Source organism: Pan paniscus, chromosome 10, assembly GCF_029289425.2.
Source record: "Pan paniscus chromosome 10, NHGRI_mPanPan1-v2.0_pri, whole genome shotgun sequence".
In the NCBI taxonomy this organism is placed as follows: Eukaryota; Metazoa; Chordata; class Mammalia; order Primates; family Hominidae; genus Pan; species Pan paniscus.
This window is the reverse complement of record NC_073259.2, coordinates 18,410,701-18,462,576: the sequence shown is the minus strand read 5'-3', so window position 1 is coordinate 18,462,576 and position 51,876 is coordinate 18,410,701. Positions and strand designations below refer to the sequence as shown.

General features: G+C 44.3%; 1 protein-coding gene, 1 long non-coding RNA gene, 1 other non-coding gene and 1 pseudogene across 3 annotated transcripts; 1 reads left to right on the top strand and 3 right to left on the bottom strand.

The window, feature by feature from the left end:
- Window positions 1–203: 203 nt before the first annotated feature.
- LOC103785722 (5-hydroxytryptamine receptor 7-like) lies at window positions 204–4,807 on the bottom strand (annotated as a pseudogene).
- A 1,233-nt stretch (window positions 4,808–6,040) lies between these two features.
- Window positions 6,041–32,821, top strand: HEBP1 (heme binding protein 1). Its single transcript, XM_003816494.5, has 4 exons — window positions 6,041–6,236; window positions 18,318–18,456; window positions 20,376–20,556; window positions 32,219–32,821. Exons 1-4 carry the CDS (start codon window positions 6,159–6,161, stop codon window positions 32,388–32,390), a joined length of 570 nt encoding a protein of 189 aa, XP_003816542.1. The 5' UTR covers window positions 6,041–6,158; the 3' UTR covers window positions 32,391–32,821.
- Window positions 22,973–30,771, bottom strand: LOC130540648 (uncharacterized). Its single transcript, XR_008954640.2, has 3 exons — window positions 27,809–30,771; window positions 27,306–27,697; window positions 22,973–24,353 (listed from the first exon to the last, which is right to left on the bottom strand). It is a non-coding gene; the product is annotated as an uncharacterized LOC130540648 (long non-coding RNA).
- Window positions 32,822–35,543: 2,722 nt separating the features above from the next.
- Window positions 35,544–35,634, bottom strand: LOC112436816 (small nucleolar RNA SNORD88). Its single transcript, XR_003025505.1, has one exon. It is a non-coding gene; the product is annotated as a small nucleolar RNA SNORD88 (small nucleolar RNA).
- Window positions 35,635–51,876: the final 16,242 nt, after the last annotated feature.

Genomic DNA, 51,876 nt, shown 5'->3' with positions numbered 1-51,876 from the left:
AGAAGTGCTAAAGAAAAATAGATCTTGCCTTTTAAAAGATTAGTTTGTTATAAAGGAGGTATGGTTGTGAGCAAAAATACTCAAGAGACCCTTACAAAGCAACCTAAGAGTCTCTTATGAACTCCAAGCTGCATGCTATTTCACATTTTAATGTCTCTGGATGCATTTAAAATCAATTGAATGTCATAGTTTACTTAGCAGCATTTGTTTTTTTTCTTGGTGGCACATAAAATAACAGGGCCTGTCTTATAGTCAATAGCATCTTAGAGTCAAGGAACTATGAAATAATTAAATGGCAATTTACTTTATAGCAATGAACAAATATTTGTCAAAGGGCAAATATTTTTTGTCTGGAGTTAATAAAGTTAATATCTTTTACCACAAAGCTAGAGGTCAACAGTACCACTATTATTGATTGCCACTACCTGGCTCCGGCTCAACTTCCCCTTGCTCAGGATGAAAGCACAGCAGGCAATCCCTCAGCTCTGGTTTAGGGCAGCTGCCACAAATTAGTCTGACAATTAGGTTAACAATTTCAAATGACAATGCAACCAATGGGTAAAACATGCATAAAGAATCCTCATAAAGGCCAGGCAGGTTGGCTTAATTTAACCACTTTGGGAGGCGGATGGAGGAGGATCAATTGAGGCAGGAGTTTGAGACCAGCATGGGTAACATAGTGAGATTCCCTTCTCTGCAAAAATGTATTAAAAATTCACTGGCAGTAGTGGTGCACACCTGTAGTCCCGGGTAGTCAGGAGGCTGAGGTGGCAGGATCACTTGAGCCCAGGAGTTCTAGGCTGCAGTGAGCCATGATCGCACCACTGCTCCCCAGCCTGGGTGACAGAGCAAGATCCTCTCTCAAAAAAAGAAAAATAGGCTGGGCAAAGTGGCTCACACCTGTAATCCCAGCACTTCGACAGGCCAAGTTGGACGAATTGCTTGAGCCCAGGAGTTTGAGACCAGCCTGGGCAACATGGAGAAACCTTGTCTCTACAAAAAATAGAAAAATTAGGTGTGCACCTGCAGTCCCAGCTACTTGGGAGGCTAAGGTGGGATGAGCACTTGAGCCAGGGAGTTCGAAGCTGCAGTGAGCCAAGATCATGCCACTGCACTCCAGCCTGGGCAACAGAGTGAGATCCTGTATCAAAAAAAAGAAAAGAGAAAGAATCCTCAAGTAGGCAGAATATTAGAACAAATGAGATGACAAGAGAGTTCAGACAGGACCACACAGTGTTCATGGACACAGTGTTTGAGGGACACTTTCAGAGAAGTCAGTTTCAAGGAGTGAGTCCAAGGGGGAAGCTGGACATTCAGAAAGTATTTGGAAAGCAGTGCCATATGTAGATGTAGATACAGGTCGGAAAAGCCAGGGTGACAGAGTACAAAGCATTATGGACGCTGACAACCCAGACATGAGTTCAAATCCTCACCAAGCCGCACATTAGTTGTTGCCTGGGAAAGTTACTTAATTGTTTTAAGCCTCAGTTTCCTCCTTTTTATTATTTTTAATTTTTTCAGATACAAATAGACTTTATTTGATGTAATGTAATAAAACATTTTCAAGTTTAACAATATGTATCTGACCATAAATAATCACTTAAATTATGAATACAAGTATACGCGGTCACATTAGCAAATCTGCAGCTCAGGAATTTGTACAAACTTTGTCTGAAAGGACAGTGCCTTCTTCCCCTTTCAGGAAAGGCAGCCCTTCCCCATGTGTGGTAAGAAGCAATGTCAATGGGAGTTGGAAGAAGTCCATAATCCATGTCGAAATTCCACTTTATCCTGAGAGGACAGCTTGCTTTATTGTAGAAAAATAATATTCTCTTTCAGTTCTCTCTTATCAAATGAAGGATTGCATTCATTTTGCCCCTTGTAGGTATAGGTACTCTTCTTTTCTCATCTACTGTCTTTCTGTCTCCTTAGCTCATACTTATTACACAGCTCGTTTAAAATATATATATCTGCAAGGAGACCTTTTCTGTTCCCTTACCTGCCCTTCATGTCTACCATTTTTTGGTGGGTAGGGGTGGAAGTCAGGGGACAGAACTGCTTTGGCACACAGTTGATTTAAGATACAGAGAACAGGCTGGGCACAGTGGCTCACACCTGTAATCTCAGCACTTTGGGAGTCCAAGGCAGGTGGATCAACTGAGATCAGGAGTTTGAGACCAGCCTGGCCAACATGGTGAAACTCCTTCTCTACTAAAAATACGAAAATTAGCCAGGTGTGGTGGCAGGTGCCTGTAATCTCAGCTACTTGGGAGGCAGAGGCAGGAGAATTGCTTAAACCCAGGAGGCGGAGGTTGCAGTGAGCCGAGATCGCACCACTGCACTCCAGCCTGGGAGACAGGATAGGTGAGACACTGCCTCAAAATAAAAAATAAAAATAAATACAGAGAACAAATTTCTAGAAGGAACAGACTGGTGTTCTGGAGCATTTCCCAGGAGTGGTCCAGGTGACCTCCACTTCACACAATTTGGTTTAACACAATGCTGCTCAACAAGAATGAACACGTTTATGCCCCCATCTCCAGAAGCATCACAACCTTTCATGGAAAACCCATTATTCCCACACTATTTCCATATAACATACAGTTATGGACCATCCCATGGGATGGTCCATGGCCCTACTGCACCCTTGTGAAAAATGAGAGTCAAAAACATGCCAATAATCATGTTAATGACAATACAGTTGGGTACCACTCACACTTCACTGAGATAAAAATCCTCATGGAAGGCATCCCCCTCACGTCTCAGGACCCTTCAGAGCACAAGAAAAAGCTTTGTTCAGGTTGTATGCTGCTCTCCATCCTGAGACCTGTTCCCGAGCTACACCATAACAATAAGTGAATTAACAAAGAAGTACATTTGTGGGGAAGTTACAGGGACCCTGCAGAAAAGCCAAACTATTTGACAGAATCTTGAAACAAACACTGCTCTGGGAAATCATTTGTATTAGCTGATGACTGGGCTCTGTTTTCTAACATGGACATGCAACATATTCAATACTATGCTTACCACAGTTTGCCTGGTAAACCCTTCTGTCATACAACAAAATACATTCTGTCTCATGAATGATTGCTGAATATTCACCATGAGACCTAGACTCGGAAGCATGGAAAGTGTGCATTGGAACTTTCTCCCACTTGCATGGATTTGGACATGTGCTAAGAACCTGAAACTGCTTCCTTTCTGGAACTCAATTCTGTCAGTGTGCTTACTGCTGAGATGATCTGCTATCTTAAACTGAGAACACACAATAACACTGATCCACAGAAAAAAGGAGAGGTCACCATCTCCCTCATAAGATATGTTGTACATCAGGTCATGCTGTTTGTCACGTTTTAGCCATCCTAAGAAAGGACAGAAGCTGCATTTCATTCTGCAGTCTTGGCAAATGACTTTCTTCTGTTTCCACCTCTATTTTGCCTTGTTTATTTCATCTCCATTATCCCTCTTTCAGTCATGAATCATGACTTTTTTTTCTACAGTAGTCAGAGTTTTGTAGGACAAACTCAGGTCTCTCTGGCCTCTCAGCAAGCTTCAGGGCTTCATGCATGCCTGCAGCTGAGAGTGTCTGGTTGATATTCTGGTACTGGCACTGGAGCCGGCTGCAATAGGTGGTCCTCAGGTCCCAGTTGAAGAAGGCATATATAAAAGGGTTAATGAGAGAGTTTGCATAGCCCAGCCATGGAAATATCCTCTCCACCCACAGTGGGATGCAGCTGCAGGCAGTGCCATAGACAGAAGGGTCTGGCTGTCAGGAGGAAAAAGGGCGGCCAGCACATGGTGGAGGCCCAGACGATGATCCCCAGGGTAGTCGCTGCTTTCTGTTTCCGCTTAAAGATGGAGATATTTTTTCCTTTCATGCTTGAGGAGTCTCGAAAGGTTTGCACACTCTTCCACCTCCTGGAACTTCACTGTGCCATTCAGGGTGACTACTGCTGTCTGGTTCCACTCGAGGGAAGCCGGGTAACCTGTGTTAGGCCGCGCTTTTCCTGGCGGCCTTGTAAATCTGTTAGTACATGAAAAGCATGACGCACATGGGGATTAGGATGCCACTGCGGTGGAGTAAGTCGTGTAGCCAAAGTCTTGACTGACCAAGCACACCTTATCATCGTTTACATTCTGAGACCGACCAAAAATGGTAGGTAAAGTGACAAAGGTGGAAAGAAGGCAGACAGAAAGAATCATCTTCGTCATGCATTTCCCCTTCTGCCTCATAGGGTACGTGAGAGGCCTCCTGATCCCGAGGTACCTGTCAATGCTGATCACGTACAAGGTCAAGATCCAGGCCGTGCAGCACATGACATTCATGGAGAAGAAGACGTTGCAGAAAAAGTGTCCAAAGATCCACTTGCCCCCGATGAGGTCGGTGACACTGATGAAGGGCATGACCACCATGGCCACCGAGAGGTTGGCCAGCGCCATGGACACGATCAGGTAGTTGGAGGGCTGGCGGAGCTTCTTGACGAAGCACACGGAGATACCACCAGGCAGTTGCCCGCGATCGTCAGCAGAGAGATGAGCGTCAGGACAGAGCCGATCACAACTTTCTCGGCCCTTTCTTGATTTGCTCCCCGCGGCCGGAGGCATTGCCCGGGGTTGCGTCCCAGGTGGGCGCCGGGCTGGCCGTCACCTCGGGGGCCCCGCTCAGCAGATGCGGCGTCCCGGAGACCGCGACCGGTTCGGCGCCACCGTCGGGGCTCAGGTCGGGCAGCCTGCCCCCCACCTCTGGCAGGAGGAAAGAGCAGAGGCGCCCGTAGAGGTCCGGGTGGCCGCTGCTGTTAACATCCATCACCGCGCCGCCGTGTGGCGCTGCCCAAGAAGCCGCCCCACCCCCGCGGCCGCCACAGGCTCCGGCTTTCGGCCCCGGGGCTTCAACTCGCCGGTTCCCCTCCGCCCGGCCCAGCTTGAGGCCTGCACCGGCCGCTGGGCAGCGCCAGGCTCGGCCTCGGGGCCCCGCCTGTCCCAGATCCCCGGCCGCTGCGTGAAACGCGAGAGCGCTGCCGAGCGGGGACTCCCTGAGGGAGGGACCTCGGACCCCGACGGACGCCCGGGACGCGCGGGCTCTCGGGCGCTCCGGCGGGGCTCGGCCGGCGGCTCCACAGCCCGCAGCACCCGCGCGGCTCGGAGCAATGGAGGATCAGGCAGCGGCAGAAGCTTCCGTTTCCTCCTTTTTAAATGGCTCCAAAATATTTCTTGTCGGTGGTGTGTGGAGTAGAGATTTATTGGTAAAATACTTGACAGAAAGCAGGCACTCAGCTGAGTAAATGGTGACAAAATTGGTGAGAAGATTTTTGAATAGGAGTGAACGAGAAAAGCCATGCTTAGAAAAGTCACCTGGAAACTGATTTAGAGGGATGGTAGGAAAGAGTGGCAGCAGGAAAGTGGTTTGGATGCTCTTTCAATGGTCTAGAAGAGGTCATGGGGCGGGGGTAGACGGACGGCTACCAAGACAGGGAGCCTGGCCGCCGCTGTACCAGCGGGATCGAGCCTTCGGGTAGAGGACCGGAGAAGCGTGAGCAACCCGGGGCTCGGAGGTTGGAGCCCAGGCACCTGAGAGAGGACGTTCCCCACCACCGCTGCCTAAAGCCACTCCAGGCGAGAATCGCTTTCCGGGGCCCCAGCGGATAGGTTAGACTCAGAATAAGAGAAGGGGTCTGCGGAGGGGGACGGCCTGAGGCCCGCTGCCGGGTTCCCTCCCCAGACACCCGCGGAAAGCCCGAAAGGAGGCGGAACACGGCCCTGCAGCTCGCCACGGCGGGCCCACCCCTTGCTTAGCCGCCTCGCACCCTCGCCTCACCGCACTGCTGCACTGCTGCCCTGCTGCCCGCCCTTCGCATCACTGACCCGCCCTCTCTCCGCCCCCTCGCCTCGCCGCCCCGCCCTCTCTCTCCGCCCCTTCACCTCGCCGTCCCGCCCCCTCGCCTCACCGCCGGGCTGAATTGCCGCCCCGCCCTCTAGCCACGCCCTCTGGCCCCTGCCTCTAGCCCCGCCTCTCGCCTCGCCGCCTCGCCGTCCCGCCGCCTTGCCACCCTGCCGCCCTGCCGCCCTGCCGCCCTGCCGCCGGTGGTCGCTGCCCGTGGTGCTCCGTCGCCCCCGCCACCTCACGTCCTCCCGTGCGTCGGGAGCGTCTCGGCTACAACATGTTGGGCATGATCAAGAACTCGCTGTTCGGAAGCGTAGAGACGTGGCCTTGGCAGGTCCTAAGCAAAGGGGACAAGGTAGGCCCGCAGGGCTGCCGAGGACCTGAAGGATTGCTGCCTCCCACCCCCACCCTCGTCGGGGCTGCAGCGGGTGCTGAGGGGCAGGTGGGGCAGGAATGTGCTATCGAAGGTGCGTTCTGGTGTCTGTCGCGAGTGCGGCTCTCCACCGCCCAGCATTTGGACTGGGAAGGAAAGGAGTGAGAGGTCCCCCTGCAGCCGGTGGTGAGAGGAGGGGGGTAAACAGGAGAGACTGATCCAAGGAGAGAATCCCAACTTGGGGAGTTGGGCACTGCCTGTTGAATGCATTATTTCGTTTAAAATATTCCAAACATTCCGAACAGTTTGATTTGTTGAGAGACACTCGGTTGCAGAAATGAGTGTCGCAAGAAACTCCCAAGTACTAGAGAACTGCGGATAGCAGCCCCCTTTATCCGCGATTTCAGTTACCTGTGGTCAGCTGCTGTCCATAACTATTAAATGGAAAATTCCAGAAATACAGAAGTCCTAAGTTTTAAGTTTCCGGCCATTCTGCGTAGCAGGATGAAATCTTGATTCCTGGGACCGGAATGCCCCTTTGTCCAAGGTCAGCCTCCTATCTCTAGTACCCGCCCTTAGTCACTTAGTAGCTAGCTTGGTGATCGGATCGACCGTGGCGGTATTCAAGTAACCCTTATTTTACTTAGTAATGGCCCCAAAGTGCAAGCTTAGCAATGCTGGCATATTGTTATAATTGCTGTTATTTTATTATTGTTGTTCATCTCTTACTGTGCCTAATTGATAAAGTTAAACTATATCATAGGTATGTATGTATAGGAAAAAACGTAGTAGATACAGGGTTCAGTTTTGTCCACCGTTTCAGGTATCCACTGGGGGGCTTGGAAGGTATCTACTATAGATAAGGGGGACTACTGTGTAAAAGAACAAGATCTGTGCAGAATAGATATAAATGCGCTACGCAGGGAGCACAGGGGCAGTCAATTCTGCCAGGGGGCTATGATGGGGCCTTCAGTGGAGTGTCCTGAGCTGGGCCTCAGGGATGTGTAGGAGTGCACACAACAGAGAAGAGCATGCACAAAGGCCCAGAGCTGTACCATTGCTTTTGGCCAGTTAGATCCGCTGGAGTTGGGTACCTAGAATACAGAATGAGTGAGAAGAGCATAATTGCTGTCTTCCCCCAAATTTATATCAGTGCTAACATGGGCTAACTGGACTGCACCCCTGAAAACAAGGAGAGTGCTGCTACATTATAATCTCCTGGTGGACAGGTAGTTTAAACAGTGCAGCTGTATACAGAGCTCCCAATACGATGCCTCATTTGTGAAAGGACTGTATTGCCTGGGGACCATGTTCTGATACCTAGTACAATGATCTTCATATCACGAAAGCCCTCAATTAGACTCTTATCTGAACTCTTTGACAACCAAAGACCTTTCTCCTGTTCTTATCTCCGTTTCCCCAGCTCTATGTAGAATGAACAGTTTAGCCCTGATCAGAGGTCCCACATTTGAATACCTGCAGCAGCCAGGCAGGTAATGGAAATGGATGAAGCTGGCTGTTTTAGACTATAAGGCATAGTGGGGACTGAGGCAAATCAGAGAGTGAACTCAGGTCCCCATCTCTAAACGGCAGTTCCAGCCACTTGTTGCTATGCAGTGATATATGAAACAGTCTTGCCAAATTCTTAAGGAAAACCATATATCCAGATTCTTAGCGAAATCACCCAATTTAAAATTAATTCGACAAAAACTGTTTTTTGAGTGCTATGTGCCAGGCACTCTTCTAGGCAATGGGATAAAAGATTAAAACAAGCAAAATTCTCTGCCCTCATGGAACTTATGTTTTATTGGCTAATGAACAAATAAAATGTATCATGGATCAGATAGTGATCAGTGCTATGAAGAAAAGCAAGCAGGGAAGGGGAGTGAGGAATAGGGAGTATTAGGAGTGAGGCTGTGATTTTGAGTAGGGAAACTGACATAGTTGTGCATAGGCTGGACACAAATGCAATAAGGATGCCAGTTATTAATATCAGTCCTGCTGTGAGCATCCAAAGGACCCACCCAAGCCAACACAGAGAGCTGTCTATCCGCCTCCCTGGGCAATGAAAAAGGCACCTGATAAGGTCTGCAGCATCACTGGCCTCCCCATCAAGTAGTTGCCCTACTCAGAACCACAGCCTTTCTCCTAACAGCCCTGATGAAGGTTCCTGTGATTCTAACACTTTAAGAATCCATGTGTTCTTGCTTTTGTCATGGAATGGGGCTCACTTTGTCTTTTTGGGTTGATGATGAGGGCCCACACAGGCGGAGAGGGGTCTGGGCTGGTTCGTGGCCTGTGCCCTCAGATTCCTTCCTCACCCATTCCCTGCTCTGCTGTCTTCCTGTGGAGTGGAAGCTGACCCATTCGGCCTGTTTCCCAGGCCAGATGTCAGCCGGCGCCCAGCTACGTTTGCTCAGTGGGAGTCTCTACTGGGAGATAAAAAGGGAGAAACCAGAGTATTTCTCCTCCTTCTCCACCCCATCAGATCCATACTACTAGGAGCTTCTCTGTGGCTTTGGCTTCCGCTACACAGGCCACCATGATTCTAGCTTCTACCCAGTAACCTAGGTATCTGAACTTAGGTAACAGGTAATTCTCCCTCTGTGTCTCCTAGGGTGCTTACTAACCTCTAGGTTGCCTCTCTGTCCCCTGCTGGCATCTCAGCCCCTCTGTTATCTGTGCAGCCAATCCCTTGCATCGAAGTGCTTCTGCTCTAAATACTCTAGTAGTTTCTGTTTCCTGTTTGACTCTTATTGATACAGTGTCACTTGCCGTTAATTTGGGGCCTCTGGGATAAGGAGAACTCCCTAATAAGCATCTTCTCTCAGTGTCTGATGGGAATATGGGGCCATATGGGATATTGGTACCAGGCTAAAGCAAATCATTTAACCCAAATGAACCTCAGTTTCTACAGCTATAAAATGAGTATAAAAATATCTTTTCCATCTATTTCCAGAGTTACTATAAGTATTAAATTCTTTAAAACCATGAAAACATTTTGTAAAGTAGTATACATACCCTACAAATACAGTAATAGCATTATATCAGTGCTCATCTCAGCTTCATTCTTTCTAGCTGTGTGGTCACAGGCCAACTTAGCCCCTCTGAAGCTAATTGTGGAAGAAAATAATAGTTCATATATTAATAGATTGTTTTGAAATTCAAATGAGATAACCAATTATAAAACGGTTCAATGTTAGTACTTGGTTGGAGATGGTAATGGTTAGCTTCCCCCTAGTTTTACAGTAAAGTTTGTGTAAATTACTTAACATCCCGTGAGCCCTTGAATTCCTCAACTCTAAGATGAGAATAACAATGCCAATGTGAAATTAATTAATTATGCATAGATACTTGTAAACCTTTTTTTTTAAATATACAAACATAAGGGTATTATTTTTGAAGAGAACCTCTCCCTGAAATTATATTTTATCCTGGAAACAGCCTGGGTCAGAAACTATTGTCCACTCTCCTGGGCAAATGATGGCATACCATATTCCCCACATAGCATGGGCTTCAGGCTCACCAGATGTTGGGGACTGATTCCAAGTACTTGGCGGGGAGGCCAGTGCTGCCGCAGACCTTATCAGGTGCCTTCTTAATTGCTCAGGGAGGGAGGAGGGTAGACAGCTCTCTGTGTTGGATTGGGTGGGCCTTTGGATGCTCACAGCAGAACTGATATTAGTAACTGACATCCTTAATCGGATTTGTGTCCGGCCTGTGCACACAGGTTAGGACCTGATAGCCTGGCTTTGAGTCCTGGCTCCACTATTCACCCGCTGCAGTTTGGGCATGTTACTTAACCTCTTGTTCCCCAGTTTCATCTGAAAATGAAGATTAAAGCCCTAACTTCTTCACAGGGTTATTGGAGAAATTGAATGAATGAATCCACGTAAAGCATTTAAAATAACACCAGACAAATAGAAAGTACTCTGTTAGGTTAATTGTTATGATCAGTATTTTCTTGTAATGAGAAAGCAGGCTTCCAACATTAGCACGTATACCCACTACGTAAAGTGGCAAGAAAAAAACTGACCTTTCAAAGGACTTGCAAATCCCATAGCCAGAGGCATTCTTGTTAAACCTTTGTCTGGGACTTGAACTTGACCAAGGTTCCCACTGAATGTTGAAAATTGGTTTTTGTAGCCACAGGCCAAAATCTCCGTCTAGGAACTGATTGGGAGCATAGACTAACGGAGATGGGGTGAAGGAGGGCTACTATTGTGTTCCATGTCACAAGCAAATGCACTAAAGATGTTAAATTTTAAGAATCAAGACTGTATTAACTTAGGTGCCTTATTCTCTACAGCAGTAGAGAATTCTGGTTAAATACATTTAAATAGAGCTCCCTGGAGAACTAGAATAGTTTTACAAATCCATCTCTCAAGCCTGAATTTTCACAGTGGTCCCGTGGTTCAAATGAGTGGTTATGGATACAGATGCTGTGAAAACAAGTGGTCCCTGCACTAGAACTGCTTTCACACATTGTGGTCCCTGCACTAGAACTGCTTTCACACATTGTGGTCCCTGCACTAGAACTGCTTTCACACATTGTGGTCCCTGCACTAGAACTGCTTTCACACATTGTGGTCCCTGCACTAGAACTGCTTTCACACATTGTGGTCCCTGCACTAGAACTGCTTTCACACATTGTGGTCCCTGCACTAGAACTGCTTTCACACATTGTGGTCCCTGCACTAGAACTGCTTTCACACATTGTGGTCCCTGCACTAGAACTGCTTTCACACATTGTGGTCCCTGCACTAGAACTGCTTTCACACATTGTGGTCCCTGCACTAGAACTGCTTTCACACATTGTGGTCCCTGCACTAGAACTGCTTTCACACATTGTGGTCCCTGCACTAGAACTGCTTTCACACATTGTGGTCCCTGCACTAGAACTGCTTTCACACATTGTGGTCCCTGCACTAGAACTGCTTTCACACATTGTGGTCCCTGCACTAGAACTGCTTTCACACATTGTGGTCCCTGCACTAGAACTGCTTTCACACATTGTGGTCCCTGCACTAGAACTGCTTTCACACATTGTGGTCCCTGCACTAGAACTGCTTTCACACATTGTGGTCCCTGCACTAGAACTGCTTTCACACATTGTGGTCCCTGCACTAGAACTGCTTTCACACATTGTGGTCCCTGCACTAGAACTGCTTTCACACATTGTGGTCCCTGCACTAGAACTGCTTTCACACATTGTGGTCCCTGCACTAGAACTGCTTTCACACATTGTGGTCCCTGCACTAGAACTGCTTTCACACATTGTGGTCCCTGCACTAGAACTGCTTTCACACATTGTGGTCCCTGCACTAGAACTGCTTTCACACATTGTGGTCCCTGCACTAGAACTGCTTTCACACATTGTGGTCCCTGCACTAGAACTGCTTTCACACATTGTGGTCCCTGCACTAGAACTGCTTTCACACATTGTGGTCCCTGCACTAGAACTGCTTTCACACATTGTGGTCCCTGCACTAGAACTGCTTTCACACATTGTGGTCCCTGCACTAGAACTGCTTTCACACATTGTGGTCCCTGCACTAGAACTGCTTTCACACTTTGTGGTCCCTGCACTAGAACTGCTTTCACACATTGTGGTCCCTGCACTAGAACTGCTTTCACACATTGTGGTCCCTGCACTAGAACTGCTTTCACACATTGTGGTCCCTGCACTAGAACTGCTTTCACACATTGTGGTCCCTGCACTAGAACTGCTTTCACACATTGTGGTCCCTGCACTAGAACTGCTTTCACACATTGTGGTCCCTGCACTAGAACTGCTTTCACACATTGTGGTCCCTGCACTAGAACTGCTTTCACACATTGTGGTCCCTGCACTAGAACTGCTTTCACACATTGTGGTCCCTGCACTAGAACTGCTTTCACACATTGTGGTCCCTGCACTAGAACTGCTTTCACACATTGTGGTCCCTGCACTAGAACTGCTTTCACACATTGTGGTCCCTGCACTAGAACTGCTTTCACACATTGTGGCCCAGCTTTTCTACAGGAGATCCTATCAGACGAGGTCCTCATCTCTCTGCCCACCTATTATGGCTCTTGTATTCCTTGTCATTAGAGTAAAACTAGGTTTTACTCTGCATCTCTCCTTTCTCACAAATATTTGTAGAGTGCCTACAATATGCAAGGCGTGCTACATCTAGGTACAGAGAGATACAGCGGTGAACAAGAGAAACAGTCCTTACCCTGTGGGGCTTGTGGGTGGAGGTGGGAGTTTAACACATCATTTAATTGTAATTACAATAAGTATTGTGTTATGAAGGTACAGCGTGGGTAAGAATATCACAGGGAACCTATTTTAAGTCAGGATCCTCTCTGAGGAAGTAACTTTTAGGTTGGAGCCTGTTAGATGAATAGGGAGACACCAGGCAAAGGCAGGAGGAGAATGCTCCAGGGAGAGGGAGCAGCAGACACAGAGGCCCTGGCGTGGAAATGACCATGGCATCAAAGGAAACAGCAGAAAGCTGCAGAGCAGGTGCTGTGAGTGTGGCTGGCAACGTAGGTAGAAGCTCAGTGGTGCCTGCATCATCAAGGGCAGGTTAAGAACTTGGTGAATGAATGCCTTGAGGCAGCAGATTAATTAACACAGTTAGATTGGTGTAGAGTGCCCTATATATGCTCTCTGGACAATCCTAACCTCATTCACAGCTCTAGTCTCCCCTTATGCTGATGACTCCCAAATTTACACCTCTATGCCAGTCCCCTGCTGAGCTCCAGACCTGTGTGCCCAACTACCCAATGGACAGTTTGTTCATCAGGAGATGAACTGATGGACACATGAGACCCCTTCCAGCTCTAGAGTTATCTGACTTTAGGGGTTCCTAGAAAGGAGGGATCACTCAGGAGGAGGAGGTGGTGAATTGAGCCAAGCCTTGAAGGATGATAGGTGTATCATGGGGGACTTGGCTCTCCAAGTCAAGCTGGAGTCCCTTCTTGGCAGCCTTTCTTTCCTTGCTGTGGACTTTGTGCCTGGAGAACAGGCCAAGAGCACAGGTTGCTCGTGCCATTTTATAGATCTCTTTTCTGCTGCAGAGATCCTCCATTCAAGACCCAGACATACTTGCAAAATCCTATGTTTAGGTCACAAATGTCAGTTGAACTAATTTAGAGTAGATGAACTGGCTTGCTATCAAATCACCATCACTGGACTAATGGTTACAAAATCCAACTCCCACAACAGCCTCTGAGTTCTTCTGAGATCTGGCCCCTGCCAGAACACCTTTTTTGTGTCCTGCTTGACAGTCTTTGCTCCAGCCACAACTACTTGTAATATTTGTACTCACAGTCATCATACTGTTCTTGACCCCTCCTCGTTTACTCTTATGGTACCCACTACCTGGAATCTGCTCCCCAAATGATCAGAGCATTTACTGCATTGTACAATAATTTGTGTAATACTCCTCACCACCCTCCTGATTATCCCTATCATATTAATCTCCAAATCTGTAGCACCTGGCAAAGGTTTTCGATAATGTTTATTCCATGAATTAATAAAGTAGTGACTGAACGTCCAGTTGGGTGATCTGTGACCACCTCAAAGTCAGCTTGACCTCCCCAAACATGTTATCACATACACCCATGCCCCATAAACTAACCTAAGTGGTCCTTTCCTGTGCTCCCATACTGCCCTGGCACTCCTTGCCCCCTAAAAATATCATTAGATGATAACCTTCTGTTTTCCTGGCATCTTCCCTTATAGCACCTGTAACAATGTTCAGCACGTGGTAGATACTCAGTAGTTGTTGGTTAAATGAATAAAAGAAGAAAAAGACCAAAGGAAAGAGCCAGTTAGCTCTTTCTCCAGTGAGATCTTGTTTTTGGTCTTCCTATTTGTAAAAGAAGTAACTGCGTAAAATGACTTCTGATACCTCTATTCTGAATTTGATATGGGCATACAACTGTCCACCCAAAGTAGCTAACACAGTGGCTAAAGAGAGAGGTTACAGACTGGGCAACATTGCAAGACCCCATCTGAAAGAGAGAGAGAGAGAGAGGAAAAGAAAAAAAAAAAAAAGCAAAGACACTTTGGAAGGCTGACATAGGTGGATCGCATGAGCTCAGAAGTTTGAGACCAGCTTGGGCAACGTGGTGAAACCCTGTCTCTACAAAAGAAGACAGAGAAAACAAAATACAAAAAAAATTAGCTGGGCATGGTGGCACACACCTGTAGTCCCAGCTACTTAGGAGGATGAGGTGGGAGGATCACGTGAGCCCAGGAGGCTGAAGTTACAGTGAGCCAAGATTGTACCACTGCACTCCAGCTTGAGCAACCATGAGACCCTGTAAGAAAGAGAAAGAAAGAGAGAGAGAGAGGAAGGAAGGGAGGGAGGGAGGAGGAAACGAAAGAAAAAAAGAAAGAAAGACAGAGGAAAGAAAGGAGGATAAAGAAAAGAAAGAGAGGTTTAAATGCTCACTTCACCCCCCCATAGCTTTAGAGAACCTTGCAACGAGTATTAGACTGGAGTAGACTAGAGTTTGGGAACTGGAATTTTTGTTTCAGTTTCACCATTCAGTAGTTACATCACTTTGAGCAACTTAGTCTCTCTGGTTCTTCATTTTCTCCTTGATAAAATTAGTTAGATTAGGTAAACTTTAAAACCATTTTAGGTTCTGAACTTCTGTGATTCACAGGATAGTGTTTCTGGAATTTAAAACATTACAAGTGCCAAGGGTAGGTGTGCTCTCAAATGAAAGGGGAGTTCTGGAATTCTCTGCAGCAACAGAAAGAGCAAAACACCCTAAGTTTACTTAACAGTTTGCTACTGAAGGCTCTTTGGAAGTGTCAGATTCACCAGATGGAGGGCTTCACAGCAGCCTCAGAATGATTCAGCACGGTGCCCCACAGTCAAGGCTGACTTGCTGCCTCATGATTCCTGGTCTGGCGCAATTTCCTCTACCCCATGTGAAGGGGGATTTAAGTACAAACTTGGCACTCGGGGTTAAAATTACAATATTAAGGCCGGGCACAGTGGCTCATACCTGTAATCCCAGCACTTTGGGAGGCCGAGGTGGGCAGAACACCTGAGGTCAGGGGTTCGAGACCAGTCTGTCCAATGTGGCAAAACCCCATCTCTACTAAAAACACAAAAATTAGCTGGGAGTGGTGGCGTTCGCCTGTAGTCTCAGCTACTTGTGAGGCTGAGGCAGAAGAATCACTTGAACCTGGGAGGTGAAGGTTGCTTTTAGCAGAGATCACACCACTGCACTCCAGCCCGGGTGACAGAGCAAGACTGTCTCAAAAATAAAATAAATATTAAATATGCTCATTGAGACTACACTTGCCACTCACAGCCGTACAGTCCTGCCTTCCTCCAGAGACACCTTCTGTCCCCCTGGGAGTCACACCCTCTTCCCTAGTTGTGAATCTTCAGTCTAGGATATTATATGAAAACCAATTTGACCAGTCTAGGGCAGCCAGGTTCCCTACCATGTGTCTGTTTTTCATAATCATTGTTAGGAGAGACAGCACCTTAATCAAATAAACATCTGTTGCACTTCTCACATGTAAAGTTCTGTGGTATAGTTTCTGCCCATAAAGGCTTTATTGCAGATTGTTAAAACTATAATAATGTTTCATTACCAGATGGTAAAATTAACATAGACCAACTTTCCTTCTTCTAATGGGATGGAATAAAATTCACTCCAGTAGAGTAGAAGAGAAGAAAACAGGATAGGGGAAGGAACAAAAAAAAAGCCAGGATGCATCTCATCCATAAGGGTAAAGCATTACTTTGTGAAACTTTAACTATGTGTATATTCATGATAAGACAGGCTGTAAAAAATGCTTTCCTTCTTGTGGATTGTGATTTTTTTCCAGAGTGTGAAGAACACTGCCTTACAGTATGTCCAGGAATACAAAATTAAATTATATGAGCAATCACGTGGCAAGGAGCAGGAGAGGTACTGAAGGAGAGCTGTGGGGGTCCATAATGAGTAAACACCAGGGAAAGGATAGTCCAAGGACAGGGCCTCAATGCAGAAAGCGGTGATGGGGAGATGAAAGAAGGATTTGTGTGAAAAGAGACAGTGGAGCTGAGCATTAAGCAGATTGGGAGGCTGTGATTTAGTGAGACAAGAGTTAGGGAGAGGATATGCTGTGTCTGGGAGCGCGGTGTGAACAGAACTACAGTCAGCCCTTCCTGTCTGTGGGTTCTGGATCCACGATTCAACCAACCACAGATGGAAAATATTCAAAAAATAATAATAGCAATACAGCAATAAAAAATACATAAATCCACAGCAGAGGCCAGGCGTGGTGTAACTGCCCAGTGGGTTCACCTTGCCTGCTGCCTAGATAGAACCAATTTATCAAGACAGGGGAATTGTGATGGAGAAAGAGTAATTCACGCAGAGCCGGCTCTGCGGGAGACCAGAGTTTTGTTATTACTCAAATCAGTCTCCCTGAGCATTCAGGGATGAGAGTTTTTAAAGATAATTTGGCAGGTAGTGGCTTGGGGAGTGGGGAGTGCTGATTGGTCAGGTTGGAGACGGAATCATGGGGGGTGCCAAGTTAGGTTTTTCTTGCTGTCTTCTGTTCCTCGGTGCAATGGCAGAACTGGTTGGGCCAGATTACTGGTCTGAGTGGTGTCAGCTGATCCATCGAGTACAGGGTCTGGAAAATATCTCACGCACTGATCTTAGGTTTTACAATAGTGATGTTATCCCCAGGAGCAATTTGAGGAGGTTCAGACTCTTGGAGCCAGAGGCTGCATGACCTCTAAATTGTAATTTCTAATCTTGTAGCTAATTTGTTAGTCCTGCAAAGTCAGACTGGACCCCAGGCAAGAAGGGGGTCTTATTGGGAAAGGGCTGTTACCAATTTTCTTTCAGAGTCAAGCCACGAACTGAATTCCTTCCTACAATTAGTTTGGCCTAAGCCCAGGAATCCCACAAGGACAGCTTAAGGGTTAGAAACAAGATAGAGTCAGTGAAGTCTGATTTCTTTCACTGTCATAATTTCCTCAGTTATAATTTTTGCAAAGGCAGTTTCAATTGTGGCTCATGCCTATAATGCCAACACTGGGAAGCCAAGACAGGAGGATTGCTTGAGCCCAGGAGTTTGAGACCAGCCTGTACAACATAGGGAGACTCTACCAAAAAAAAAAAAAATTTTTTTTTTTTAATTAGCAGGGCATGGTGGTATGCACCTGCGGTCCCACTTACTCAGGAAGCCTAAGTAGAAGGATCGCTTGAGCTCAGGAGGTTGAGGCTAGTGAGCCATGATCATACCACTGCACACCAGCCTGGGTGACAGAGTGAAACACTGTCTCAAAAATAAATAAATAAATAAAATATATGTGTGTGTGTTTGTGTGTGTGTGTGTGTGTGTACACAGAATAGCAACTATTTGCTTGGCTTTTACATTGTATTAAGTATTATAAGTAATGTAGAGATGATTTAAAGTATGTAAGAGGATGTGTGTGGGTTACATGCAAAATACTACACCATTTTGTATCAGGGACTTGAGCATCCATGGATTTTGGTATCCATAGAGGTCCTGGATCCAGTCCCCCAAGGAGGCCAAGGGACAAATGAACTCTGATTCCTTGAATTGCAGTCCTCCTACTAGAATGAGCCTAATTTTGGGAGCTTCACAGTTTTGTTGGATTGTCATCATTGTATTTTTTGCTTCCTCCCTTCTAAGTTTATCTGTATTTTTTTCTGAATCTCCTGTTTGTTTATCTTCCAACCTGTTTACTGAATTTTTCTTCTCTGTTATCAGATTTTTAATTTCTGAGAGCTCTTTTGCTCTCTGAATGTTCCATTTTTGTAGCATTCTGGTTTTGAGGATGCAATATCTTCTCTTATCTCCCCAAGAATATAATGTATAAGATTTTCCTGCTTTGGATATTGTCTCTACAAGAATCCCAGAATCTATTTCTCATGGCCCTTCATACTCAGGCCTGTCCCTTCTGCTCTATGGCCATACCCACCAAGGAAAGTTTTTTAGCCCTCTGTTACTACTTCTAGAGACATCACAAGTTGCTACTTTGTACCTCTTAAACACTGTACCTTCTCTCTCTCTAGGAAGAAGTCGCCTATGAAGAAAGGGCCTGTGAAGGCGGCAAATTTGCCACAGTAGAAGTGACAGATAAGCCTGTGGATGAGGCTCTACGGGAAGCAATGCCCAAGGTCGCAAAGTATGCGGGGGGCACCAATGACAAGGGTGAGTACCCCTGCAGGACGTGGCTCTGGTCTCGGGGACCAGCTTTGCAAGGTCTCACTTCATCAGTGGTAAACGCAAGTGAGGGGCTACAAGGCACCTGTAGTGACCTGTTTCAATGACCTGTGAACCTCCTGCACTGTGTGAACAAGCAGTTTATTGCAGGAATGTGGGGAAACCACTCTGATATCAGCCCAGTCTGTCCCTCACTTGAAGGCATCCCTGCTCAATATCTCCAAGTTCCTGCTTCACTCCCAGGTGTGGGACCATATGCTCTATTTTTTTTTTAACCCTGCAGTGCTTATTATGTCTTTAGATTGGTTGACTAGGTGGCGTGTGCCCGCAGTAAGCTGAGCTACAGCACAAGGCAAGGCCAGCATCAGGCTGGAGATCCCCAGAGTCAGCCCCTGGTAGCTCAGATTCTGCTGGGTCCTGAGGCTCAGTGAGCAGTGAGGTTCCAGACCCTGTTTGGCAAATGAAGGGTCTGAGAATTCTTGGGCCATCCTGCTCTTAAAAACTTGGCAGTTCATGCTGGCCACCTCTCTACTTTTAAAATGATAAGCCTGAAGTCTCATGAAAGGTGTACCTGTTAGATGTAAACCATATTTAAAAATGAGTTTGACTCGTGAGAAGCCCTCTAATTTGGGTAGCATTTTGGAATCACTGCAAAACAAAAATGGGTCAGAAAGCAAGGGGAAAAAAAAGAGATGTGTTTAATTTTTAGGATATTTCTCAAGCTGATAATTTAGAGAGCTAAAAACATGTATTAGCCTTAATAATATTTACTAGGAGCTGCTCTGTCTATTGAGTAACCATTCTTTTATTCCTTTACTTACTTAAAAAACTTGCTTTAAAAAAAAAAATTTACTAGGACTAAAGTAGTCAGGCTTTGGAAGATACGTTAACCTGTAGGAGGTCAGGAAGAAATCTTTTCCTTCTTAACACTGTCTTAACATTTTTTTAAATGAAAATATGTATAAGAATTATAAAACTCACTAAAGAAAACCTTTAAAATAACAAAACAGTATTCCCTAATTCCCCCATTCAATACAATCAATGTTGTCTTTTGAATGTATTTTCTAGGGCTTTTTAATGTAATCTTAGTGTTCCTATAATTACATATCCTGCTTCTGTTAGTTATTATTTCATAATTATTTTCCACTAGTACCAGAGTCTTCTTAAGCATAATTCCTAGCTACATTATATTGTATCATGTGTCTGTAATTTACACAGACATATTCCTGTTTTGAACAGAATTTATAATTCTGCTGTAATGAATATCTTACTACCTATAGCCTTTTCCATATTTTAGATTGATGTTTTAAATAGGCAGTAATTAAATACTGGCTAGGCATGGTGGCTCACACCTGTAATCCCAGCACTTTGGGAGGCCAAGATGGGCAAATCACTTGAGGTAGGAGTTTAAGACGAGCCTGGCCAACATGGCAAAACCCCATCTCTACTAAAAATACAAAAATAAGCTGGGTGTGGTGGCGCACACCTGTAATCCCATCTACTCAGAAGGCTGAGGCACAAGAATCGCTTGAACCCAGGAACCCAGGAGGCAGAGTTTGCAGTAAGCCGAGATCATGCCACTGCACTCCAGCCTGGGCAACAGAGCAAGACTGTCGGAAGAAAGAAAGAAAGAGAGAGAGAGAGAAAGAAAGAGACTGATAATCTACAGTCTTGATATATATTGCCAAATCATTTTTTAGAGTTGTACCACTATACTCCTACCAACAGCGTATACAAATAACAAGTGTTCATGTATTTCTGTATTTTTAACACTTGAAATGTTCATTGTTAATTTCAAGAACAAAAACATACCACTTTGAAAGACGAATGGAACTAATGTGTCTTCCACAGCCCTGAGCAAGCTCTGTCTCTGATCCCTGCCTCACTCTGTGCTTTTGTGTTTTCAGGAATTGGGATGGGGATGACAGTCCCTATTTCCTTTGCTGTGTTCCCCAATGAAGATGGCTCTCTGCAGAAGAAATTAAAAGTCTGGTTCCGGATTCCAAACCAATTTCAAAGCGACCCACCAGCTCCCAGTGACAAAAGCGTTAAGATTGAGGAACGGGAAGGCATCACTGTCTATTCCATGTAAGGAGACAATCCTTCAGGCATCCATGGGTGGCGCTTGATTCCCATACCACTCCTTGCATCACCTCTGGCAAGCATTCACGTCAAATTTTTATGGTTGCTGAATTAATTTAAGTAGGAAATGCTGAATCCTAACAGTTTCTCATTTTAATTTCTTCAGGCTGCAGCACACACACATTTGCATTTTATCAGAATAAATGCCTTGGCCAGTTGCCAAATTGATGGGACGAGCTTAAGCTTTGCTTAAGCTTACAGTGAATGTCTACATTAGCCATAGCAGGGTTCTAGGAGACTCAGCAAATATCTTAAGTCAAGCCATGGTCTGGATTTGTGGACACATGGGAAGCATAAAGGGCTGAGGAATACCTGATTTCTACCCCACACTCCCTTTGAATGCCAGAGAGCAGGGAGCATTTGCTGGAGCTGGGCTTCCATCCTCCTTGTTGTTCCTGGACGGTAGTCCTTTGAGCAGAGCACACATCTATTCTCTTGTCATCCTGGTCCTGTTTCCAGGACTTCGTGTGGGGTCATTTTCCCTTGACTGTAGAGAATAGCAGGTGCAAATGGTTACCAGTTTCTATCCCTTGTGCTCCAAACTGCCCTCAGAAACCAAGTCTTCTAGGTCATTGATGACTCCTCACATTTGTTAAAATACTCCCATGTGACAGGCACCAAACCAGGCTCAGGGAAAGACCAGGATCTTCACCAGAAGTAATCATAGGTGGTTTGGCTCTGCTCAGGAGCAACCTCATGAAAAATTCACATACATATAATATTGCACTGGACTGAGTATTGGTCCACTTCAGGGACCTCCAAACTTGGCTGCCCTGCTGCAACCCTGAACCTGATGGTGGGACCATTTTCCCCGGAGCTGTGTGAATGTTTTGAGAATGTGAGTTTCACCGCTGTGTGTAGTCTTAGGCCAGGTGACTGCAGGGCCTTCCAGAGGACAGTGAATGTAATGCAGCTGGGAGCTAGCACCGGAGCCTCAGCTCCTGTGCTTGTCCTGCAGTCCTCATTCAGACTTCCCAGCTTCCCTTCAGAGGGTGTGGAGAAAGCAAATTAACTTATCAATATCTTTTCCTAGGGTGGAGATGCACCTTGGGTGCAGCATTTAAGGAAGCACTCACTCTCACAGCTGTCCAAGTGCAGGATGGGGACTGAGAGTGAGCGCCTCCTTAAATCTTGTGCCCTGGGTTAGATGTCTGCTTGTCTTTTCCATTCTATTTCCTGTGTTTGGGAAGCAGCAGGTATAATAAAATGAACTTGTATTTTATTTGAATTCCAGCTCTACTGCTTACTGGCAGAATGATGCTTGGGAAGTTAGCCACTTTAAGACTTAGCTTTTGCATTTGTTAAGTGCTGATAATATAACCTCCTATATATGATGTGTGTGTGTGTGCATGTAATGTAACCTTATAGGATTATTGTTAAATATCTTTCAGTATTTACTAAGATACTATTTATGTATTACCTAATGTTTATGACCTGAAGCAGGTTTTGGCAATTACCCCTTCTGTCTGTTCATTCTTATTTCATAAGGAATGAGATAGACATGATTGAATCAGTTCACATTAAGACTTCAAGCAGATGGGGCTAGTTTCTGATCATTTGTTTTACCAGACCCTGAGTAATGAGTGGATATAATTTTTTTTCTTTTGTCTTTAACTTTTTAGTATGGGAATTTTCAAACTTATAGAAAGGTAGAAGCATATAAGATCATGAAATCACATGTGCCCATCCCCTACCTATAGCAACGATCAGCTCAAGGCCAATTCTTTGTCATGTGTATCTTCACAGCATTCACCCAGCCCTACCCTGGATTATTTTTAGGCAAATTCCAGACATTATATTATTTCATTCATAAATATTTCAGGTAATTACTGAAGATTTTTTTAAAATATAATCACGATACCTTTTTTCTGAAATTTCAATAGTAATTCATTAATTTATAATATAAAATATTCAATGCTCAGATTTACCCCATTACTTTTTTTTTTTTCCAACGGAGTCTCTCTCTGTTGCCCAGGCTGCAGTGCAGTGGTGCGATCTCGGCTCACTGCAACCTCTGCTGCCCGGGTTCAAGCAATTCTCCTGCCTCAGCCTCCCAAGCAGCTGGGATTACAGGAACCTGCCACTGTGCCTAATATTTGTAGTTTTTTAGTAGAGACAGGGTTTCACCATCTTGGCCAGGCTGGTCTTGAACTCCTGACCTTGTGATCCACCTGCCTCGGCCTCCCAAAGTGCTGGGATTACAGGCGTGAGCCACCACGCCTGGCCATCATTTGTTTTAATATTTTGTTAGAATCTGGATCCAAGTCAGATTTTGTAGTACTTTCTTTTTGTTGTTGTTGTTAAGAGACAAGGCCTTGCTCTGTTGCCCAGGCTGCAGTGCAGTGGTGTGATCATAGCTCACTGCAGCCTCAGACTCCTGGGCTCAGGTAATCCTCCCACCTCAGCCTCTGAAGTAGCTGGTACTACAGTTGCACACAACCACACCTGGCTGATGGTACATTTTTAAGCTTTTATTAATCTGTGAATTTCTTTACCAACACAACTTTACATTCTTCCTTTCCATCTGTGGATCATTTGTCTTCTTATTATCTGTACTGGATTTTGCTGATTATATTTCCGTGACATTTTACCACATCCCTCTGAGCCCCGTATTGCCTGTAAATTAGTAGTTGAAACTAAAGACTTGATCAGATTCAAGTTTTTTAAGTTTTGGTGAGAATATTTCCTAGGTGGTGGTGTTTACTTCCTTCAGGGGCCCACAGTGTCCCTGATTGTCCCTGTTGGTGACCATAGTTCATCATTGCCTAGATGTCTTGTTCCATTAGAGGCCATAAAACGATAATGTTCTCTGTTTCTCCTTCTTCTTTTATTACCTGCAATATTTCGGTAAAGAGAAACTTCCCCTCATTTACTATTTGGCTTCCTTTATTTCATATAGAAAAAGCCAGATACATGCTTGCTTGATACCTTCTCTTTATTTACCAGTTTTCAGAATGATAATTTCATTCTGTAACATCCTCAAGGTGAAGTGGTCTGCATCTTCATTTTTTGAGTGTAATTATAAACATATGAATTTAAACATATTTGATACATTTCAGTTTGTTACAGATATTATTCTTATTGATGCTCTAATTGCCCCACTGTTGGCCAGCGGGAGCTTCTTCAAGTTGGTTTGTTGGTCCTTTTGACACAGCTCCAGTAGTCGTTGATGGCTCCCTGGCTTTCTGGTATAATGAGATGTTTTGAGCACATCTTAGCATTTCTTGCCCTAGAGTTAGAATTAGCCATTTCTCTAAGGAACGCTGGTTTCTTATGGTGGGAAGGGGTATAAGGGTACTATCAAAGGCAGGTCGGTGACCATTTCCTTTTAATTCTCTGAAATCTAAACAGCTGAAAGTGCCAAATGTGGTGTCTAGCCTGGCTCCATGGAATTTTTAACATGGAGTTCTCACACAGCATATGATCATTCCTCAACTCGCCACTTGATGTCACTGCATAGTCAAATGAGCATTCAAAATTACCCTGCAGTGATTTGTGTTATTTCTGATTCTGTTGAAAGCAATGTTAATGAGATGGTAGAAGGCAAATGTACTACTTCAAATGCAAAAGTACTCTATCAAATAATGCAGTGAGTGCATTCAATGACAAAATTAATTCTAAAATGAAAGCCTGGCGTCCTTCATTCAGTCTTCCTTCTTTATGACCTTGTGAAGAGATGTTTACAAAGGGATTATACATTTATTAGCATCGTTAATTACCGGTGCTTTTAGATGAATAGAATGCTGTGAAAAAAAATAGCACTATCAGAATATGTTTAGTATTCACAAGAGGCAATAGAATTATCCTCACACTTAGACCAGCAGCAACATTCCAGACTACTGTCCTTTCTCTATGCACTTAGGTTAGAGTTTGGCCTTTTCAGCTCATTTCAGCACCAGGTTCTCAATAGGGACCAACAGCAGGAGAAGTTTGATGGTCTTAATGAAACTTTCACGGTTTAAATGAAATGTCTAGATATAAAGGAAAAAGTTGGAAACCAGGAGTTTATTTTCAGGGTAACCTATGCTCCAACCCAGTTCATCATTCAGTGGCCATAGGACCTTTGGTATATTGCCAGCCTCACTGTACCTCAGTTTCCTCATCTGTAAGATGGGCATGAGTACCTAGCTTTTATGGTGTTGTGAGGATAAAATATGATAATACCTGTAAATACCTACTCAATCCTAGACATGAGGTAGACACTCAGTAAATGTTAGCCTATTCTCCTCCTCCTAACTTCACCTCCCTTTGAGAATTTGATCAAGTTTTATTAGAATTAACAATAAAAAAGTCAAAGTTACTGCAGATACACTTGGGTTAGAACCTCAGCTCCAATAATTATGAATTTTGTAACTTGCAGCAAGTTGTTTAATCTTTCTGAGCCCCAGTTTTCTCATCTATAAAATAAGATTTCTAAGGCATGATTGCAAAGGCCGGTTTCATTGTGCATTTGAAAGAACTTTGTCAGCTGTCAGCACCTAGGTTGCTGATGTCATTTTTCCCTCTAAATGACCAGGCCCCAATGGAGGCCATTGGCAGCTTGGGAAGTTCCGCCTAGAGAAAGAGAAGTTTGGAAGAAAGAGTTCAACTGCTAAACTCTTAGGAGGTTCCCACGTTACCACTTAGGAGATTTACAGACCAGTGTTTGCCCATGTTCCTAGATAATTCAACCCTGTTTGTAACCACAGGAAGTTGGGACCAAGGGTTTTCAGTCTTAGCACCCTGCTTTGCCCCCTCACTTTGATTAAAAGGGGCCTTGTCCAGCCGTTCTATTGAAAATAGCACCCTGTCCTTTTCTGTCCTCTTATCCAGCTTTATTTTGCTTTGCTTCACTTATAATCAATTGCATTATATATCTCTATCTGCTCATTTATTTATTGCCCTCTCCCCACTAGAATGCAAGCTTCCCAAGAGCAGGGCCTTTGGCTAGAATATAACAAGTGTTCAATAAGAAGCTGTTGAATTGGCCATCACAGTGGCTGACATCTGTAATTCTAGTACTTTGGGAGGCCAAGGCAGGTGGATCACCTGAGCTTAGGAGTTCGAGACCAGCCTGGGCAACATAATGAGACCCCGTCTCTAAATAAAAAACAAAAACAAGTTGGTGAATGGATACATGAACAAAAGAGCTTCATCCTTGCCTCTCCTGTGCTTCTCTCTCTCTGCTCTGTCCCATAAAGATCTTGGTCCCCATCATAGCTTCAGCTGTCACCAGTGTGTTGGTAACTTTCCAGCCTAACCTCTGTCTGTCTCCCCTGAATGTCTTGCCATCCCATCAGACTCAGCATGGAGCCTGAGACAATGTGATTTACCCACTCGTTCATTCCTTCATTCAAAAGATAGTGGATTCCTTGTTCACTTACTCTGTACCAGGAACTATTTTAGGTGTCTAACAGTAAAATGGACGTCATGAGGTAATGTCCTTGCCCCTGGAAGAATTCAAGTGCCATCTGGATAGACGGGTGACACTTATGCCATGTGACATTTGCACTAGGTGGGAAGTTTGGTTTGATTTGACAAACATTTATTAAATATCTCTAATATTTAAGCCACCTCATGTCCAAAAGCCTTGCCAATGATAAGATTCTGTGTCTCAGCCTAATTAATCACCATTTTCTCTCCCCCTGATAGCCGTCAGTTATCCCGTAAGTCTTTTATAAACTCCCACCAGGCAGGGGCTTCAGGCTGTTTCTCTGTAGATGATGCCCGGGTCAACACGTCTCGTGCTGCCTTCTCTCCTAAGCACCAGCCTTATATTTCCAGCTCCCAAGAGGCATCACCACCTCAAGTATCTCCCAAATCAGCATGTCCAAAACACAACGCAGATTTCCACGCAAAATCAGATCCCTTTCTGTGTTCTCTGTCTTAGTGATGGTCCCCTCCCTCCTCCTACCCACCCTGTTCCAATGTCATTCTGACTCCTTCACTTCTGCATCTAATTATTGGCTCATCCTTGTCAGCTCCCAGCTGTCCCTTCCTTCCCTTCCATCTACACAGGTCTTCATCATCTCTTGCGCAAATGATTGCCATGGCATTGGCTTCCAGCTCTCCCATTTCTGACCCTTCTAAAGTGTCCTTTTATCACCACCTGCCTAAGGCACAGGACTGATCACATTGCCTGTCTTTGCTCAGAAACTGAGCCTCCCCAGAGGCTGCTCAGCTCTGGTTGGGAGCCTCAGGCCCATCCAACCAGACGTTGGGGTTTGAACAAAAGCCCAGTTAGTAATGAGATGCTTCATTTCCACTAGGAGAGGGTGGATCAACTTTGGGTGCCAAATGTTTGACCAGGCAGTAAAGCCTAGTAAAAATGCCCTGTGATGGCACTGACCACCCTCCACACATAGCACCACTCCCATGTCAACCTGATCTCAGAGCGTCCCACCCACCACCACCCAACATGCCTCCCACCCCGGACACAACATCCACTTCCAGACCTTTGCTCATATGTCCCCAGCTCCTCTCAACCCTCCACAGCCTCTGTTTGTTGGAAGCTCTGTGAGGACAGAAGGTTGTCACACTGTTCATTGCCAGCATCAAGAAGAGATACTGTATTTCCAAACAAGGTCACATACACAAAAAAACTAGAGATGCTCAATAAATGCTTAATATCACCTCTTTCTTAATACCTTCCCTTCATGTTCTAAGTCAGAACCCATCATTCGCTATTCCTCACCCCCAGAACATTCTGGATGTACCTTCCACCTTCATTCCAGCATTTCCTTCCAGCCAGCATAATCTTTGCGTGTGTTTCTCTCCTGACCACACTTAGAGCTCTCGAGGGTAGAAAGACATCTTTATCATCCTTACAGCTCTTATGGTGTCTGGCTTGCATTTTGTGCTCAGTGATGTTCAACTCAATAAGCACAGGTCCAGCCTGGTTGAATGAAACGCTTATTGTGTGAAGCCTCTCTTCCTGTTGCAGTGAGGCTGTCAGTTCCTGGTCTGATACTTCTTTTGCCTAGCACAGGGCTGCATGCATAGCAGACCGTACACCAGTGTGTGCTGATCCATTGATGTTAAAGTTTCGAAGTTGAATGGTCAAGCTCAGAGTCATTCTTCCTCCCTGCATGCCTGCACCAGACACTCCCTAAAAAATAATACATTATGATTTTTTGCTTCCTTGGACGAAAGCCCCGCTTCCCTCCACTAGCCTTCACTATTGCTTGTGTCATCTTTCCCCTTTCTAACTCTTCCAGACCTTTTGAGTCAGCTCCTTTTGTGTTTCTGGAATCAGGGGTGTGTGTATGTTTGAGATTCCTCAGTTCCCATGGTAACCAAATTCTTTATTCAGAATACTGAGCTCTGACATTGGGTGAGATAAAACACTGCCCTGGAGGAGAGCTTCTTTCAAGATGAGGCGTTTATAGATAAAGACGTATTCACAGGCTTACAAAGATAATGTATAGACTTCACGTTTCTTTCTTTTAGGGGCTCAAAGCACTTTATGAGCATTTCTTAACTCACCTTCAAGTGCGCGCAGGAATTCGGAGAGCAGTGGGCCCACTGTTATTGTGCTCCGTGTCCAGATTGGAAGCTGAGGCAGGAACCAATGAGGCGAAGTGTCTGTGAACACAAGCAGCGTCAGCCAGAGCTAGGCTCCCTTCATACACCAGGGGGTTCCCGGTAGGGTTCGGTTTCTGGCTTGTTTGTGCAGTTCTGTGATGGGAGTCAGTGTGGTTGGTTAAATTAGCAGAGAGGAGAACTCATGTATCTGTTCCCATAGCCCACCCAGTTTGTTTGTTTTCCAGTAAAAGGATTCTACGATGAAGCAATAGGGAAAATTTTATCTGCATTACCAGCATTTCAGTCTGCCTGGGAATAAATGTAAAGAATTGGGGGTTTTCCCGGAGTGAATTTTAGGACTCCCTGAATGATGACATTCTCCATCTCACTCTCTGCTGGGTTTCCTTCTACTTCTCAGCCCCTTCTCGCTGTCCTTTGACCTGTCCTCTTTCTTCACCCACCATTTAGATATTAGGATTCTAAGGAGCAAGCTTCTGGCCTGCTGTTTGTACAACATCTCTACCACATGTCACTTCTTACCATGATTATAGCCAGTACCTACCCACTGGGCACTCCCAAGTTTCTGTCACTAGATCCTTCTCCTTCCCAAATTGGTATCTCTGACTCCAGTTCTGTCCCAAGTCTAAGGAGATTTTTACATGGTCAGACACACATTTAGATAATAATTGTTGCATGAATGTATTTCACAGAGGGCCCTTAATATTCATATGCCCCCCAAACTAAATCATGAACACCCCTACAGCTGCCCCTCCTGCCTAATGTTACTCTTCAGCCTTTAATCCCTATTCTGGTTAGCGGCATCTTCTTCTACCCAGAGGCTTAACTGGAAGCCCTGGAGAATCCTCTCTTCCTTCCTCTCTCTTACCTCCCTCCACATACAGGTACCTCTCAAATCTGCCTTTCTCCCACCTTCATCATCTCACACTTGGCTGTTCCTGGGCTCCGGTGGCCCCACATCTCTCAACCCCTTGCCATTTCCCCTGTCCCTCCCCTGCCAGCAGAGGGATCCTTCCAAAGCACAATTGGATCATGCCAGTCCTCTACTTTAAAACCCTTTCCAGGCCGGGCATGGTGGCTCACACCTGTAATCCCAGCACTTTAGGAGGCTGAGGCGGGTGGATCACCTGAGGTCAGGAGTTTGAGACCAGCCTGGCCAATACGGCAAAACCCCATCTGTACTAAAAATACAAAAATTAGCTGGGCGTGTGCCTGTAGTCCCAGCTACTCGGGAAGCTAAGGCAGGAGAATCACTTGAACCTGGGAGGCAGAGGTTGCAATGAGCCGAGATTGCACCACTGCACTTCAGCCTGGGTAACAGAGCGAGACTCTGTCTCAAAAAAAAAAAAAAAAAAAAAACCCTTTCGTAGGTCTACCTGTGCATATAGGATGAGGTTCAAACTCTTTAGCATGGCATTCAAGGCCTTCGCATCTGGCTGCAGTGGATCCACTTCTCCTGTTTCAGTTCCCACCACTGTCCCCTCAGATGTTTATTATGTGAATGAGTGAGTGAAACTTATGTAACCACTTCACTCACTAGGTCCTAAGTGCTGTCATCTTTAGCTCTGTCAGGCTGAAGACATCACTTTCATTGTTTAGCCCAGAATTGTTCATTTAACCAAGGGGTCCAACATATTCAGGCACTGTGTTAGGTGCTCAGTGTACATCAGGTACATCAGTGGCCAAAAAATAACAAAAATCCTGCCACTGTGCAGCCTATATTCTATCAGAGGACACAAACCATAAACAATAAACTTAGTGAGTAAATTATATAGTATGTTAAAAGGTGATAAGTGCTGTTAAAAAATAAAGAAAGAAAAAGTAAAACCTAGGAAGAAGATTGGGATGGGGTTAGAGAATGGGGTTACAAGGTAACAAAGCATTTTAAGAATAGGCCTAATTGAGAAAGTGAGAATTGTTCATTGAGCCAGTTCATAATATTACTATGTTTTTTTTTTAGTTGTATTTTGTGTTTTTGTTTTGGAGACAGGGTCTCACTATGTTGTCCAGGCTGGAATGCAGTGGCTATTCACAGATGTGATCATAGCACAGTGCAGCCTCAACTCCTGGCCTTGATCAGTGCTCCTGCCTCAGCCTCCCAAGTAGCTGGGACCACAGGCATGCACCACAACACTCAGCTACATGGTATTTCTTTAGATTACCATCATGTCCCTCACCCTGGAGTCAGGGAATTAAAAGGCTCTTCTGAGCAAATTGCCAAGTAACAATAATAGCTACTGTTTGTTGTGAGCTTACTACGTGACAGGCTCTGCGCTGAGCAGTTTGCATAGTCTTTTCTCCTTTAATCTTTACAGTAGCCTTCGAAGATTGATGTTATCACTATCCCTATTTTACCAGTGAAAAACCAGAAGATTTGAGAAATTTTAGAATTAACTTAAGACCTAGAAAGGGCAGAACTAGGATTTGAGCACACACTAGCCATTTTGCCTCTAACTGATGAAGGAAGACATTTGAGGACCACTGCTTTGGAGCTTTCCAAAATCAGTATTTAAAGAGCCAACATTGTCCCTTTTCCTAGAGAACAGTTCAGTGTCACAGCACAAGTAGGGGGTGCAGAGAGCACTCAACACCTGCTTCCACCTCCAGCACTTGATTCATTTCAGACAAATGGTTCTCCAACTAAAGACATGGTTCACAAAAAACTTCAGTGTCTTACAGGCTCTTATTGCCTGAAAAAAGTCTTTCCTGGATGTTCATTGTCTGTCTACTAACCCAGTTTCCTCTCATTTGAACCTCAATGAAGCTAGAGCCCAACTTTCTTCATCTCCCTTATAATCTCTTCAATATATTTGAAGAATCAAGCCTCTGCTATTCAAAATTGGTCTCAGTTTCATCCATGTTCTGTAGCTGTTGTCTAGACATTGGAACAACCAATCCATTACAGAAAACATCCTGGGTGTTCACATCAGTGATGCTGCAATCCACATGCTGAATGCTTGTCCAGCATGACTAACCACTTGTAAAAGAGCAAAGCATGATTCAGAGGACTCCACCAAAAATAATGCATTATTTGGCCTAATCTTGGCCTGGTGCAAATTCAGACTTTTGAGTCATACAGCTCATTAGAAATCGGGATGTACTTGACTCTAATAAAAATTTTAGTGCAACCCAGATTTAGAGTGGTATATTTAGGGTAGGCTACAAGACAAATTTTGGAACAGAAGCAGATGACGTAAGGGAGAGAATAATAATCTTGAAAAGAAAGGCTTTATTGCTTCTCTGTCCCCAATTTCTGCCATCAAAAGAAATACCAGATTTAGGAACAGTCTCTTTCCTTACTAGAAAAAGAAGGCTTTCATGATTTGAGCAGAAGAAAGGATTTATGAGAAGTGATTTCTTTATTTGGGGCATGTTTAAAGCTTGCGTGGGGCCCTCCCAAGTCTTCCTTGGGTCTTTGCCTTTGTTAGCTCTGAGATTTTTACTTTTTTAGTTTTTGTTTTTGGTTTTTTTTTTTTTTTTTTTTTTTTGACACAGGGTCTTGTGTTGCCCAGGCTAGCCTAGCTCTGTTTTTAAATGAAGCTGCTGCAAGTCACTGCTGTGATGAACTCAGTCACTAGAGCTGCTCTGCTGTGGAAGGGGCATTAGCCACCATACTCACTGCAGCTCTGCCGGAAGTCCCATGTAGACTTCCTCCTTCCAGAGGTGGTGACAGAGCAGCAGAAAAGAGGTACAGCCGGGCAGTAGAGGGAGCCAGAGAAAAGGGTGAAGGCTTGGCCTTTGGGAAAGCAAACCTGCTGTCCCTTTGGGTATTTCAGGAAAGAAAGGGAGGCTCACGTTTATACTCAGCTACTGTTTCAGGCCCCGCATTAGAGTTTTTCACGTCCATTACTGCTTTTAACACTCAAAACTCTAGAGGAAAAAGAAAATATATCTCCTTTTTTCAGATGAGGAAACTGAGGCTCAGAGAGGTAAAATCAACCCATCTAGGAAGTGGTGACTCAGTCCCCAGTCTTACCACTCTAGCATGCTTGTCATAATAAACATGGTGAGTGACTTTTTTCTAAAGATCCCCCCTCTCTCAGAGGTCATGTCCTTTCGTAACCAGCCCTTGCTCTTGAACCCCCAGGCAGTTTGGTGGTTATGCCAAGGAAGCAGACTACGTAGCACAAGCCACCCGTCTGCGTGCTGCCCTGGAGGGCACAGCCACCTACCGGGGGGACATCTATTTCTGCACGGGTTATGACCCTCCCATGAAGCCCTACGGACGGCGCAATGAGATCTGGCTGTTGAAGACATGAGTGACCCACTGAACCAAGAACTTACTGGAAGTGTGCCTCTGTGTCTCCTTCCTCGGGGGTAAGGAGGGGACAGTGCTTCCCAAGTTCCAGCTGCAAGTCCAACTTAACCAACTTTCCTTCAAAGTCAGTTACTGCCAATTTTCTGAAAAAAGCATGTTCCATATACTAAGTCTCTTTTCTCACGCTAGGAAATAATACAGCCAAGATATGCAGCATACTTCTCATTGATTTAGAAAATTCTGCGGTAGACCAGAAAAATCCTGGCAGCTTTTCTCCAGGCATCTGGGTCACTAAAAACTGATTTTCTAAAATTATTGGATTTGTATTTTGTTATTAAGGGGGAAAATGTGATTTGTGCTTGATCTTTCATCTGTGATTCTTGTAAGAGCTTTGTCTTCAGAAAAACTAAAAATAAAAGGCATTGACTTAAACAGCTGAGACAAATCATAAGTGTAATTATTTCCAAGGTTCTACAGTCCTGAAGGTAATATAGGTATAAGTACTATTGATGGTGTTTACCATTGCAGGAACCCTATATTTAGAACTCCCAAGTCCTTCCGAATATAAACGCAAATATCCCAGGACACACACCATCCCTAAACTAGACATTTCCCATGACTGTTATGTAGCACTCTGTGATTATAAGTTGAGGATTTTGTTTGCAGCTGTGGTCTGCGAAGGGTTCCAGGAGTCACAAGAGCAGACCGAGAAGAAAAATCATTGCACAGACTACCCTGGAGACAGGAGATTTGCCAGGAGGATTGGTTCAGGGGGATGAGATGAGAAGCAGCTGGGGTCCAGTTTCATTAACTGAAGAGGATAGGAAGGAAAGAAAAGGTGCAGTTTGGCCTGCAGAGAAGGACACAGATGCAAGGCTGTGAGCAGGAAGCCGGATGGCAGCTGAGCTGGAGCAGAGCCCGTGAGTGAGCAGGGGAGGATGAAGCTCTCAGTGGGCCCCAGGGCATGTAGGAGGTACTCCGATCCTCATAGTGCATCAGGGCCCCACGCTCTCAGCAGCCCTCCCTACGACAGCTGGACAGGTTTTCAGGGAGAAACCCACCTTAGCACCCACCCACACCCCATTTGCTGTTTCTATAGGAAACAGAAAAATGAGCTTTAATCCTCACCATGAAGAGTTCTTACTGGACATAAAGTGGGGTTTCCTAAGGAGAGGAACAAGAGCTATATGTCATCATCTTTCCTGGAGTCCTTTCAGCAGTCTTCTGAGGGATAGGCCATGACCATTTCTGAAGATCCAGGATGAAAACCGTCAGCCACCCAGCCTTGACTATCAGACACCATGCCAAGCACTTTGCATGCATTGCCCCACTTATTCCATGGGCAACTCTGTGAGAAAGGTACTGCTGTTCCCACACACAGGTGAGGAAGCTGAGGATTCCACAGGCTCCCACACTTGAGAAGCCTTGGAGCCAAGACAAAAGTGCAGCCACAGAGGCCTTATTACATGTCAAGGAGTTTAAGTTTTGTTTTAAGAAAATTGAAAAGTACATGGGCAGCTTTGAGCAGGAACGTGATACTGTCATGTTTTAGAAAGAAAGTTCTGTCTACAGTGTGGAAAATAGACTGAAAAAGGATATGACTGGAGACAGAGAGACCAGTCACAAGACAAAGAGAAAGATGATGGAGGTCAAAACTAGATCATGGCAGTGGGGATGGAGAGTAGACAGTTTGGAGCAAGAGAAGAGGTTAACAGGACTTGGTGGCTGACTGGTGAATGAGATAAGGAAAAGGTTTGAAGAGGATCAGAGCATTGCTCCAAACTATGCCACTGTGGCAAATTGGTTATTTTGAGCTGAAGGCAATGGAGAAATGGCAGATACAGGAAGTGCTGTCTGCCCTCCCCTTTTCTACCTAAAAGCAGTATGTAAATTTCCCCTGAGAAAGGTGCTCTCATTCTACTAGGAAGAGGAGAACATGCTTATCACCAGGGATGGGGAGTCAATGCCAAGATGAGTCTATACAAACCTTACTAAAATTGCCCTTCTCTTCCATCAGTTTCCCTGATATGTTTCCTAGTCACTTTCCCATCCCCCTTCCAGCCCAAACCCCTTTTTCCTTTGTCATGTCTCCACAATGTATTGTTCTTTGTTAAAATGGTATATAATTCTCAAATCTAACGCTTTAGAGTTTTCACTTTTTTCTGTGAAGTCCTCCATGCCATATAGAAATATTAACATCAGATAAAAATCTATATTTTTTCCTATTAATATTTTTTCCCTGTTAATCTGTCCACAGAGATTATTTAGGCCTGCAGAGCATCCAAGCGAGGCTATCTAGTGGACAGTTGAAAGTGTGGGTCTGATGCTACAAATAGAAGCCTAATGTGGAGATGTGTTTGGACATCACAAATATCTAGATGGAGTAGGTGAATTATGAACTCTCCCAGGGAAAGGCCAGGAGTAAGAAGAGAAGAAAATCTAGGTAAGGACTCAGGAACCCTAATATTTAGAGACAAGCGGAAGAAAAGAGCCAACAAATATTTTTTAGAAGTGGCTAGTTATATAGGAGAAATGCCAGAGAATAAAAAAGGAAGAAGGTAATCAGTGTGTATCAAACCACTACATCAGTAAGTGCTACTGACCCAAGTCCTAAATCATCTTGAAGCCATCTCTGCTGGTACCATCTTAGGATGTATCACCATCATTCTTGCCTGAAGTCCTGCAACAGCCTTCTAATTGGTCTCCACATTTCTGCTCCTGCCCCCTTGGACACATTTTCTACACAACTTCCAAATGGATCTTTGCTTTATAATTCTTATTTTGCACTTAGACTAAAATTCAAACTCCATTTTATGACCTGCAAGGCCTTGTGTGATTTGGCCCCTTCTGACTACTTCTTTCTTTCTTTCCAATCTCTCCCTTAATACCCTTCTGCCACAGTGGACTTTGAACACACACAGCCCTTTTTTGCCCTAGGGCCCTTGCACTAGCTGTTTTGTCTGCCTAAAACCCTTTTCACTTCCTTTTCAAATGGCCAGGTTTTCTCATCCTACAGATCCTAACTACATCCTCTTCAAAGAGGCCTTCAATGGCCCCTCTAGCTAAAATAGAGTCAGCCTCCCCTACAGTTCTCCATCATACCATTATATTTTTGCTTTTTTCATAATACAAACCACTGTATAATTATTTTCCTTTTTCTCTCAGATCCCCAGGTAGCCATGGTCTTGGGGAAAACTGTGTCCTCCAGAGTGATCAGAGCCCAGTGCTGGACATCATGGAATGTAATTTTTTAACTTATTCATTTCCTTTTTTTTTTTTTTTTTGTCTCTCACACAAGACTGTAAGTTTGATAAGGAGGAGCCCCATACCTGCTTTGTTCTCCGTTGTATGCCCAGCACCTAGCTCAGGGATCTATCATTTAAGAATGCATGAAACTGTAACAGAAAACCAACAGTAGCTTAAGCCAAGAAGGTTTTTTTTTCCCACATAGCAAGAAATCCAGAGACAGGTTCAGTACTCAATGCTGATGTCTGCACTTGCCTTTCTCTCTCCCTCAGGGCTGCAAGATGGCTGATGCAGCTCCTGCCATCTCATCCATGTTTAAGGCAGGAAATTAGGGAGATGAGGACAGGCTGTATCAGTTGCATCTGTCCCATTTTATGAAGAAACAGAAGCTTTCCCAAAAGTTTCCCCATCAGAGTTCTACTTTTATCTCATGGGCCAAAACTAACACACAGGGCCATCCATAGCTGCAAGAGAGAGTGTGTGTTGGGTTTTGTAGCCTCTATAGTGAGGAGCAGCAAGGAAGAAGAATATTCAGAATGGCTCTGAGGTAGCTGATCAACAGTGTCTTTTGCAAGGAGACTATGTAAAGATGCATATACCTGAGGTCAAGAGTTTGGGAAGATGGGAAACAGCTGGAGAGATGGGTTGAGGCCAGATTGCAGAGGATCATAGTCTTCAATTCTATATTCTCACTTCTTTTTTTTTTTTTTTTTTTTCCTTTTCTTGAGAGAATCTCGCTGTGTTACCCAGGCTGGAGTGCAGTGGCGTGATCTCAGCTCACTGCAGCCTCTGCCTCCTGGGTTCAAGTGATTCTCCTGCCTCTGCCTCCTAAGTAGCTGGGATTACAGGTACGTGCCACCATGCCCAGCTAATTTTTGTATTTTTAGTAGAGATGGGGGTTTCACCATGTTGGCCAGGCTGGTCTCGAACTCCTGGCCTCAAGTGATCCACCCGCCTCAGCCTCCCAAAGTGCTGGGATTACAGGCATGAGCCACCACACCCGGCCTATTCTCACTTCTGAACCAAGCATATGAGCTAGTGCTCAGGAGCAGTAGCGGCCTCCCCTCATGATGTCTCCTGCTTCCCCCATCTCTCCTCTCTCCCACTTTGAAAACCCAAAACAGTGGAGCATGGTCAAGATGAGGAAGGGAGGAAGCATCTTCAGTCCCCTACCCACAGCCAAGCCATAGCAAGTGACTGGATGATAGTGATAGAGTGAATTAAGAGAAAAAGGGATTAGGAGCTAGGAAAATGAAGGAAGTTTATCCTTGTTCTGGACTTAAGAATGAAAAACAGAACCAATGAGACTAGGATTTCTAATTGTCCATCTGTGGATTAGTAAAGCAATCTTTTTTCCTGATTCCCAGTCATCCTCTTGTCAGTATCTTTCCCAAAATACACTGATGGAAAAACCCTCTGGCCCCATCTCACTCCTCTCTAGGGCCTGGATTAGAGCATACAGCTAATATTTTAGATTGTAAATTGGAAAGCAGTAACCAGGAGAATACAGATATTAATAAAATCTAAACTGTACTCTAGGTTTAATGTTCAGGACCACAGCCTTAAGGCTGCTGCCTCAGCCAGGCGCGTTGGCTCACACCTGTAATCCCAGCACTTTGTGGGGCAGAGGCGGGTGGATTGCTTGCGGTCAGGACTTCAAGAGTCACCTGGCCAACATGGTGAAATGCTGTCTCTACTAAAAATACAAACATTAGCCAAGTGTGGTGGCATGTGCCTGTAGTCCCAGCTACTCAGGAGTCTGAGGCACAAGAATCATTTGAACTCAGGAGGTGGAGGTTGCAGTAAGCCAAGATCGCACCACTGCACTCCAGCCTGGGTGACAAAGCGAGACTGTCTCAAAAACAATAAAAAATAAATAAATAAAGCTGCTGCCTCTGCAGATTAGCATATATGAGGATGTTTTCCCTCCTCCAGAAGCCATCTTCCCGAGGCATGAATATTCCTTGTATGTTTTGTGAGCCTCACCCAGTAAAATTTGTTTTGGATGTCCCACAGCACAACACCACATTCTCATGCTCATGTGAGTGTTTAAGGGCCCTGGGTGACTGTATATAAATAGAGTGGAAGGCCTGGCTGAGCTCAGGGAGTTAGTTGGTCATCACTTGTTTAAGAAAGACCTCCTTAATTACATTTGGCTTCTCCACTCCTGAGTAATGTTACTTTGATCTTGAGCACAGTAATTAAAGTTTCATAGCATGCCACATCGGTGGGTATATAGTTGATTGAATGCCATGGATCTTGCCTTTGAATTTATATTTCTAACTAGCGCTAGCCTTTTTCCTTAGAAGTAGTTTTGTTTCTATAGCAACATTATTCTAGAGGAATTGGGGACAGACCCAAACAATATCCACAAATTCAGAATCAAGAATCAAACCATGTAAGGTGGAAATGCCGGAATGGGCTGAAGGTATGGCAAAAATTTGTGTAGGCAATGAAGAGCTATTGCATAATCAAACTTCGGGTAAAAAGACCTCCTCTCTCCTTGGCAATGAATTAATTAGACCCTCATCCAAAAGTCTTTTTTTTTTTTTTTTTTTTTTGAGATGGAGTCTCACCGAGTCGCCCAGGCTGGAGTGCAGTGGTGCGATCTCAGTTCACTGCAACCTCCACCTCTTCGGTTCAAACGATTCTCCTGCCTCAGCCTCCCGAGTAGCTGGGACTACAGGCGTGCACCACCACACCCAGCTAATTTTTTTGTATTTTTAGTAGAGATGGGGTTTCACCATGTTGGCCAGGCTAGTCTTGAGCTCCTGACCTCAAGTGATCTGCCCACCTCGGCCTCCCAAAGTGCTGGGATTACAGGCATGAGCCACCGCGCCCAGCCAAAAAAGTCGTTTCAAGAGTGGGCTCAAACCCCAGCCTCTTCTCATATCCTGCCTCTTGCTCCCTTTTGGGTTCCTTACCCTCCAGCAGCACTGGAATTATTGCTGGTTCCCCTGGCAGCCTCCCCACCGCCCCTCCTTCATGCCTTCACTCACACTGCTCCCATACCTACAATCCCCAATCCCTTTAGAGTCCAGCTCAAAAGTCTTTGAATTCTTCCTTGGTCTCTTCAGGAACACTCCTTTTTCTCTATGATTTATAATCCCCACCCCACACCCATAGCATAAAGGATGTGTGCACCATAGATGCTCAGTTGTATTAATGTAGATTGGCTGGAATTTTAAAAAATAAGAGCTACTGATAGCTAATATTCATTGAGCATTCACCACATCCCAGGAACTGTGCAAACTTGTTACATGGACTACCTTATGTATTCTACACAGCCCTATGAGGTGTTCACTAGCACTGTCATCTCTACCCCATGTACAGATGAACTGGGGCAGCTTTGGGAGGCTCATTAGCATGCTCCAGGCTATGCAGATGATCCGTGACAGAGTCAGAATTTGAGCCCATGCTCTTATCTGCTCTGCAGTACAACACTAAATGCTTAGTTCAATGGCTGGTTTCCCTGGCTGGCAAGAAAGGAAATAAGACAGGGTGTGAATCTACCAGTGAGTACGCTGGGTGGGTGTTCCCTCATCCCTGTATAATTTACTCCGTGGCTCAGCCAGAGTGGCAGTGAGATAATCCCTGTGTCCCTAGGGTATGTGCCACTGCCTGGAATTTAGATGAACAAACTCCATGAGATCAAAACTCCAGAAGCAGCATAGATACCCAGCAGCAACCTATTTGCCGCTTGTCAAATTAGCAGCCCTTGTTTTCTCTCATATAGTAAAACTCAGCTAAAAGAAATTCTTATGCCACCAATACAAACACAAGACTATTGCCCCTTCTTACATAATGTCTATGACATACTTCTGAATATATAATGTATATTTGTGATCCCGTTGTCTCTGCTTACTTTTTAGAGCCCTTTCTTAGGGACTAGCAGATTGTGGATTCACACCAGGGTGTCTGCTGGTGTGAGCAGAATGTGTCTTATGAGGGGGGCCCTAAACTGGAGGCAGAGCCCAGCAAAGCCTCGACCATCCTAAGCATCAAAAGGAAGCTTCAGCACTTGGATGTATCTGCAAAGGCTCCACGGAGGAAGTGGACTTACGGGAGTTGATTTAATTATTAGGAGAAGAGGCTTCTTGGTCATTGGAGAACACTACCCTTGCCTCCTTCCCTCTCTCAGAGGATCAGGTGTCCCACCTTCCATCCAAAGCTCATTGTGTCATCTGTGCTGGGGGCCAGGTCTCTCACTTCCTCAGGAATTTCATTCTACCATCTACTCTGTCCTTGTTATTTCAGTCTCTCCCTGGTCTCTGCCTCCTCCTTCTCAACACAAATTCATGCTCACATCTCTTTAATTAGAACAACAAAAAACATCTTCCTTCAATCTCATCTTGCTTTCCAGGTACATGTCAGCTCTCTCATTACCTCTATAAATTGTCTTACAAATGACTTTACACAGAGTGTTTACATCCTTCCCCCTCATTTCCTCCACTCATGGACATTTACTTTCTCTGAAACTGATCATCATGAAGTCCAGCATAGTTGGCCTTTATCAGGCTGAACAGCTTCTCTGTACTGTTCAATACTGAGACCTCTCCTTCTCCCTGGTATTCTTCCTCTGGTACCTGTGACCTGCCATTCTCCAGGTGCACCTGCCTCAGACTACCTCCCCACTTCTTTCATAAGCGCATCTCTCCACGCCCAGCCCTAAATGTTGGTGTCCTCAGGACAGGGTTCTCTACCCTCTTCTGGCTGCATGATGTCATTGTGCCCACTCCCAACAGCAGGTCATCCATGACCATGAAAATCGTGCACATGGGTTCTGTGACCATCCATGACCTATTGACTCCTAAGTATTTATTTACAGCCCATCTCTCTTCTTAATTTTTTTCTTCATCTCATCTCCTTTCAAAATGTCACCCTCAGGTATGCGGAAATAAGAAATGGGTTCACTGCTGAGACATACACTGAACAATTCCTCATTGATACAAAAACGTAACAAAAATTCTGGGTTTTTTTTCAGACGGAGTCTCACTCTGTCACGCAGGCCAGAGTGCAGTGGTGCAATCTAGGCTCACTGCAACCTCCGCCTCCTGGGTTCAAGTTAATCTCATGATTCTCGTGCCTCAGCCTCCCGAGTAGCTGGGATTACAGGCACGTGTGCCACCATACCTGGCTAATTTTTGTATTTTTAGTAGAGACGCGGCTTTACCGTGTTGGCCAGGCTGGTCTCGAACTCCTGGCATCAAGCAATCTGCCCGATTAGGCCCCCAAAATGCTGGGATTACAGGCGTGAGCCATTGCTCCTGACCTAAACATAACAAAAGTTGTAAAAGTGCCATTCGTAAGGGCTTCTAAGGAATGGATAAGATCCACCCTCTTTTTGAGGTCTTTTTCTAGTAGGAAGAGAGATAGGGTCAGGGAAATATTAATTTCTTCTTCAAGTTACACATACTTCACAGTGCATAAATCTCAACTATTTAATTTACCAGCCCCAATTAGACGTGGTTTTCTTGAGTGCTGATATTTAGTATTATTTATTTTTGTAGTCTCAGTTCCCAGCTGTGTACCAGTATATAGTGAAAGCTTGGTGTATGATTGTGGGATGGATAAATGAATGAATGTGTTTCCCAATTCATGAAATTGCTGAAAGAAAGGTGAGGAATGAGGATGGAGAGGGGTGTCCTGACTATGGCACCAGCCTGGTACCTGCTTAGGATGCCAACAGGAAGTTGGCACATGAAGAAAAGTACAAAAATGCAGAAATAAATCCAGATGTTCAGGATGCATATATCCAGTGACCTACTTGACATTCATACAAGGAATTTGCAGATGCCTCAAACAGCACGTCCAAAACTGAACTCTCACTGCACACTTTTCCACCCTCCTTTTCATGCCTCCATCTTCCCCATATCTCTAAATAGCACTACCATTCACCTACGTGCTCAAATCAAAACACAAAATCACCCTGAATAGACAGACATCTTCCTTGTTAGCTGGACGGCCCTCAGGCATCATCTTTCTCCCCTATGTGACTATCATCTGAGCTCAGAATATTCCTCTGGGCAACAGTGTCATCCCCCTCCTTGGGAACCTCACATTTGCACTTGATCAGGCAGCCAGCTGTTTCCTGTCTCCCCGTAACTTCTCTTAGGTAAAGTGGAGGGATGGGTGGGAAAGAGTGGGGATGTCTCCTGGAGCACAAACCTACAGTGCCTCTAGCCCTGCCTGGCCAGGAGTGAGAACTTGGGAGGCCACATGCATTTTGCTGACCCCTGCCTATAATTCCTCCCTATTAACCAGGCTTTGGCCTGCACCTCATTGCTTGTGGTGTTTGGCCCACCCTCTGGCTTAACACATTCATGATTCCCTCTCATGTTCATTCATTTCACATGTATTGAACCTCTCCTGTATGCCAAGCACTGTCCTAGGCAATTCCGTTTATAAGCGAACAAAACAAAGATCCTTACCCTTGTAGAGTAGGGTATATAGATAACAAATAATAGACATGTAAATTTTAATAGTATATTATATTATATCTTAGAAAGTAGTCAGTGCAATGGCAAAATTTTAAAGTAGACCAAAGAGAATGGGCAGTGTTTGGGAGGTCGGTGTGGAGGCGGTGGTGTGCAGTTCCTGCTGATGTGGCCAGGGAAGCCCTCCTGGAGAAGAAAGACTTGAAAATAGTGAGGGGTTGGCCAGACGCAACCTGAGGGAAGCCCATCCTAGGTGGCGCAGAGGCTGTCGGACAGGGCGGGCCTGTGTGGTCAAGGAACTTAGAGGTCGGAGGGGCTGAAACAGAGAGCCCAGGGGAAGCACAGAGAGGTGACAGGAGTGGGCAGGTCTGGTAAGGACCTAGAAGTCACTTCAGAGGCTTTGCCTTTTCTTCTGTATAAAATAGAGAAGGCCATTGTAGGATTTCAAGCAGAGCAGTGACAAAATCAAACTCAACTGTTGCAAGAATCCCTCTGGCTGCTCTTTTGATCATATACTGTAAAGGGGTCGGGGTTGGGGCTGGGGGATGAGGTCAGAAGCAGACGGCAGGTTAGGAGTTTCCTGCAGTCAAGCAGACAAGAGATGATGGTCACTTGGACTTGGATGGTGTCACTGAAGTAGAGAGAAGTGGTCAGAGTCCGTGATATTTTGAAGGTAGACCCAAAAGGACTTCCTGGTGGACTGTACATGAAAGAAAGAGAGGACTCAAGATGACACCAAGATTCTTGGTTTGAGCAGCTAGAAGAATGGCTTTGCTACTAACTGAGATGCAAAAAATCTGGGCTGGTGGAGCAGATCTAGGGTTCCAGGAGCCATTCTTCATTCTCTGTCTCCCAACCACGAGCAAGACAGAGATTCCACCTCCAAAGTGTCTCTTGAATCTTATTGTCTCTCTCCATCACTCCACCCAACCCTGGTGGACTAATAACCACCATCATGCCTCACCCAGACTCTCGAGATGGTCTCCTGCTTCCTACCCTGGTCTTTTCTAATCCGTTCTCAATGCCTGATGTTCCATCGTGCATTAGACAGTCTGAAGCAGATTGATCTTTATAGTAGAAGCTGTCACTTTCTTGCTTAACACCTTTTCACGGTTTCCTGTTGCATCAGACTCCTCTCCCTGGGACTCAAGCTCTCTGTATCATCTGATGCCCACTTCCTACTCCATGCTCATTCTTTGCTACTCCCCTCCTTGCTGCAGATACAGTGGATCTTTCTATTTCTCAAACACACCATGCTCTTTGGCATCTTAGGGCTCCTGCTTATCTTGCCCTCTCCACCTGGAATGCTCTTCCTCCCACTCTACATGGGCACAGCTGGATCTTTCGTATCCTCTGGGTCTCTGCTTAAATGGTGCCTACTCAGGGAGGCCCTCCTCACCCAACCTGTCAGAGGGACCCTCACTCTATTATTCTCTACCACAACATCTTTTACAGCATTTTCACATTAGTGATTATATATGCACACGTTTTATTTGTTGTTCTGTTGGTTGCTCTCCCACCAAACTGTAAGCTCGTTGAGGCCAAGAAGTGTGCCTGCTTTGTTTACCACTATATCCACAGCATTAAGCACAATGAGCAGCTATGGATGCCCCTAAAAATGTGTTGTGTAAATGAATGAGTGAATATTAACTGTAATGCACTTTATAGCTTAAATACAATAAAGACAGTTACTCTCAGAATAACATTCATACAACCCCTCAACACAGCCACACCCTCCCTGGATAATCCGGCTACAGGGCCTCCTCCTCCTCTCTCACCTATCCATCCTCCCACTACACTCACCCACTTGTTATTTGGGGAAGAGACTGTGGTCGTCCTTGCTGTGGACATTGTGCAGGCTGCTTCCTCCATCCAGAGCTCTCCTACACCTCACTTGACCTGACTTAGACATTTCTCCTGAAAGGTCTTCTCTGAACCTCGCGCCTATGAACCCACAGAATACGCTGAATGTCTAATGATGTTTTCATTACCTGCCTACCTTCCACCCCACCCAGTAGGTAAGCAACTTAAATACAGGTAGAGGGCCCTGAGTGTTGTTCACTGTAGTATCTCAAGCACAAGCACAGCACTCAGCACAAAATAGATGCTCAAAAAGTCATTAAAAGAAAGAACAAGCAGATGAATGAACACTAACAATATATTTCTAGGGAGAGAGTCTAAGAGTAAATAAATGGGCTACATTAATATGTAGACTTAACACTTGAATTTAACATAATAATTTGCATGTTGACAATTACATATAAAAATCCTTTGAAATTGTTAGAATCCTGGCTGGGTGCAGTGACTCATGCCTGTAATCCCAGCACTTTGGGAGGCCCAGGCGGGTGGATCACTTGAGGTCAGGAGTTCGAGACCAGCCTGGCCAACATGGTTAAAACCCCATCTCTACTAAATATACAAAAATTAGCCAAGTGTGGTGGCACGTGGCTGTAATCCCAGTTACTCAGGAGGCTGAGCCAAGAGAATTGCTTGAACCCAGGAGGCAGAGGTTGCAGTGAGCCGAGATCACGCCACTGCACTCCAGCCTGGGCAGCAGAGCAATGCTTCATCTCAAAATAAATAAATAAATAAAAACAATAAAATAAACTTGTTAGAATCCTTAAGTAAGTTGCACTCTTTCTTAACCTCAGATATGGTTTTTATCATCACTTTGCTTTCAAAACCCTTTAACTCAGCTCAGACCAAATTACCTGAAAACCATCATTGATGGTTTTCCTTTCTGTAAATATGCCACAGGGAAGAGGAAACATTTGTTTAAGTTCAGAAAATCAAGAAACTTGCCCAAGATCAGAGAGCAGGCATCCAAAATTAAGTCAGACTCCAAGCCAGTGCTCATTTGATGCGACTAGTATTTTCAAAAAAATTTTTCTTTTTTTTTTTTTGAGGTGGAGTTTCACTCCTGTTGCCCAGGCTGGAGTGCAATGGCGCGATCTCAGCTCACCACAACCTCCGCTTCCTAGGTTCAAGCGATTCTCCTGCCTCAGCCTCCTGAGTAGCTGGGATTACAGGCATGCGCTACCACACCCAGCTAATTTTTTATATTTTTAGTAGAGAGGGGGTTTCTTCTCCATGTTGGTCAGGCTGGTCCCGAACTCCCGACCTCAGGTGATCTGCCTGCCTCAGCCTCCCAAAGTGCTGGGATTACAGGCATGAGCCACCACGCCTGGCTTCAAAATTTTCTTTTACCCTAGTCCCCAGTCAGAAATAATTTTACATTCAACCCAGGACAAACACACACACACATACATACACATACCCCTCAAACATTTCACAAAATAATATTTACCATTGCTACCAATGTAAAATAAAAGCAGAGCAAAGCTAATATCACATATTATTTTATTGATATTTATATAGATTATGAAAATCCAAAATAACACAAAACAGAAATGTAGACATGATTTTTATGTAGTGGACAGATATGCTAAAGCATTTATAAATTCATTCTGTGGACTACCTGAGGCAATAAGTACATCTGATACATTGTTCAACCTAGTTTTTTTCTTTTTAAAATCCAGTCAAAGTTGAAATCCTAAAAATTCACACAAATAGGCTGTAGCAATTGCTAACAATAGTAATACACCAGTTATGATAGTAGCACTGAAATTTTTCTTCAATCTTAATCCACATAATATACATGATGTCTTTAAATCATTCTTCAGTATAAGAATTAAATACAGGCCAGGCGTGGTGGGGCACACCTATGATCCCTGCACTTTGGAAGGCCGAGGCAGGTGGATCACTTAAGCCCAGGAGTTCAAGACCAGCTTGGGCAACATGGCAACCCTCATCTCTACAAAAAATACATAAATTAGACAGGCATGGTGGTCCCAGCTACTTGGGAGGCTAAGGTGGGAGGATCACTTGAGCCTAGGAAGTCAAAGCTGCAGTGAACTGAGATCATGCCATTGCACTCCAACCTGGATGACAAAATGAGACCCTGTCTCAAAAAAATAATAATAATAAATTTTAAAAAAGAATTAAATACAATCAGTTATTCTCTTCTTTGTTCACCAGGTTTAATTCAATTATTGATTCAGAGATTTGAAAAGAAAATAGACCTTTTATTGAAATGCTTTTCTTTCAAGCTTCATATTTTCTTCTGAAAAGTAATAATTGTGACTTTGAAAGAAAAATGAGATGTAGCAATATCTCTAATTTTATTTCTCAAACTGATTTTATAATGTTCTCTTCCATGTGTTGCAGCAATGTTGGGAACATACAGCAGCATAATTATGACCTTTATAAGGACAATTTTAAGACTTAGGAATGAACATCCCTTCATTGGAATGCTGGTGCCTCTGGGATTATTTGATCCTATAGGGATATGTGCCTTTGATTTTGACTAGGCGATTTTAAAACTCTGTAGAAATATAAGTCAACATATGGAAAACTGATAGCAATGTGAATAATTCTTGCATACAGACATAAACATAAATTCTGCTCAGTGGAGTTTCAATTGAAGAATTGGAACAAGAGGATTAATTTCCCAGATGGCTTTTCCATTCACATGCCTGGTGCTTTGTCAAGGATAGCTAGCAGGCTGGGCTCCGCTGGTACTGTTGACCAGAGAATCTATATGTGTGGTCTCTTATGCAGCTTGGGGTTTTCAGAACACAGCAGCTGTGTCCTAGGAAGAGCCTTTGGACCAAGTATTCCAAAAGATCAAAGCAGAAGCTGCAAGGCTAATTTTCACCTAGCCTTGGAATTCACGCATCCTCACTCCCACCACATTTTATTGGTTACAAGAGAGTCACTAAAGCCAGCCTAGATTCAAGTGGAGAGGAATTAGATAGACCCCACCTCTCGGTGGGAGGAATGTGTGATACTTACAGCCACCTTTTAAAATTGCTGCCTTTTAGATTCCTTAAATGTGTTTAACATTTTAAAGTGTATCATACAGCTGAGTGCAGTGGCTCGCACCTGTAATCCCAGCAATTTGGGAGGCCGAGGCGGAATGACTGCTTGATGCCAGGTGTTCAAGACCAGTCTGGCATAGTGAATTTCTGTCTTCATGAAAAATTTTTTAATTGTTTTTGTTTTTAAGACAGAGTCTTGCTCTGTCACCCAGGCTGGAGTGTAATGGCATGATCTTGGCTCACTGCAACCTCTGCCTCCTCCTGGGTTCAAGCAATTCTCGTGGCTCAGCCTCCTGAGCAGCTGGGATTACAGGTGTGCACCACCACACCCAGATAATTTTTGTATTTTTAGTAGAGATGGTTTTGCCATGTTAGCCAGGCTGGTCTCGAATTCCTGGCCTCAAGAGATCCACCCACCTTGGCCTTCCAAAGCGCTGGGATTACAGGCATGAGCCACCACACCCCGTCTAAAATTTTTTTTTTGAGATGGAGTCTCGCTCTGTCCCAGGCTGGAGTGCAGTGGCGCGATCTTGGCTCCCAAGCAGCTGGGATTACAGGCACCTGCCACCACACCTGGCAAATTTTTGTATTTTTAGTAGAAATGGAGTTTCACCATGTTGGCCAGGCTGGTCTCGAACTCCTGACCTTGTGATCCATCGGCCTTGGCCTCCCAAAGTGCTGGGATTACAGGCATGAGCCACCACACCCAGCCAAAATTTTTTAATTAAAAAAAATATATTAGCTGAGCATGGTAGTGTGCACCTGTATTTCCAGTTATGCCTGAGCCCAGGAGTTTCAGGCTGCAGTGAGCTTTGATAGCAGCACTGAACTCCAGCCCAGGTGACAGAGCAAGACCCTTGTCTTAAAAAAAAAAAAAAAAAAAGGAAAATAATGCCCCCAAATCAGCTAAATGTGCACTTTTACTATCCAAATACCATGTTCAAAAATATTTGCCAGATGAGATAGTTTTTCAGTTTAACAAAATCTAAATCTTATTTTTGAGTATTTTTCCTCATGGTAACCAGGACTTTGACTATGTGTGGTAAGTGGATATGTTAGCTCCAATATCTGAACAAAATATTTCTACAAGTTTTGCCCACTGGCATCTCAATTTCAATAAATCCATGAAGTTCAGTTAAATTTCTTTAGGTGCCAAAGCCTTGTGTTGAATAAACCAGGGCTGTTAGTAGTTTTTTAACAATATTTATTAATTCCGCCAGATTTTCTGGTTGTATTTGTTGTCCACACTCATAATTCCTTTACATTTTTTTCAGTTTAAGTAATATTCAATGTATGGCAATTCCTCAAAGAACTAAAAACAGAACTACCATTGGACCCAGCAATCCCATTACTGGCTATATACCCAAAGGAACACAAATCATTCTACCATAAAGACACATGCACACGAATGTTCATTGCAGCACTCTTCACAATAGCAAACACATGGAATCAACTTAAATGCACGTCCATGACAGATTAGATAAAGAAAATGTGGGACATATACACCATGGAAGACTATGCAGCTATAAAATGAGATGAGATCATGCCTTTTGCCGGAACATAGGTGGAGCTGGAGGCCATTATTCTTAGCAAATTAACACAGGAACAGAAAACCAAATACCACAGATTCTCACTTACAATGCGGAGCTAAATTATAAGAGCTTCTGAACACAAAGAAGGAAACAACAGGCACTGGGATCTACTTGAGGGGAGAGGGTGGGAGGTGGGAAAGGAGCAGAAAATATAACTATTGGGCACTGGGCTTCATACCTGGGTGGTGAAATAACATGTACAACAAACCCTCGTGACACGTGTTTACCTATGTAACAAACCTGCACATGTACCCACAAACCTAAAATAAAAGCTAAAAATTTTTTTTTAAATGTTCAATAAACAATATACTTTTCCAACTAGGAGATTATATCTAATCCAGTTGAGGGTAAAATAAAATTTAAGGCTGGGTACAGTGGCTCATGCCTGCAACCCCAGCACTTTGGGAGGCCGAGGCAGGTGGATCACCTGAGGTCAGGAGTTCGAGACCAGCCTGGCCAACGTAGTGAAACGTCATCTCTACTAAAAACACACAAAAAAATTAGCCAGGCATGGTGGTGTGCACCTGTAATCCCAGCTACTTGGGAGGCTGAGGCACAAGAATCGCTTGAACCCGGGAGGCAGAGTTTGCAGTGAGCCGAGATCACACCATTGTACTCCAGCCTGGGCGACAAGAGTGAAACTCCATCTCAAAATAAAATAAAGTAAAATAAAATTTAAACACAATAAATTCTCCATAAAAATTGTCTTGTCAGTCACATCTGATCTGACTAAAAGTGTTGGCAACTTACAGTATCAGTGCTTTCATTAAGTTGAATCACAAAATCTGTACCATACTGTCATTGCATTCAAAAACACTGCCTCTTATTGTTCTGTAATAGTATAGATTTGATGAGATATTATGGGATACTAAAAGGTATAATTTTTAATTTTACAGCTGATTTATCATTTTATCATAAAAAATCCTATGTACCATCTCATCCATTCTGGAAGAATAATTTTTGACAGGTGCATGACCCATTTTCTTTTTTGCCCCTAATACACTACTAAATAGGTGATTATATGGCTCTTTCATTAATAGTAGCTGACAACTTATAAATTATTAGTAATCGTATGTATTTTTCCTTTGGAAACATTTCTTTGACTTATTGACAAGATATTATGTTGTATTTCCAGGTATGTTTTTTATTTTGAAGGTCCTAAGCTTTCAATTATAAAAAATTTTTTGTAAATAATATGTTGAGTCTGTCATTTTTGTTAAGCCTTGTATATTTTATAAAATCGCATTTAAATAATCTTCACTATCAGGTCTTCCATGTACTTTTTCCTTTTTAGAATGCAACTCAAATAAAATAAAAAATAGGGCTCTCTTTCGGGTTTTGGCGGAGGCAGTCTGAGACAGGGTCTCACTCTGTCACCCAGGCTGGAGTGCAGTGGCGCCATCTCGGCTCACTGCAGCTTCAACCTCCTGGGCTCAAGCGATCCACCCGCCTCAGCCTCCTGAGTAGCTAGGACTACAGGTGTGCACCACCATGCCTGACTAATATTCGTATTTTTTGTAGAGATGGGTTTTGCCATGTTGCCCAGTCTGGTCTTGAACTCCTAGGCTCAAGCAATCTGCCAGCCTCAGCCTCCCAAAGTGCTGGGATTACAGGAGTGAGCCACCACACCTAGCCTAGCCCAAAAAATGTTATTAGAGTCAACATTTTTCTCAGTATTGTCAGATTTATACTTCCAGATGCACAACAAATTCTTCATAAAAATTGTCTTGTCAGTCATATCTAGTCTGACTAAAAGTGTTGGCAATTTGCAACATCAGTGTTGTGATTTAATTGAATCAAAAAATCTGTACCAGACTGTAATTCCATTAAAAAAAATGCCTCATATTATTCTGTAATAGTACAGGTGTCAACAAGCTGAACTTGAATATACCTCTATATTTTTATATCATCTGCTTTCCTCTAATAATAAAGCAGCTCTGTATAACAGAATGTATACTAGTTCAATTAAAGTGTTATAATAGCTACAAACTGAAAAAAAAAAAAAAGTAGAATAACTTCCATTCCAAAAAATATCCTGACATTCTTAAGTGATACTCAGCTGAGAGTCTTGACAATTTGCTGATCAATTGCTACGGCACTTCACAACTAATTCCACATTATATCAACATAAAATTAAACTGGACAGTGTTCACATCCTGATACAAAATTGATCAAACTAGGCATCAAATACCAGAAAACCGAATAAGATGCCCAGGGCCAGCTATATAATTTCTGGAGCCAAATGCAAAACAAAAATACATGGCCCAGGTTGGGTGCCATGACTCACACCTGTAATCCCAGCACTTTGGGAGGCTGAAGTGGGCAGAGTACTTGAGGTCAGGAGTTCAAGACCAGCCTGGCCAACATGGTGAAACCCCATCTCTACTAAAAATACAAAAATTAGCTGGGTGTGGTGGCACATGCCTGTAATCCCAGCTACTCAGGAGACTGAGGCATGAGAATCGCTTGAACTCAAGAGACAGAGGTTGCAGTGAACCGAGATCGTGCCACTGCACTCCAGCCTGGGAAACAGAACTAGACTCCATCTCAAGAAAAAAAGAAAAAGGGAAGAGAGAAAAGAGAAAGAAAGAAAGAAAGAAAGAGAAAGAAAGAAAGGAAGGAAGGAAGGAAGGAAGGAAAAGGAGGAAAAGGGAAGGAGAAGGAAGGAAGGAAAAAGAGAGAAAGAAAGAAAAAAGGAGGAAAGAAAGAAAGAGAGAAGAAAGAAGGAAGGGAAAGAAAGAAAGAAAAGAAAAAGAAAGAAGGAAAAGGAGAAGAAAAGGAGGAAAATGGAAGGAAGGAGGAAAGGAAGGGACAGAGGGAGGAAGGAAGGAAGGGGAAGGAAGGAAGGAAAAAGAGAGAAAGAAAGAAAAAAGAAGGAAAGAAAGAGAAGAAAGAAGGAAGAAAGGAAGGAAAAGAAAGAGAAAGAAAGAAAGAGAAAGAAAGAAAGGAAGGAAGGAAAGAAAGAAAGGAAAGAAAAGGAGAAGAAGAAAAGGAGGAAAAAGGAAGGAAGGAGAAGGAAGGAAGGAAAAAGAGAAAGAAAGAAAAAAAGGAAGGAAAGAAAGAAAGGAAGGAAGGAAGGAAAGAAAGAAAAGAAGGAAGGAAAGAAAGAAAGAAATTAAGGAAAGAAAGAATTTGAAGGAAAGAAAGAAAATATGCAGCCCTGCTTGGAAATGAACAAGTCAATACCCCCTTTCTAAGGGCCCACTGTCCCAACCCATGGCAGACAGGTGAGCCCAGGTGAGGGGCGGCAGTAATCACACGGCAGAAGCACAAATGGGGAGGCTAGCTGGGCAACCCAGGACACCACATGGTGGCATAGAGTGGGTGGCCAA

Coding starts and splice junctions, on each gene's coding strand:
- HEBP1 (XM_003816494.5), top strand. CDS start 6,159: ATGTTGGGCATGATCAAGAACTCGCTGTTCGGAAGCGTAGAGACGTGG. Junction 6,237..18,317: donor TCCTAAGCAAAGGGGACAAG/GTAGGCCCGCAG, acceptor CTCTCTCTCTAG/GAAGAAGTCGCCTATGAAGA. Junction 18,457..20,375: donor GGGGGGCACCAATGACAAGG/GTGAGTACCCCT, acceptor TTGTGTTTTCAG/GAATTGGGATGGGGATGACA.